This window comes from Lolium rigidum, chromosome 3, assembly GCF_022539505.1.
Source record: "Lolium rigidum isolate FL_2022 chromosome 3, APGP_CSIRO_Lrig_0.1, whole genome shotgun sequence".
Lineage (NCBI taxonomy): Eukaryota > Viridiplantae > Streptophyta > Magnoliopsida > Poales > Poaceae > Lolium > Lolium rigidum.
In genome coordinates this window covers 264,223,187-264,295,275 of record NC_061510.1, presented here as the reverse complement: position 1 = coordinate 264,295,275, position 72,089 = coordinate 264,223,187, and the positions used below count along the sequence as shown (strand labels likewise).

The 72,089-nt window shown below is 43.9% G+C and overlaps 4 protein-coding genes and 1 non-coding gene across 5 annotated transcripts; 1 reads left to right on the top strand and 4 right to left on the bottom strand.

Moving 5' to 3' along the window:
* The first annotated feature begins 47,221 nt into the window (after positions 1-47,221).
* On the top strand, positions 47,222-48,527 carry LOC124696476 (putative E3 ubiquitin-protein ligase SINA-like 6). Its single transcript, XM_047229204.1, has 2 exons — positions 47,222-47,371; positions 47,503-48,527. The coding sequence occupies exons 1-2, from the start codon at positions 47,222-47,224 to the stop codon at positions 48,367-48,369; spliced, it is 1,017 nt and encodes a 338-aa protein (XP_047085160.1). The 3' UTR covers positions 48,370-48,527.
* A 1,369-nt stretch (positions 48,528-49,896) lies between these two features.
* LOC124703394 (short-chain dehydrogenase TIC 32, chloroplastic-like) lies at positions 49,897-57,159 on the bottom strand. The gene is made up of 8 exons (XM_047235610.1): positions 56,914-57,159; positions 51,553-51,784; positions 51,370-51,449; positions 50,991-51,144; positions 50,826-50,904; positions 50,519-50,600; positions 50,363-50,418; positions 49,897-50,231 (listed from the first exon to the last, which is right to left on the bottom strand). The coding sequence occupies exons 1-8, from the start codon at positions 57,029-57,031 to the stop codon at positions 50,061-50,063; spliced, it is 972 nt and encodes a 323-aa protein (XP_047091566.1). The 5' UTR covers positions 57,032-57,159; the 3' UTR covers positions 49,897-50,060.
* On the bottom strand, positions 53,214-54,091 carry LOC124703395 (SKP1-like protein 1). The gene has a single exon (XM_047235611.1). The coding sequence runs from the start codon at positions 53,947-53,949 to the stop codon at positions 53,425-53,427; it is 525 nt and encodes a 174-aa protein (XP_047091567.1). The 5' UTR covers positions 53,950-54,091; the 3' UTR covers positions 53,214-53,424.
* A 1,117-nt stretch (positions 57,160-58,276) lies between the features above and the next one.
* Positions 58,277-58,349, bottom strand: TRNAR-UCU. The gene has a single exon. It is a non-coding gene; the product is annotated as a tRNA-Arg (tRNA).
* Positions 58,350-58,912: 563 nt separating this feature from the next.
* LOC124703393 (nifU-like protein 2, chloroplastic) lies at positions 58,913-61,596 on the bottom strand. Its single transcript, XM_047235608.1, has 4 exons — positions 61,481-61,596; positions 61,309-61,387; positions 60,274-60,584; positions 58,913-59,385 (listed from the first exon to the last, which is right to left on the bottom strand). Exons 1-4 carry the CDS (start codon positions 61,562-61,564, stop codon positions 59,194-59,196), a joined length of 666 nt encoding a protein of 221 aa, XP_047091564.1. The 5' UTR covers positions 61,565-61,596; the 3' UTR covers positions 58,913-59,193.
* Positions 61,597-72,089: the final 10,493 nt, after the last annotated feature.

The following is a 72,089-nucleotide window of genomic DNA, read 5'->3' as shown; positions in this document are numbered from 1 at the left end:
CCTTTACTTTGATTTATTGCTTTATGAGTTAACTCTTATGCAAGACTTATTGATGCTTGTCTTTAAGTGCTATTCATGAAAAGTCTTTGCTTTATGATTCACTTGTTTACTCATGTCATTACCATTGTTTTGATCGCTGCATTCATTACATATGTTTACAAATAGTATGATCAAGGTTATGATGGCATGTCACTTCAGAAATTATCTTTGTTATCGTTTTACCTGCTCGGGACGAGCGGAACTAAGCTTGGGGATGCTGATACGTCTCCGACGTATCGATAATTTCTTATGTTCCATGCCATATTATTGATGATACCTACATGTTTTATGCACACTTTATGTCATATTCGTGCATTTTCCGGAACTAACCTATTAACAAGATGCCGAAGTGCCGGTTGTTGTTTTCTCGCTGTTTTTGGTTTCAGAAATCCTAGTAACGAAATATTCTCGGAATCGGACGAAATCAACGCCCGGGTTCCTATTTTGCCCGGAAGCATCCGGAACACCCGAGAGCCGCCAGAGGGAAGCCCTGGGGGCCCCACACTACACCCTGGCGCGGCCAGAGGGGGGGCCGCGCCGCCCTATGGTGTGGTGGCCCCAGGCCCCCTCCGAGGCTGCCCTTCCGCCTATTTAAAGCCTCCGTCGCGAAAACCCTATTACGTTCGACGAAACCCACAGAAACCTTCCAGAGCCGCCGCCATCGTGAAGCCAAGATCTGGGGGACAGGAGTCTCTGTTCCGGCACGCCGCCGGAACGGGGAAGTGCCCCAGGAAGGCTTCTCCATCGACACCGCTGCCATCTCCACCGCCATCTTCATCACCGCTGCTTGCTCCCATGAGGAGGGAGTAGTTCTCCATCGAGGCTCGGGGCTGTACCGGTAGCTATGTGGTTAATCTCTCTCCTATGTGCTTCAATACAATAATCTCATGAGCTGCCTTACATGATTGAGATTCATATGATGATGCTTGTAATCTAGATGTCATTATGCTAGTCAAGTGGGTTTTACTTATGTGATCTCCGGAGACTCCTTGTCCCACGTGTGTAAAGGTGACGAGTGTGTGCACCGTGTGGGTCTCTTAGGCTATATTTCACAGAATACTTATTCACCGTTATGAATGGCGTAGTGAAGTGCTTATTTATATCTCTTTATGATTGCAATGTGTTTTGTATCACAATTTATCTATGTGCTACTCTAGTGATGTTATTAAAGTAGTTTATTCCTCCCGCACGGTGTAATGGTGACGGTGTGTGCATCCGTGTTAGTACTTGGCGTATGCTATGATTATGATCTCTTGTAGATTGTGAAGTTAACTATTTCTATGATAGTATTGATGTGATCTATTCCTCCTACATAGTGTGAAGGTGACGAGTAGTGCATGCTTGTGTTAGTACTTGGTTTAGTCGTGTTGATCTTTCATGCACTCTAAGGTTATTTAAATATGAACATTGAATTGTGGAGCTTGTTAACTCCGGCATTGAGGGTTCGTGTAATCCTACGCAATGTGTTCATCATCCAACAAGAGTGTAGAGTATGCATTTATCTATTCCGTTATGTGATCAAAGTTGAGAGTGTCCACTAGTGAAAGTCTAATCCCTAGGCCTTGTTCCTAAATATCGCTATCGCTGCTTGTTTACTTGTTTTATCTGCGTTACTACTGCTGCCATATTACCACCATCAACTACACGCCAGCAAGCTATTTTCACGGCGTCGTTACTACTTGCTCATATTCATTCATACCACCTGTATTTCACTATCTCTTCGCCGAACTAGTGCACCTATTAGGTGTGTTGGGGACACAAGAGACTTCTTGCTTTGTGGTTGCGGGGTTGCATGAGAGGGATATCTTTGACCTCTTCCTCCCCGAGTTCGATAAACCTTGGGTGATCCACTTAAGGGAAACTTGCTGCTGTTCTACAAACCTCTGCTCTTGGAGGCCCAACACTGTCTACAAGAATAGAAGCTCCCGTAGACATCAGCAGACTTTCACCAATGGACTAGTGGCACATCCGCTTATCCAATAATTTTGCAAAAAGAGCTGGCAACGGGGTTCCCAGCCCCAATTAATTAACTTTCATTAATAATTCTCTTCACATGTTTTGCCCCGATTCATCGGTAAGCAACTTAATTTTGCAAATAGACACTCCTCCATGGTATGTGAAATGTTGGAAGGCACCCGAGTATTCGGTTAGCCATGGATTGTGAAAGCAAAGGTTGGGAGGAGTGTCGTCCATAAATAAAACTAAAGTACATGTGTAAAAAAAGGAGAAGAGGGATGATCTACCTTGCTGGTAGAGATAACGTCCTTCATGGGAGCCGCTCTTTGAAAGTCTGTTTGACAAGGGGGTTAGAGTACCCACTACCATTCGTTGACAACAACAAACACCTCTCAAAACTTTACTTTTATGCTCTCTATATGATTTCAAAACTTGAAAAGCTCTAGCACATGATTTAATCCCCGTTTCCCTCTGCGAAGGGCCTATCTTTTACTTTTATGTTGAGTCCGTAAACCTATTTCCCTCTATCTCAAGCAAGCAATTGAGTTGTTGTGATCCAACCATTTATATTGTGATCTATTTAATCATGTCTTTTATTCTTCCTTGTTTAGTACAAATTTTATCTGAATGAATATGACTTTGAAGGTTATCTATGCTCGAAAAATAAGTACAATCTGTTAATTGTTCTTTGACCAAGAACGAAGTTTGCCATCACCAATTATGATTTCCTATGTCTCAAGTTGAGTTATATGAGGAAGTTGTTTACTAGAATGTCTTGTGTGAGTTAATAAATGTGATGCTTCTTGTCCGTATTTCATTTATCGACTCTTCACTCCATAAACATGTGGACTTGTTTACTGAGTTCAGTTTCGCTTGGGGACAAGCGAGGTCTAAGCTTGGGGGGAGTTGATACGTCCATTTTGCATCACTATTTTATATTATAATTTACTGTTATTCATTGATATATTTCATATTTAGAGATGATATTTATGTTATTTCACCTATTTTGCATGTTTCATGATTATTGGAGAATCACTCACCGGAGTCAGGATTCTGCTGGAAAAAGCACCGTCAGGATACAATATTTCTGAAGATCAACAATTGACGGAAAATATACCGAAGCTCCTATTTTTCCAAATGACGGAGCCAGCCAGAAGGGGAGGCCGAGGAGGGCCACCATGCCCCCCCATAGGCCGGCGCGGCCACCAGGCCTGGCGCGCCGCCATGTGGGGAGGGGGCCCACGACCCCCCTCGGCCATCTCCCTTTCACGTACTTCATCTCCAGAAAACCCTAAGGTGCGAAAAAACATCGAGGAGAGACACAGCCGCCTCTGCGGGGCGGAAAAACACCAGAGAGAAAAGAGCTCTCCGGCAGGCTGAAATCTGCCGGGGAAATTCCCTCCCGGAGGGGGAAATTGTCGCCATCGTCACCGTCATCGAGCTGGACTTCATTGGGATCATCATCATCATCATCTCCACCACCAACACCATCATCTCCACCGCTGCACCTCGTCTCCACTGTAACATCTAGGGTTGAAATTTTTGATTATTTCATAGGGGAAACTCTCCCGGTGTTGATTACTCCTTGTTATTGATGCTATAGAGTGAAACCATTGAACCAAGGTTTATGTTCAGATTGTTATTCATCATCATATCACCTCTGATCATGTTCCATATGATGTCTTGTGAGTAGTTCGTTTAGTTCTTGGGGACATGGGTGAAGTCTAAATGTTAGTAGTGAACTATGTTGAGTAATATTTAATGGTTTGATATTTAAGTTGTGGTGTTATTCTTCTAGTGGTGTCATGTGAACGTCGACTACATGATACTTCACCTTTATGGGCCTAGGGGAATGCATCTTGTATTCGTTTGCTAATTGTGGGGTTGCCGGAGTGACAACAACCTGAACCCCCGTTGGTATATCGATGCATGAGGGATAGCAGGATCTCAGAGTTTAAGGCTATGGTTAGATTTATCTTAATTACTTTCTTGTATTTGCGGATGCTTGCAAGGGGTTTAATCACAAGTATGTATTAGTCCTAGGAAGGGCGGTGCATTAGCATAGGTTCACCCACACAACACTTATCAAAACAATGAAGATTAATCAACTATATGAAGCGAAAGCACTAGACTAAATTCCCGTGTGTCCTCAAGAACGTTTGGTGATCATAAGTAAACAAACCGGCTTGTCCTTTGTGCTAAAAAGGATTGGGCCACTTGCTGCAATTATCATTCCCGCATTTTACTTACTTGTATTTTATTTATCTGCTATATCAAAACCCCCTAAAAACTTGTCTGTGAGCATTTACGGTGAATCCTTCATCGAAACCGCTTGTCAACACCTTCTGCTCCTCGTTGGGTTCGACACTCTTATTTATCGAAAGTGCTACGATACACCCCCTATACTTGTGGGTCATCAAGACTATTTTCTGGCGCCATTGCCGGGGAGTGAAGCGCTATTGGAATTCGTAAGGAAAACTTTTACTGTACGTGTTGTTTTTATTTATGCCTGCTGCTATAATTCATTATGGAGAGATCTTCTCTTGAATTCCTATTTGGAAAATCTACTACTACTGCAAAGGTAGTGGATGAGGCGCCGGGTGAGAAAGTGATTCCATATAAAATACCTATAAAAATTATTGAACGTGTTGTGGATAACCGCTATGAAGGGGATGGAACTATCCATCCTGGAGATCATTTACTGTTTTTACATGAATTATGCGGGTTATTCAAATGTGCAGGTATTTCTATGGATGAAGTTAGGAAGAAACTATTCTCTATGTCGTTGTCTGGTAAAGCAGCGTATTGGTATAAATTGCTGAAGAATGGGAATTCTCTTGATTGGAAGGATATTGTGCCTCTATTTTATTCTAAATTTTATCCTCCAAGAGAAATTCACAAAGACCGAAACCGCATATATAATTTCTGGCCTCATGATGGAGAGAGTATTGCCCAAGCATGGGGGAGGTTGAAGTCCTTAATGCTCAAATGCCCCATTCATGAGCTTCCTGGTAATATCATCATTGATAATTTCTATGCAAGACTTTCTTTTCAAGATAAAACCTTGCTGGATACTACTTGTTCTGGATCATTCACACGCAACAAAGAAGAGTTTAAATGGGACCTTCTTGATCGGATTCAGGAGAATACTGAAGGATGGGAGAACGACAAAGGTAGAGAGTCAGGTATAAATTATGATTATGAATGCATTGAAACTTTTATGGATACTCGATAAATTTCGTAATATGAGTGCTACTTATGGTCTTGACTCTCAAGTTGTTGCAAATTTTTATAAAGCTTTTGCCTCTCATTTTGAATTGCCTAGGAAGAATTTTGATAAGTATCATGAACCTTACAAAGATAAAACGGATTCACCTATAGGTAAATGTATTGAAGTTAAAAGCTGTTGATCACATTCTTCCCGAAGCTTATATTGAAAAAATTCCTTTTCCTGCTAAAATGAAGGAGTATTCTGTTATAACTAGTGTGGTTAACAAAAGTGCAAAGAAACCTATAGAACCTCGAGGAGCAAATAAATGTTGAACCTGTCTGTTGCAATAGTTAAAGACCTTGTGACTGAAAATGTAGAAGATGGTCACATCATTTTCACGTGAAGATGCTTCTAATATTGTTTCACATCCTAGTAAGTCTAGGAAAGCCAGTGTTCCTATGCTCTCTGTTAGAATTGGTGAACATTGTTATTATGGTTTATGCGATATTGGTGCAAGTACTAGTGCCATTCCTTATGAGCTTGATGTCTACGCACGCTTCTATTCCTGTAGACAGTGTTGGGTCTCCAAGAGCAGAGGTTTGTAGAACAACAGCAAGTTTCCCTTAAGTGAATCATCCAAGGTTTATCGAACTCAGGGAGGTAGAGGTCAGAGATATCCCTCTCAAGCAACCCTGCAATTAAGATACAAGAAGTCTCTTGTGTCCCCAACACACCTAATACACTTGTCAGATGTATAGGTGCACTAGTTCGGCGAAGAGATAGTGAAATAGAAGTAATATGGATGATTATAAGTAGTAATTGCAATCTGAAATAAAAATGGCAGCAAGCGAACATGTAGCAGAACATGATGGAAACGGTGTTTCAATGCTTAGAAACAAGGCCTAGGGATCATACTTTCACTAGTGGACACTCTCAACAATGATCACATAATAAATAAATAACTTCTCCTCACTTGTGCTACTCTCAAACACTCTCTTGTTGGATAACAAACACCATTCATTGTGTAGGGGTACAAGAGCACCCTCAAGCCGGAGTAAACAAGCTCCACAACGTTCGGAGTTCATATTAAAGTAACCTCTAGAGTGCATAATAGACCGTTGCAATTTAGACCGAGTACTAACATAGCATACACACTGTCACCAATAACTATGAAAGGGGGAATAGATCACATCAATACTATCATAGTAATAGTTAACTTCATAATCTACAAGAGATTACAATCATAACCTACGCCAAGTACTACATGATGCACACACTGTCAACTTTACATCATGGAGGAGGAATAGACTACTTTAATAACATCACTAGAGTAGCACATAGATTAATAGTGATACAAAGCTCATGATCACATAAAGATCACACCATGGGGGAGAGAGATGAACCACATAGCTACCGGTAGAGCCCTAGCCTCGGGGGAGAACTACTCCCTCCTCATCATGGGAGACAGCAATGGCGATGAAGATGGCGGTGGTGTTGATGGAGATGACTCCAGGGGCAATTCCCCGTCCCGGCGGCGTGCCGGAACAGAGACTTCTGTCCCCCGAAACGGAGTTTCGCGATGGCGGCGGCGCCCCTAGAGACTTTCTGGAATATGATGGATTGATGTAGGGTTTTCGCGTCGCGAGGAATATATAGGCGAAAGGGCGGTGCGAGGGGGTGCCTGGGGGGCCCACCCCATAGCTGGGCGCGCCCGCCATCTTGGCCGCGCCGCCAGGTGGTGTGGGTCCCCCTTGGCCCCTCTCCGTCTCTCCTTCGGTGTTCTGGGTCCATCTCGGTAAAATAGGAGGTTTGGCTTTTGTTTCGTCGAATTCCGAGAATATTGCCCGAACAGCTTTTCTGGAACCAAAAACAGCAGCAAACAGGAACTGGCACTTTGGCATCTTGTTAATAGGTTAGTCCCGGAAAATGCATAAAAACATTATAAAGTGTGAGCAAAACATGTGGGTATTGTCATAAAACTAGCATGGAACATCAGAAATTATAGATACGTTTGAGACGTATCAAGCATCCCCAAGCTTAGTTCCTACTCACCCTCGAGTAGGTAAACGATAACAAGGATAATTTCTGAAGTGACATGCTACCAACATAATCTTGATCAATACTATTGTAAAGCATATGAGATGAATGAAGTGATTCAAAGCAATGGTAAAGATAATGATTAAACAACTGAATCATATAGCAAAGACTTTTCAATAATAGTACTTTCAAGACAAGCATCAATAAGTCTTGCATAAGAGTTAACTCATAAAGCAATAGATTCTTAATAGAAGGTTTTGAAGCAACACAAAGGATGATTAAGTTTCAGCAATTGCTTTCAACTTGTAACATGTATATCTCATGGATAGTTGTCAACATAAAGCAATATAACAAGTGCAATAGGTAAACATGTAAGAATCAATGCACACAGTTGACATAAGTGTTTGCTTCTAAGATAGAAAGAAGTGGGTAAACTGACTCAACATAAAGTAAAAGAAAATCCCTTTGCAGAGGGAAGCAGGGATTACTCATGTGCTAGAGCTTTTTATTTTGAAAACATGGAAACAATTGTGTCAACGGTAGTAATAATTCATATGTGTTATGCATAAAACCTCCTATAAGTTGCAAGCCTCATGCATCGAATACCAATAGTGCCCGCACCTTGTCCTAATTAGCTCGGATTTCCATGGATTATCATTGCATTACATATGTTTCAACCAAGTGTCACAAAGGGGTACCTCTATGCCACCTGTACAAAGGTCCAAGGAGATAGATCGCATTTGATTTGTCAGTTTTGATAGATCTCAACTTGAGGACATCCATACCGGGACAACATAGAAAACAGATAATGAACTCCTCTTTTTAATGCTTAAGCATTCAACAAGAGATAATGTTCTCATAAGAGATTGAGATTAATGTCCAAGCTGAAACTTCCACCATGATACATGGCTTTGGTTGGCGGCCCAATGTTCTTCTCTAAAAATATGCATACTCAAACCATTTAATCATGATAAATCACCCTTACTTCAGACAAGACGAACATGCATAGCAACTCACATGATATTCAACAAAGGTGTAACAGTTGATGGCGTCCCCAGAAACACGGTTACCGCTCAACAAGCAACTTATAAGAAATAAGATACATAAGCGACATATTCAATACCACAATAGTTTTAAATCTATTTTCCCATGAGCTATGTATTGCAAAGACAAGGAATGAAATTTTAAAGGTAGCACGCAAGCAATTTACTTTGGAATGGCAGAGAAATACCACATATAGGTAGTTATGGTGGACACAAATGGCATGAGTTTTGGCTCAAGGTTTTTGGATGCACGAGAAGCATTTCCTCTCAGTACAAGGCTTTGGCTAGCAAGGTTGTTTGAAGCAAACACAAGTATGGACCGGTACAGCAAAACTTACATAAAAACATATTGCAAGCATTATAAGACTCTACACTGTCTCCTTGTTGCTCAAACACTTTTACCAGAAAATATCTAGACTGTAGAGAGATCAATCATGCAATCCAAATTTCAACAAGCTCTACAGTAGTTCTCCACTAATAGGTTTAAACTACATGATGCAAGAGCTTAAACATGATCTATGAGAGCTCAAAACAATTGCCAAGTATCAAATTATTCAAGACAATATACCATTTACCGCATGAAGCATTTTCTGTTTCCAACCAAATAGCAATCAACGAAGCGGTTTTCAACTCCGCCATGAACATGAATTAAGAACACAAGTGTTCATATGAAAAAGCGGAGCGTGTCTCTCTCCCAAAAAAACATGGTATGATGGTGCCCACTTTATTGAAAATAAAATACACAACAGAAAATAAAGACGCTCCAAGAATAACACATAGTATATGAAGCAATAAAAATATAGTGAACAGAAACAGGACCTGATATTTTTATTGATGAAGAAGGGGATGCCCAAGGCATCCCCAAGCTTTGACGCTTGTACTTCTTGAATATATCTTGGGGTGACATGGGCATCCCCAAGCTTATGCTTTTGTCCATTCTTCATCTCATCTCATCATTGTTCTTTCCTACACTTGAAAACTTCCTTCATACAAAACTCATCACAAATCTCATTAGCAGCGTTAGTGCAATGCTAATATTAATCAAATCTACAAAGTTCAGTATGACATATGAAAAGCATTTTAATAAGCATTAGCTACTGTAGCACAACTTCAATAAGGTTCTTTGATCAAGAGAACTCAAAAAGGTGGGCAAAAAGATGCAAATGCAAAACAGTCCATGAATCTGTCGAAACAGAACAGTTCGTAAAAATTGATTTTTGAAAAATAGTTACGCTGCGTAACTCGAAAAACTCTGAACTAATGAAAGTTAGATAAATACCTGGGGAAGATGCTCGTAAATTGGCAGCTCAAACTTACGTTCTGGTGATTTTTGACGATTTTTCTCGTGATGAACCAGAAACAGTAAACAAGATTGCAAATCTCCCAAATCTGGTGCTGGTCGAAAAGAAGAAAGAAGAGAACCTTGAAGCAAAAGCTCCAAAGGTGTGGCGCATGTGCATCGACTACACCAACCTAAACAAAGCTTGCCCAAAAGATCCTTTCCCCTTACCCCGGATCGATCAAGTGATTGATTCTACTGCTGGGTGTGAGTTGTTGTCTTTCCTGGATGCTTATTCCGGTTTCCACCAAATTCCCTTGAAAAAGGAAGATCAAATAAAAACTGCGTTCATTACCCCGCACGGGGCTTATTGCTATGTCACTATGCCTTTCGGTTTGCGCAACGCTGGTGCAACGTATCAGCGTTGTATGCAAAAGTGCTTGTTTAATCAAATCGGAAGAAATGTGCAAGTCTATGTGGACGATCTCGTGGTAAAAACTAAGGTAAAAGAAATCTTAATCGACGATCTCCAGCAAACATTTGATAACTTAAGAAGATTCCGGATGAAACTGAATTCGGCAAAATGCACCTTCGGTGTTCCCGCTGGCAAACTGCTTGGCTTTCTTGTATCAAGCCGGGGCATTGAGGTTAATCCGGTAAAAATCCGGGCAATCGAAAGAATGACTATACCGCGAGAACTTAAGGACGTGCAAAAGTTTACCGGAAGCTTGGCATCGCTAAGCCGGTTCATAAGCAGGTTGGGAGAAAAGGCTCTGCCACTCTATGCTCTGATGAAAAAATCCGATACGTTCGTCTGGACCCCTCAGGCAGACGCAGCGTTTAAAGAGCTGAAAACAATGCTAGCCACTGCACCAATATTGGCTTCATCTTTGGAAAGGGAACCCACTTTGTTGTACATAGCAGCAACCAACCGGGTTGTAAGTGTTGTAGTGGTAGTGGAAAGAGAAGAGGAAGGAAAAACCGTGCAGAGGCCGGTATACTACCTGAGCGAGGTGCTCTCCCTCTCAAAACAAAACTACCCGCATTTCCAGAAAGTGACTTATGGCGTGTTCATGGCCGCCACAAAGCTTAAGCATTACTTTGAGGAGCACCCCATGAAAGTGGTGAGTGAGGCACCCATTTCCGATATCATGTGCAACAAAGACGCCAGCGGTAGGATTGCAAAGTGGGCGATCCAGATATCACCATATGTACTGGCGTATGAAAGAAGAGATGCCATAAAATCGCAAGCCTTAGCTGATTTCCTGGTTGATTGGGCGGAAATGCAATACAAGCCGCCAGACCAAAAAATAGAATATTGGAAGATGCACTTTGACGGATCCAAACTCAAAGAGGGTCTAGGTGCCGGTGTGGTGCTTACCTCACCTAAAGGAGATCACCTCCGGTATGTTTTGCAAGTACATTTCAGGGCATCCAACAATGTCGCTGAATACGAGGCTTTGATTCATGGACTTAAGGTCGCAAAAGAAATTGGTGCACACCGGATCATTTGCTACGGAGAATCAGATCTTGTGGTGCAACAATGTTCCGGAGATTGGGATGCAAAAGATGCCAACATGGCTTCATACCGGTTTCACGTGCAAAAGATTGTCGGCTTCTTTGAAGGCTGTGAGTTTCACCATGTGCCACGAGCGGAAAATGAAGCCGCGGATGCTTTGTCCAAGCTAGGCTCATCTAGGCAGGAAATTCCTCCCGGAATAGCCTTGGCACACTTAAGAGTACCATCAATCAAACCAAGTCCAGAATCGGAGTCCATTTTTGTGCCGGAGTCACATGTTGTACCAATGGATATCGATGAAGGAAACTCGGGGACAGTTCCGGTAAACTCGGGGACTGCTGCGTCCATACCGGAGGAAACAATGCTGGTGGATAACATGGAGATAGACGTACCGGTGTTTCTGGTTCGAGAGACACCATCTTGGGTTAAACCTATTAAGGAATTCCTGATCAACGGCACCTTGCCAATTGACGAAAGTGAGTCCAGAAGGATCCAGAGAAGGTCCAAAGCATACACCATCATCAATGGCGAGGTGTACAAGAGAAGTGTTACCGGTGTCCTTCAAAGGTGTGTGGAACCGGAAGAAGGAAAAGAAATGCTGGCAGAAATTCATCAAGGGGAATGTGGGCACCACGCTTCGTCAAGGGCGCTGGTAGCAAAGGTATTCCGGCATGGATTCTACTGGCCCACTGCTTTGGAAAATGCTGAGGATTAGGTAAGAAAATGCAACGGGTGCAAGAGGTACGCCAAGCAAAATCATACCCCAGCATCCGGTTTAACAACCATACCGCTAACTTGGCCGTTTGCTGTTTGGTGCCTTGACATGGTTGGCCCATTCAAAACTGCAAGGAGCAGCATGACCCACATTCTAGTAATGGTGGATAAGTTCACTAAATGGCTCGAAGTGAAACCTATCGCAAAATGTGATGGGCATACGGCTGTGAAGTTCTTGAAAGATGTTATCTTGCGGTATGGCTACCCGCATAGCATTATCACTGACAATGGAACAAACTTTGCTCAAGGTGAGTTCAAAAGATTTTCTGAGGATAACAACATCCGATTGGATTTGTGCTCCGTAGCACACCCACAAGGAAATGTCCAGGTTGAAAGAACAAATGCCTTGGTACTTTCCGGTATCAAACCAAGACTCATCGAGGCGGTGGAAAAGTCACCGGGGTGTTGGCTCGATGAGCTACCATCAGTGTTGTGGAGCATAAGAACGACTCCAAACCGGTCTACCGGATATACTCCATTCTTCATGGTCTACGGAGCAGAAGCGGTCATACCAACCGACATTCTCCATGACTCACCAAGGGTGCAGCTCTATACCGAACAAGAGGTAAAAGAGGCCCGAGAAAACGATGTGGACTTGCTAGAAGAAGCAAGAGAATTGGCATTGGCAAGAACAGCCATTTACCAGCAAAACCTCAGACGCTATCATAGCCGGAAGGTTAACCCGAGGGTATTCCGGGAAGGAGATCTGGTGTTGCGCCTAGTGCAAAGCACTGAAGGCCGGCATAAGCTTTCACCCCCATGGGAGGGACCTTTCATTGTGAGAAAAGCTCTCCACAATGATGCCTATTACCTGATCGATGCACATGAATGGAAAGAAGGAAAGGCGGACAGATCCGGAGAGGAGACCAAGCGTCCGTGGAACATAGCTCTGTTGCGTCCTTTCTACTCATGAAGTTGTGGTGTAAGAAGTTCCTTTTTGTACCTTATTTGCTATGAATAAAAGATGTCGGAGCCTCGAATGAATCTCGGGGACTACCCCTCCTGAAATTGCATGCAATATGTTTATTTTTTCAGTTTACCGGTTGGATGTTGAACATTTTTTCTTTCTGGTTTAGTAACGTGCTAAACCTACCGGAGTCTTCGACTCTGCTGCTGTCCGCAACCCGGCTTCATGGCAAGCAAGATAAACCGGTAGGAATTAAGCACATGAACTACGAAAAGAGAGAGTGGGAACGAACAATCCGGAAAAATTTAACTAACCCCGGTTAAACCGGTTTTTTGTGAAAATTTCGAGTTATTTCTACGTTCAAGAAAGTGCTTGCTTGGCAAAAGAACTTTGTGCCTCATACGCCAAAACACCCAAAAGAGGTAGGCAGAGCCAAAGTAAAAGAGCCAAGTGTGCATCGGATTGGATGCGGAAACAATTCCGGAATCTTTGCAGTGCAAGATAAAAGAAAAACAATGAGCAAAATGCTAAAGTAATATGCAAACATAGCTTGATAACCTACCGGTAAAACATACCGGCATAAATTGTTGTAGCACAACCAACGGAAGAGCTAAGTTTTATATTACATCAAAGACCCCGGCATACCGGGGCAGAATTTAACAAACATTGTTTTCCCAAGCGACAGATACAACGAAGGTAGGATGAAAGCATTCAAGCAGCAGGAGCTTCAGGAGGAGCAGCACTGGCCTCTGGAGCTTCCGGAGGCGCATCACCAACTTCCGGGAGAGCATCGCCCTCTCCGGCATCCTCATCTTCCTCGTCATCTTCTTCTTCTTCGTCGCTAAGGTAGTCCTTGATGACGGGAGGAGGGGGGATGAAGGTGCGGACCGGGGCGTACTCTGCAATCCGGTAGGCACGATCCTTCCGCTTCGCGGTGAGGACCGGATCCTTGTCGGTGGGAGCATCTTCGCGCATGCCGTGGAGGGCATCCAAGTCCAAGTCCTCATACCAGGAGCAGGCGACGCGTAGTGCCGCATCCGCTCCGGCACGAGCTGCTGAGCACTGCCACTCGCGGATCCTCGGCCGGCACCTTTTAGTCGTTCGGAGGTGAGCGTCAGGCTAGCCGGCACCTCCTCCTCAGGCCATAGCACCTTGAAGAGCTAGATCGCCACGTCGGGCAGATCGGCGAGATTCCGGTCCACCGCGCGCATGTGCTGGACCCGCGCAGAAAGTGCGACCAGGTGGTCATAAGGATCCCAGGGCGCATTCGGGTTCTTGAACTCTTGCTGAACCCGGCGCTCCGACACCTTCTTCTGCGCGTGCAGCTGCGAGTCCGGGAAGAGCCCTGCAAGGCAAAGAAAAAAAGATAAGGACATGCTACCGGAAAATATAAGCTTATAAGCAAAGACCGGAAAAGAAAGAAGAAAAACTTACTGAGGGCGAGCGCGTCGGTTTGCATGACCAGTTGGTCATACTCCTTCTGCTCTGCCTCTAGGAGCGCGGCCCGATCCTCGGCCACTTTCCGTGCCTTGCCTCCCTCCTCTAGCTCTGCCCGCAGCACCACGGTGGAGTTGTTAGCATCCTCCAGGGCCTCGTTCAGCCTAGCCTCAGCTGCAGCTTTGGCAGCCTTCATATCCTTATCGTGCTGGAGCCCGAATTGGATGAGCTGCTCCTTCAGCCCCCTGGAAACGAGCTCCTGGGCATCCAGAGCCTCGCGATGCTCCCGGATAAGCTGCTCTTTTTCACCTAGAGTCCGGAAAGGAGATCTTAACAAAACTATAACTGGTAACATGCAGAGAAGCAAGTTAACCGGAAAAGAAAGAGTACCTTGGAGTGCAGCGAGCTGAGTCTTGAGGGCTTCGATGGAGGCTTCCGGGATAACTATTATGCAAAAAAATTATAAGTACTAGAAGAGAGAAGCTTCCGGTAAGAAGATGCCGGAGGCACGGAAGCTCACCTTGGCACTTGCTGTGCGCTTCAGAAAGATCCCGGTGCTCCCACAGAAGCTCCTCAAAGAGGTGCTTCCGGGCGTCCGCGGTGCTCTGTTCAAGTAAAAATGACTATAAGAAGAAGCCAGTTTCTTTATGTTCTTAACTAAGTTTCGTGCTAAGAGCTATGCTCTCAACACGAAACTCGGGGACTGGGAAGATATACATAATCCGAAAAGAATGAAACCGGCATGAGTTGAAAAATTGTAAAGAGCTTGGTATAACTTACCACCACGTTGTTGGTGGCATCGTGCCACGCATTGTCAAGCTCCTTGACCGCGCGCCGCAGCCGCATGAAGTGCTCCGCAGTGCACCGGGGGCCAGCGGGGTCTAGCGCCGGAAGCCGGTCTTTCCCCAGGCCGCGCGTAGCCGCGGACACATCCGCTCGATTCCACTTCTCAGCGTACTCGAGTAAGTGCCCCAGCTCGTTGCCTCCGCGCTTCAGCTCTGTGATCCGGCCCAGCTGACCGGAAGCCTTTTCTCCGGCCGCGACAGCGGCGGGGCCGGCGTGCAGCACCAAGGACTGCGGGCCGGGGGTTGAAGTGCCGGAAGCCGTGGCCTTCCCCTTAAAAGGTTCCGGCTTGAGGAGCTTGGTGGGTCCTTGGCTTGGCGACGGCGTTGGCGTGGCCCCGCTTAGCTCGACGGTAGGAGCTTCTGGCGGAGGCGCGGGCGAAGTCTTGGGCGGCGAACGGGCGTCAGGTGCGTCCTGGCCCGGGGTAGAGCTTGCTGGCGCAGAAGAGTCCGGCGCGGACTTGGCGGGAGAGGAATCCGCAGTCTTCTTCCTCTTTCTTTTCAGGACGGGAGGAACCTGAGGTTCCGCCCGCCCGGCAGCTTCAAAATCGGCGCCGATGTTGCTGGCGCCGGTGTCTTGTGTTTCTGGAGGGGAGACGTGGCCCTGCTCCGCGCGGTGATCTGGAGGTGTAGGGGCCGCGCGCCCCGCACTTGGAGTGCCTCCCAGAGGGGAGGCAGAAGGGTTGCTGGTACCAGATGGTACCGGGCTTGAGTGAGGAGGAGATGAGGTCCTTGCGTTTCCCTCAGAGCTCTCCGGCCTCGTGCCGCTGGCGCTCTTGGAGAGCTTGAGCGCAGGGCTGAACAAGAAAGAGAGAAAAGATCAGAAAGAGCAACCGGAAGGAAAAGTTTGTAAAACAAAGCAAACAGAGAAACAAAAACTTACCCGGAAGCGACCGGCATCTGCTTCCCTTTGTAGCGCCTCTTGCCTACTTCTTTCCCTCCAACGACTTCCGTCCGGGAGCGTTTGGCGGGAGGGGCCTGGCTTGAACCGGCATCTGGTGCCGGAGCCTTGTTCTTCTTGCCCTGGGAGGTGAGCTTCTCCAGGAACTCGCGGCCAACCTCGGCCTGCAGAGGAGCCGCATGCTCATGAACCTGTGGTTGGGTGCCAGCTGAGGGAGCATCTACAGAGGGGAAATAACAATAAAGCATGAGAGACCGGAAGAGAAAACTACCTCAAGGATAGTGACATCATCATTGGAACCGGGAGCTTCGGACGAGAAGTTACCGGGGCGCGAGGTGTGGGTGCGGCCCATCTTGAGGTCGATCCATTGAATATAAGGATCCGGGTCCACCGTGTCCAGAGGCCGCTTCCGGCAAGGGCCTCGCTGCTCCGCTGCGATGCGAGGGAAGCGCTCTTTGGCCTGAAAACGAATGGAAAGTCAGTTAGCCACAACGTAAAAGTTACCGGTACAACAACCCGGATTGCATAATCTCTTACTTCGTCAGTTGGAGGGTTGGTGGAGCTGAGAGGCAGGAAGCCCCACTCCCAGTCAATCGGCATGGCAGTTTGGCAGATCTGCCTAGCCTTGAGGACTATATCCTCCTTGCTTAGAGGGAGGCCGGTGATCTTGGTAGGATCGCCAGGGCCGTACATTTCGCTTATTTTATGAGCCCGGCGCTTGAGGGGAAGCACCCGGCGTGAGATGAAGGTGCGGATGATGTCGTCAGAGCAGATGTTTGTCTCTTTCATCAGCTTCTCCATGAAGCGTACAATCCGGTTCGTCTCAATATGAGTGGTCCCAGGATTGTAGCCCCAATTGGCTTTCGTGGGAACCGCCGGATTGAAAGCCGGCAGATTGATGAGATCTGGGGCGCCGGTGTTCTTCACATAGAAAAAGGTCCCTTGCCATAACCGGCATGACTCGAGACCGGAGAATTTAAAAAAGGGGCTCCCTTGGCGGGAGCCGATGATGCAAGACCCGCATTGAGCGGGGGGTTTGGGCTTAGGAATTTCCTTGCCCTGGACGGAATTGATCCGAAGAGAAAAGAAGCGAGCAAAAGTCTCGCGAGTGGGACGGAGGCCGATGTAGCCTTCCATGAAGGAAGCATAACAAGAAAGGTAAAAAACGGCATTGCCAGGAAGGTGGTGAGGCTGAAGTTGGTAAAAATCCAGAAACTAGCGAAAGAAATCAGAAGCAGGAAGGCCGAAGCCGCGCTCGAAGTGAGCAAGGAAGACGATGAACTCACCGGGTTCAAGTACCGGTTCGATCTCGTCGCGCGGAAGCCGGCAGGATACTCCTTCCGGTATCCTTCTAGACCGGTACAGCCAATCAATTTCGTGCTGCGTGACGTCTGAGCCTTTCCGGGCTCCGCGGGTGATACCGGATAGATCTACTCCGAAAGCTTGGCTAGAGCTGCTGGCCTCCTGACCTCTTCCGGTATCGGTTTCCATCCGGGCGAGTTCAGCGGAAAGTCCGTCGGAAGCTTCACTTTGGTGGCTACTGGAGGAGGATTCGGAAAGATGATCCTCGCTAGACATACGAATCTCAGAGACGCCGGATTCTACCCAAAAACTGATTTCCCAAGATCTACCCTTGCGCGAAGATCTACGAGTAAGAGAAAAAGCAAAAGAAAAGAAAGAGTAAATACTCTACCGGCCTAAGATCTGGAAGACGAGAAAGAGGAGGGCAAAGAAGCATTGAGGCTAACCTGAGGCGACGCGAAACGCTGAAGATGGTCGCCGGAGAAGCAGTAAACCTGCAGTCGCCGACGAGGTCCGGCGAAGAAGAAGAGAAGAAGTCGCCGGAGAACGTACGGTGCGGCGGCGGCAGACGTGCAGCGGTGAATCGCTGCGCGGCGAGGCTCGGAGAAGCTTGGCGGAGTCGGAGCGGAGGTTCACCGGGCGGCGGAGCTCTGGCGACGAACGGAGGCAGCGAGGGCGCAAGAGGGCTAAGAGCTCTGAGTGCGCGAGGAAGTTGCGAATGCGAAGAAAGGAGGAAGAAGGAACCGCACCCCCTTATAAAGGAAGAAGAGATAGTGGGCTGGCAACCGCTGGGCCGCGGCGAATCAGTTCGTGGGCCGCCACGTGGCGCGAGGATACACGCGCGGAAAATAACATGCCACAGGGAGGCCGCATGGATCCGGAACGGCCGCATGGATCCGGTGCGGCGCCATAAGTGCTGGCGCAGAAGCCGAAGGGAAGACCCCTGACACTGGCGCGTCAGATACAGTTCGCATGTCTTTGACAGGCACTGTACCCGAGAAATTCTCGACTTCACCGAGGAGGGATTTAATGTCAATGATACCGGAAGGGAAGATACCGGAAATACCTTGCAAAGAGAGAAAGATGTGAGTCCAGCAAAGATGTCGGGAGATCTAAACTGACCACTGGAAAAATTAAACCGGTACCTTAAGATATGGGAACCTGGCATAGTCCGTTGGATAAAATCCACCGAACTATACTAGCTTCGGGGACTAATGTTGGGGGGATGACCCCCGGTATGCCAAAGGCATGCCAAACCGGATGGTTTGAGCCATCAAGATACCGGTTTAATGTTTATGCCGGAGCGCGAAGTTAAGCGTTTGGCTAAGTAAAGCTATGCCGGTATCCCCAAGAGGGGTATACCGGAACCAGCTAAAGAAGACACCGGGCTACCGGTAAGATATGTACTGTAGCACGTCGGCAAGACTGGTCAAAGATTCTCTCCAGAGCTAGAGGACAAGGATGAGCTAAGCAAAGTAGCTTTAAACGAAGCCCTGACGCCAAAGAGGAAGGTGACGCCAAAAGCAACCGGGGGACGTCAGCCTCCCTGATTAAAGAAGACACCGGCGTCACCTATGATTAAAGTAACTTTGTAAAGTAGTTTGTCTGTTCAAAGATGCCATTAGGGTTTCCTAGGGTTTCTTCCCCTGTAAGCCACCCTCTCCCCTATATAAGGAGAGGGGGCACACCCATACGCGGGTACGTGCGATCTATGTGAGTCCTTGTATTCAGAAACCTGTAACCTGTTGAGATCAATGAAAAAAGAGATCTAGAGCAGAGTTCTTCCTTGTGTCTTTCTTCTTCTACCTCTGGCTTCGGCTAAGTTCTTGAGGAAAGCATCCGGAAGATCATCCAATCTAATCAAAAACCCTCCCCCGAATCCTCTAGCGCCCATTCGGCCCCAACTTAAGCCATCCTATGGCATCTGTTTGTTCACCACGACGACATGCGTACTGAGTTACGATGATTCAGGATTATCCCTGACGGATGTAATCAAATGTTGTGGCACAAGTGTGCAACCTCTGCAGAGTGTAAACCTATTCGAATAGCCGTGTCCACGGTTATGGACGGTTGGAAATGTCATACTGTTCCGTCATCAGAACTTTTCAAAAATGTTACATGTGACTGGTGACTTGGGATTTGTACTTGAAAGATGAATTTGACTTGAATCACAACAGAGATGTGGGAATGACACTAATGTTCCCACTTGAAGTTAAGTTAGGCAAATGAAGAGTTGTTGATTTCTAAATGCTTACGAAATAAAACTGGCTTTATGCAAATGAACCTAGAGCTTAGAATCCTCTTACTAAAATTGTTAGTACTTACACTAGTATTAGTTTGCGAGTACTTTAAAGTACTCACGGCTTCCCTGGCTATTCAAATGGCCAGACTATGAAGAGGAGCACCAGTACCGTGAAGATGGACAGCGGGACGTCTATGATAACTAGGACTACTCCTGACGTCAAGCGTTGCCTGTGGAACAGATGGACCACTACTACGTTTCTTCCGCTGTTGTTTTGTAATTGATTATTAGATCAACTCTTGTTGTATTAAGACTGGATCATGTGATCCTGTAATGTAAGACTATTATGGTTTGTAATGAATGATGTTCTGTGATATCAATCTATTATATCGCGCAAAAACAATATTCCTGGGATTGCGATGTATGGCATAATAGGCATCTGGACTTAAAAATTCGGGTGTTGACAAGTTGGTATCAGAGCCATTGTTTGACCTTAGGAGACCCTAGTTAGAATGGACGTCTGAAAAACTTAGTTTCAAAAAAAAGAAAGTGAATATTTATAAAAATTTATTCTCCCTCTTATCCTTGAAATCTTTTCAAAAAGATTATTTCTGAAAATTTATTCTTACCCTTATCCTTGAGATCCTTTTTAAAAGGGTATTTCTGAAAACTTATTCGCACTTTATCCTTGAGATCTTTTCAAAAAGACATGCTCTACTTTTCTTTGTACTGCTCCATAAAATTTTGCACACCTTGACTTCATACTGCACAAGACCCGCAAGGAATTGGACAGCATCCGTGCCTTATACCAACGACAAGCATCTCGCCTATCAAGACGAAGAAACCACCAGTCCAGATGAATAGTAGTGTCACTAGAGCACTTGCGTAAATTCGTAGCAAGAGAGCACTAAGTGTGAGTTTGGTATCCTGTCCCTTGTATCGTAGAACGAATGAATGGTTCTTAAAACCAACGGTGTGTTAGTTTTGTAATGTGTGATGGTTTGGTATGAATGAAAAAGTGTTGTTGGCTTTTACCCCCTCAACACTACTCAAGTTTTGAAACTTTTCAAATTTTATCTCAAACAAACCATAGAAATTCCCCTCTTATCTTATGATCTACCTCATTGTTCAGATGGCCCCTCCTACCCGCAACAACTCCCGTGCCCAGGCCAACCGGATGCACCTTGAGCACGCCAAGATGACTGACACCATCAACATCCTTGCAATGGAGCGCAAGGCACTTCGCCATCAGCACGCCAAGAAGGACTACGTCATTGCTCGCCTCCGCGTGAGGATAGCATCACTGGAGCAGCTCATCCCAATACCCCACCACGCCCCCAGAGGCAAGTCCACTGTGACTTGCTATGACTGTGGTGTTACTGGTCATTACTCTAATAAGTGCTCGATGAAAGCCGCCAACAATGCCCCAAGGACTGGAAGCAATGTTGTGCCCCTTACCTCAGGAGACAAGTCAACTGTGACCTGCTATGAATGTGGAACTGTGGGTCATTACTCCAATGAATGCCCCAAGAAGCTAGCCACGACAGCCCCCAATACTGCTGCACCTGCCCAGCAACAGCGCCGCTTCGCAGCTAGAAGGAACTAGAACAACCACAACGGCCGTCTCTACCACATGAGTGCCACAGAAGCTCAGGAAGCACCCAAGGCCGTGCAGAGTATGTTCTCCTGTTAATCCAATTGCCCAATCTCTCTTAGGAACCTAACTTTTCTTAAAATCTCGGGACGGGATTTGTTTAAGGGGTAAGGGTTTGTAACATCCCAAATTTTCAAACAAAGAAAAAAATGAATTTCTTTTTTTCAAAAATGAGAACCAACAAAAACTTTTATTAAATCAATGACTATGTATAGTGCTCATACTTAATCCTTGTGTTATTTCCATGATTATTGTTGATATGCTTATCCAATGTTCCAAAAACCCTAAACCTCACTTCTCTTTTTCACCATCCAATATTAAAACAAAGAAAAGAAATAAAAAGAAATAAAAAAAGGCGTATGTAAGCCTATGGCTATAATTGCAAATAATAAACTAGGCCATGTTCTATCTTGTTGGATGATTTGAAAAACATCAACAAACCCAAACTATCACTTACCAACTCAATCCAATGTGAAACAAAAAGAAATTAAAATTATACATAGAGGCATATGTGGCACATAGCCATAATGACAAATTTTGACCTATGCCCTCATACCTTACCCAAATGGTTTGAAACCTTTACCAAACTCAATATAACACTCAATAAACACTAAAACATGCCTTAGTGAAGCAAAGAAAAAGAAAATAAGAAAAATGCAATTCATCACATACATGTGCTTATGGCCATTTTGCAAAACATTGATCTAGACCAATTTGGATTAAACCATTGGTTGGAGAATGTTACTAAACACTTAAGAACACTTTTTGAATCAAAGAAACTCAAATCAAATCAAATTTGAAATCAATTTGAGCTCACATGAGATAATGGTCAAATCTGCCATTTATATCATCTTGCCTACTTTGAGCCTCTTTATTAAGAGATTTCCAAACTAAACCCTCTCAACTCTTTGCACCTCATCCAAGACCTCATCAAGATGAACAACTTTAGTGTTGACCACTTTGACCAGATCGTTGACCATTGCTCAAATTAGTCAAGCCAAAATGCCACTTTGAAACAAATTCTAGATTCCCACAAATTTTAGAATCTTCACAAATCAACCCCAAAATTCAAACCAATGCCATGAGTGGCTGCCCAATATCATTTAGAACCCATCTATGAAGAAACTTAGTAAAATTTACACACACATAAGATGTTTACAAGAGAATCAAATTGTTACATAGGGTACAACCACTATTCCACCAACTATATACTATCTCCCTTTTCTCTCTCTTGAGCTTAGCTATAGTACACTTGGTACCTCCAACCACTCTTTTTTGACATCATCAAGCATAGACATGACCACCATGACACAAGTACTTTCCATGTCCTTGCCTATGTCATCTAAATTGGACAAAACTATTTGTGCATACTCTCTCCTTCCCCAACCTTGCTCAACATGTCACCTACCCTGGACTCACCACCACTAAGCTTGCAGCACTCATAGACCAAGAAAATAATACACCAAGGACCAATGCCAAGCCATGCCATTGAAATGGACATCACATGCCAACCCATGTCACCCTACATCTTTTGTCCTTCTAACCTTGTCAAGTAGTCTCATCTCACTCTGAACACCACCCTACAAGAGTTGACCCGAAAACCCACTTGCACATCCAATGCCATCACCATGCCACTCACTTGGACACCACCATGCACCCACCTGCCTGGCCCTTTTCGCTCTCTCTCACCATGTCATTTACATTGGCATTGACCCTCTACACCTGCTGGTACCAGCCCTTGGTGGAGGAGAGCAAGATGTTGACCAAAACAACCCATGCCAACGTCACCCGCTCAACATCGTGGACACCACCCTCTCCCCACGTGCACACTGCAAACCAGCACGTCTCCCTGCGCCACCAGTACCTCCACACTCCCGCACACCTGCCAGACACGGCCATTGGCCTGCACGCGCGCCAGGACGGCGACACGACGCGACGCCCGCGAGGACCCCGACGTCGGCATTGCCCTCGTGTGCCCTGCACACGACGCCAGCGAATCCGCCACTATGCACACGTCCTCTACTACTCCTTACCTCACCCTCTGACGCCATAGCCCTGCCGGAGGCGACTGTGCACAACGCGCCCGGCGATGTCGCCCGCCATGCCGACCTGTCGCGCCCCTCCTCCCTGGAGCCTATATAAACCCCTCCCCTCGCCTTGGACAACACCACACCACCTAGCAGCCTCCCTCTCTCCCTCCTACAACCTCTCCTCCTCCCTCCTTGCCGCTCCACGGGGCCAGAAGCTCGCCGGCGTGCACCCGGCGGCATCACCAAACCTCGCCCTTTTTTCTCATCACCACAGCCACCAACCCATACACCACTTTGAAGCCCTTGAAAATCCCCGTCGAACGAGCCCAACCCCGCCGTGATCCGAGCTCCGAGGTGGGAGAAATAGCCCCCGCAAGCTCACGGTATCGCGAGGTAGACGACGTCACAGGTCCGTCGGATCTTGATCTGACGCTCTGTGCGCCCCGCACGTCGGCCACGTGCATGCGCCATGCACGCACTGCCCGGGCCGCAGCTGGGCCGGCCCAGCTAGATTCCCGCCTGCGTTTGAAATTCAAATGTGTATTTAATCTTTTCATTTATTTTACTTACCGATGCTTTGCTAGAAATTCAATATCTCCAAATCTACTCGACCAAATTTGACAAATTTTATATATTTGGAAAGCTTATGAAAAGCGCTATCCAACCACTCTTGATTCAAATCAATATCTGTTAAAGCATTTGTATAGTAAAAATAAAAAGTCAGAAGGTTTTCCAACTTCAAATAAATTTATAAAATCAACCCTATTGAATTTTAAGATGAATCCAATTGCTATAATTCAAATTTCAAGTACCCTAATTGTTTATGCAAAAATATGACATGGTTACTTCATAAGATCATGGGCTAGAATCAAAAATTGGCTGTGTAGTCAATACTAGCCCATTTAAATTATTTTCAAATTGAGGATATTAAATCTATGAGGTGTAGCACCTCATTTAAATCATCTTCACAAGTAGTATGAAGCAATGTGATGACCCTTGTTGCATGGTCTCATACTTGCTCACTTGAGGATCTTAAATCAAAGTAGTATTTAAATTACATGAGATGAGGAATCTCATTTAAATCATTTTTTCTCAAATGATAAATGTGAAGTATTGACCTTGGTCAACATGATCTCACCTTTATGAATTGAGGAGATTAAATCTTAAGAAGATTCAGTGAGAGGAAATTATTTCTACAAAGAACTAAATAGACACCCTAATCCCTATTTCATTAAGAAGAGTTGTTTTCTAAACACTAAAGAAGAAACCCTAGTCTAATGTTGAGTAATGTAGATGATGACGCTAGATCATCTTGAGTGAGCCATTAGGGCTAACTAGTCTACTTAAGTATTGTTTGGTGATTGTTATCTTCGTATCCGTTTATAGACGCTAGTACCGAAGGCTACGAAGGGGATAACGAGAACATCTACGGAGAAGAAGGAGGAACACTTTGATCAATACACCAACCAAGGCAAGCTAACACCAATGCAAGCTCTACTCTTGCAAGCTATACTCTTGTAAGCTACCCTAGTGCAAGGCTCTACAAGAGCAAGGCACCATTGCAATATTACTTTATGTTTAAGGATCCAATCCCAAGTTTTATTCTTACAAGCTTTTACTTTGATTATCCGAGCTTACTTTTATACTTAACTTTGGTCTAAGTATAGAGTACTACAAGAGTATCAAATTTAGTCTAGAGAGCTACAAGTTAGCTAGCACCCCTCATGAATAGTTGCTAGTGCTAAACTAAAATTGACTACTCTAAATGGGAACTTGTGAAGAAAATGACTTTGAAAACCTTGGAATGATGAGTCATTCTATTGAAAGATTTTGAAGGAGAATATGACTTAAATGACATGGTGAATTTGACAAAAACTGATGGTTGGGTTCGGATGCGATACCATTCCAATTTTAGAGTACCCCCACAATACCTGATTATGGGTAGGGCTTAACTGGAAGTTTATGTACTTTAGTATGGGTTCCCTCTAAACAAGCGTCATCGGGGTTATGCCGAAAGCTGCCTCCACAACAAAAGAAACGACGTTAAAGATGAGGTGAATGTCCGGCCCAAGCCCTGTGCAGTTCCCAGGCTGACGGTTTGTCTTCACTGGGAGGCCAAGCTCATGGGGAGAGGTACCTATACTAGTGTATGTAAGTGAAAGGTTATGGTTGATGATCCGCGTACTGAGTTACGATGATTCAGGGTTATCCCTGACGGATGTAATCAAATGTTGTGGCACAAGTGTGCAACCTCTGCAGATTGTAAACCTATTCGAATAGCCGTGTCCACGGTTATGGACGGTTGGAAATGCCATACTGTTCCGTCATCAGAACTTTTCAAAAATGTTACATGTGACTGGTGACTTGGGATTTGTACTTGAAAGATGAATTTGACTTGAATCACAACAGAGTTGTGGGAATGACACTAATGTTCCCACTTGAAGTTAAGTTAGGCAAATGAAGAGTTGTTGATTTCTAAATGCTTACGAAATAAAACTGGCTTTATGCAAATGAACCTAGAGCTTAGAATCCCCTTACTAAAATTGTTAGTACTTACACTAGTATTAGTTTGCGAGTACTTTAAAGTACTCATGGCTTTGTCCCTGGCTATTCAAATGGCCAGACTATGAAGAGGAGCACCAGTACCGTGAAGATGGACAGCGGGATGTCTATGATAACTAGGACTACTCCTGACGTCAAGTGTTGCCTGTGGAACAGATGGACCACTACTATGTTTCTTCCGCTGTTGTTTTGTAATTGATCATTAGATCAACTCTTGTTGTATTAAGACTGGATCATGTGATCCTGTAATGTAAGAATATTATGGTTTGTAATGAATGATGTTCTGTGATATCAATCTATTATGTCTCGTGATGGCGTGTATTTCACACGTTCGTTGGGCAACCCCAAGAGGAAGGTATGATGCGCACAGCAGCAAGTTTTCCCTCAGAAAGAAACCAAGGTTTATCGAACCAGGAGGAGCCAAGAAGCACGTTGAAGGTTGATGGCGGCGGGATGTAGTGCGGCGCAACACCAGAGATTCCGGCGCCAACGTGGAACCTGCACAACACAACCAAGCTACTTTGCCCCAACGAAACAGTGAGGTTGTCAATCTCACCGGCTTGCTGTAACAAAGGATTAACCGTATTGTGTGGAAGATGATTGTTTGCAACAGTAAAAACAAGTATTGCAGTAGATTGTATTTCAGTAAAGAGAATTGGACCGGGGTCCACAGTTCACTAGAGGTGTCTCTCCCATAAGACGAACGAGCATGTTGGGTGAACAAATTACGGTTGGGCAATTGACAAATAAAGAGAGCATGACAATGCACATACATATCATGATGAGTATAGTGAGATTTAATTGGGCATTACGACAAAGTACATAGACCGCCATCCAACCGCATCTATGCCTAAAAAGTCCACCTTCGAGGTTATCATCCGAACCCCTCCGGTATTAAGTTGCAAAGCAACGAGACAATTGCATTAAGTATGGTGCGTAATGTAATCAACAACTACATCCTTAGACATAGCATCAATGTTTTATCCCTAGTGGCAACAGCACAACACAACCTTAGAACTTTCGTCACTCGTCCCGGTGTCAATGCGAGGCATGAACCCACTATCGAGCATAAGTACTCCCTCTTGGAGCTAAAAGTAAAAACTTGGCCAGAGCCTCTACTAGAAACGGAGAGCATGCAAGATCATAAACAACACATAAGCATAACTTTGATAATCAACATAACAAGTATTCTCTATTCATCGGATCCCAACAAACGCAACATATAGAATTACGGATAGATGATCTTGATCATGATAGGCAGCTCACAAGATCCGACAATGATAGCACAATGGGGAGAAGACAACCATCTAGCTACTGCTATGGACCCATAGTCCAGGGGTAGACTACTCACTCATCACTCCGGAGGCGACCATGGCGGTGTAGAGTCCTCCGGGAGATGATTCCCCTCTCCGGCAGGGTGCCGGAGGCGATCCCCAGGATCCCCCGAGATGGGATCGGCGGCGACGGCGTCTCAGTAATGTTTTCCGTATCGTGGCTCTCGGTGCGGGGGTTTCGTCACGGAGGCTTTAAGTAGGCGGAAGGGCAAGTCGAGAGGCGGCACGGGGGCCCCACACCACAGGGCCACGCGGCCAAGGGGGGGCCGCGCCGCCCTAGGGTTTGGCTCCCCGTGGCCCCTCTTCGTCTCTCCTTCGGACTTCCGGAAGCTTCGTGAGAAAATAGGCCTCCGGGCTTTTATTTCGTCCAATTCCGAGAATATTTCTTTACTAGGATTTCTGAAACCAAAAACAGCAGAAAACAGACAAGCGGCACTTCGGCATCTTGTTAATAGGTTAGTTCCGGAAAATGCACGAATATGACATAAAGTGTGCATAAAACATGTAGATAACATCAATAATGTGGCATGGAACACAAGAAATTATCGATACGTTGGAGACGTATCAGCATCCCCAAGCTTAGTTACTGCTCGTCCCGAGCGGGTAAAACGATAACAAAGATTATTTACGGAGTGACATGCCATCATAAACTTGATCATACTATTTGTAAAGCATATGTAGTGAATGCAGCGATCAAAACAATGTGTATGACATGAGTAAACAAGTGTATCATAAAGCAAAGACTTTTCATGAATAGCACTTCAAGACAAGCATCAATAAGTCTTGCATAAGAGTTAACTCATAAAGCAATAATTCAAAGTAAAGGTATTGAAGCAACACAAAAGAAGATTAAGTTTCAGCGGTTGCTTTCAACTTGTAACATATATATCTCATGGATATTGTCAACATAGAGTAATATAATAAGTGCAATAAGCGAGTATGTAGGAATCAATGCACAGTTCACACAAGTGTTTGCTTCTTGAGGTGGAGAGAAATAGGTGAACTGACTCAACATTGAAAGTAAAAGAATGGTCCTCATAGAGGAAAAGCATCGATTGCTATATTTGTGCTAGAGCTTTTATTTTGAAAACATGAAACAATTTTGTCAACGGTAGTAATAAAGCATATGCATCATGTAAATTATATCTTATAAGTTGCAAGCCTCATGCATAGTGTACTAATAGTGCCCGCACCTTGTCCTAATTAGCTTGGACTACCTGGATTATCACCGCAATACATATGCTTTAACCAAGTTTCACAAAGGGGTACCTCTATGCCGCTCTGTACAAAGGTCTAAGGAGAAAGCTCGCATTTGGATTTCTCGCTTTTGATTATTCTCAACTTAGACATCCATACCGGGACAACATAGACAACAGATAATGGACTCCTCTTTTAATGCTTTAAGCATTTGACAACAATTAATTCTTTTCTCATTAGAGATTTGAGGATATTTGTCCAAAACTGAAACTTCCACCATGAATCATGGCTTTAGTTAGCGGCCCAATGTTCTTCTCTCACAATATGCATGCTCAAACCATTCAACTCAGTGTAGATCGCCCTTACTTCGGACAAGACGAACATGCATAGCAACTCACATGAAATTCAACAATGAGTTGATGGCGTTCCCCGATAAACATGGTTATCGCACAACAAGCAACTTAATAAGAGATAAAGTGCATAATTACATATTCAATACTACAATAGTTTTTAAGCTATTTGTCCCATGAGCTATATATTGCAAAGGTGAATGATGGAATTTTAAAGGTAGCACTCAAGCAATTTACTTTGGAATGGCGGGAAAATACCATGTAGTAGGTAGGTATGGTGGACACAAATGGCATAGTGGTTGGCTCAAGTATTTTGGATGCATGAGAAGTATTCCCTCTCGATACAAGGTTTAGGCTAGCAAGGCTTATTTGAAACAAACACAAGGATGAACGGTACAGCAAAACTCACATAAAAGACATATTGTAAACATTATAAGACTCTACACCGTCTTCCTTGTTGTTCAAACTCAAAACTAGAAATTATCTAGACCTTAGAGAAACCAAATATGCAAACCAAATTTTAGCATGCTCTATGTATTTCTTCATTAATGGGTGCAAAGCATATGATGCAAGAGCTTAAACATGAGCACAACAATTGCCAAGTATCACATTACCCAAGACATTTATAGCAATTACTGCATGTATCATTTTCCAATTCCAACCATATAACAATTTAACGAAGGAGAAACTTCGCCATGAATACTATGAGTAGAAACCAAGGACATATTTGTCCATATGCTACAGCGGAGCGTGTATCTCTCCCATAAAGTGAATGCTAGGATCCATTTTATTCAAACAAAACAAAAACAAAAACAAACCGACGCTCCAAGAAAAAGCACATAAGATGTGGCCGAATAAAAATATAGTTTCAGGGGAGGAACCTGATAATTTATCGATGAAGAAGGGGATGCCTTGGGCATCCCCAAACTTAGACGCTTGAGTCTTCTTGATATATGCAGGGGTGAACCACCGGGTGCATCCCCAAGCTTAGAGCTTTTACTCTTCTTGATCATGTTGCATCATACTCCTCTCTTGATCCTTGAAAACTTCCTCCACACCAAACTCGAAACAACTCATTAGAGGGTTAGTGCACAATATAAATTGACATATTCAGAGGTGACACAATCATTCTTAACACTTCTGGACATTGCATAATGCTACTGGACATTAGTGGATCAAAGAAATTCATCCAACATAGCGAAAGAGGCAATGCGAAATAAAAGGCAGAATCTGTCAAAACAGAACAGTTCGTATTGACGAATTTTAAAATGGCACCAGACTTGCTCAAATAAAAATGCTCAAATTGAATGAAAGTTGCGTAAATATCTGAGGATCATGCACGTAAATTGGCATAATTTTCTGAGCTTCCTGCAGGGCAGTGGGCTCAGATTCGTGACAGCAAAGAAATCTGGAACTGCGTAGTAATCCAAATCTAGTACTTACTTTTCTATCAACGGCTTAACTTGGCACAACAAAACTCAAAACTAAGATAAGGAGAGGTTGCTACAGTAGTAAACAACTTCCAAGACACAAAATAAAAACAAAGTACTGTAGGTAAAAACATGGGTTGTCTCCCATAAGCGCTTTTCTTTAACGCCTTTCGGCTAGGCGCGAAAGTGTGACTCAAGTGTTATCGAAGGGTGGTATTTCTACAGCGGGGTGTGGGCTCTTCTCAACCAGGCATATTATATTAGATACATAAGTTTTAGCATCTCCCTTTTCATTAGTCTTAGGCGTGCTACTCTCATCAAACAAATTTTCAGGAACAAGCCAAGCATAATTATTTTCTAGTGCATCATTCATAGCTAGGAGCTTGCATGGTATTGGTGCTTTGATCTCCCCACCATCATCAATATTATTAGTGTATCTTATTCTATCCATATCCATCTTTTCAAGGAGACTAGCAAAATTAATAGGAGAACCAAGCATATTAAATTTAGCAAAGACCTTTCTAGCTTCTCTTGCTAGACCACCAAATTCTCTAAGAAGGGTTTCTAAAACAAAATCTTTCTTTTCCCCCTCTTCCATATCACCAAGTGTGAAAAACATATGTTGGATTATAGGATTGAGATTAACAAATTTGGTTTCCAACAAGCGAACTAAATGCGCAGCAGCAATTTCATAAGTAGGCGCAAGGTCTACCAAGTGTCTATCTTCAAAATTTTCAATGGTACTAACATGATTGAAGAATTCTTCTATGTTATTTCTCCCAACTATAGACCCACGTCCTACCGGTATGTTCTTTGTGGTAAAATTAAAAGGAAACATGATGAAATAAGTAAAGTAAATGCTAGTAACTAATTTTTTTTGTGTTTTCAATATAGCAAACAAGATAGCAAATAAAGTAAAACTAGCAACTAATTTTTTTGTATTTTGATTTAGTGCAGCAAACAAAGTAGTAAATAAAATAAAGCAAGACAAAAACAAAGTAAAGAGATTGAGAAGTGGAGACTCCCCTTGCAGCGTGTCTTGATCTCCCCGGCAACGGCGCCGGAAAAAGAGCTTGATGGCGTGTATTTCACACGTTCGTTGGGCAACCCCAAGAGGAAGGTATGATGCGCACAGCAGCAAGTTTTCCCTCGAAAAGAAACCAAGGTTTATCGAACCGGGAGGAGCCAAGAAGCACGTTGAAGGTTGATGGCGGCGGGATGTAGTGCGGCGCAACACCGGAGATTCCGGCGCCAACGTGGAACCTGCACAACACAACCAAGCTACTTTGCCCCAACGAAACAGTGAGGTTGTCAATCTCACCGGCTTGCTGTAACAAAGGATTAACCGTATTGTGTGGAAGATGATTGTTTGCGAGAGAAAACAGTAAAAACAAGTATTGCAGTAGATTGTATTTCGAGTAAAGAGAATTGGACCGGGGTCCACGGTTCACTAGAGGTGTCTCTCCCATAAGACGAACAGCATGTTGGGTGAACAAATTACCAGTTGGGAAATTGACAAATAAAGAGAGCATGACAATGCACATACATATCATGATGAGTATAGTGAGATTTAATTGGGCATTACGACAAAGTACATAGACCGCCATCCAACTGCATCTATGCCTAAAAAGTCCACCTTCAGGGTTATCATCCGAACCCCCTCCGGTATTAAGTTGCAAAGCAACGGACAATTGCATTAAGTATGGTGCGTAATGTAATCAACAACTACATCCTTAGACATAGCATCAATGTTTTATCCCTAGTGGCAACGAGCACAACACAACCTTAGAACTTTCCGTCACTCGTCCCGGTGTCAATGCGGGCATGAACCCACTATCGAGCATAAGTACTCCCTCTTGGAGTTAAAAGTAAAAACTTGGCCGAGCCTCTACTAGAAACGGAGAGCATGCAAGATCATAAACAACACATAAGCATAACTTTGATAATCAACATAACAAGTATTCTCTATTCATCGGATCCCAACAAACGCAACATATAGAATTACGGATAGATGATCTTGATCATGATAGGCAGCTCACAAGATCCGACAATGATAGCACAATGGGGAGAAGACAACCATCTAGCTACTGCTATGGACCCATAGTCCAGGGGTAGACTACTCACTCATCACTCCGGAGGCGACCATGGCGGTGTAGAGTCCTCCGGGAGATGATTCCCCTCTCCGGCGAGGTGCCGGAGGCGATCTCCAGGATCCCCCGAGATGGGATCGGCGGCGACGGCGTCTCGGTAATGTTTTCCGTATCGTGGCTCTCGGTACGGGGGTTTCGTCACGGAGGCTTTAAGTAGGCGGAAGGGCAAGTCGAGAGGCGGCACGGGGGCCCCACACCACGGGGCCGCGCGGCCAAGGGGGGCCGCGCCGCCCTAGGGTTTGGCTCCCCGTGGCCCCTCTTCGTCTCTCCTTCGGACTTCCGGAAGCTTCGTGAGAAAATAGGCCTCCGGGCTTTTATTTCGTCCAATTCCGAGAATATTTCTTTACTAGGATTTCTGAAACCAAAAACAGCGAGAAAACAAGAATCGGCACTTCGGCATCTTGTTAATAGGTTAGTTCCAGAAAATGCACGAATATGACATAAAGTGTGCATAAAACATGTAGATAACATCAATAATGTGGCATGGAACACAAGAAATTATCGATACGTTGGAGACGTATCATCTCGCAAAAAGAATATTCCTGGGATTGCGATGTATGGCATAATAGGCATCTGGACTTAAAAATCCGGGTGTTGACAGTGGTCGTGGCTATCGTCAGCACTGATGTCACTCTAAAGGATAAATTTCGACTACGGTGTTACGAGGATTGGCGATAGAGAAGGAATAATGACGATTTTGAGAGCCTATGGTCAAATACAAGTATTTGTTCATATGCTCGGGGGCTACTCTTATCAGAAGTATTGTTTATACTTCTGATAAGAGGTAAACGCGGATGATAAAATATAGAGTTCTTCATCAGTAAAGCAAATTGAGCCTACAACCAAGTACAAGCACTTGGCTGTAGCCTCGGGGGCTACTCCCATCGGGAGCGCTGGTCGCGCACCCGATAAAGATGGAAGAACTCGAAAATATGATAATATAGCGACAAAAGATGTTAAAGTAGTGAGCCTACAACCAAGTACAAGCACTTGGATGTAGCCTCGGGGGCTACTCCCATCGGGAACGCTGTTCGTGTGCCCGATAAAATTATGAAAGGCATGGTGAGCATACTTCGAGTTATGCAAATAACTCTTCATATACTCCCATCGGGAGGACAAGATAAAAATATATAAGTAATCCGGTGACTCGAATAAATGTGCTATTACAGCAGCCGAAAAAAGTACTCGACAATATATTCTCAGAGCGCCTCAGTCGCGAACTAATCTCTGAATGCCGCAATACTTTGCGAAGGTAAGTCCCCGGATCCGTCCTGTGCGGCGTGGCACCGCATCTGACGGCGCTTTGCTACTTTTTCCGTATCAGCAGATACGAAGAAAAATTCTAACGGACGCGTTAGGTACCCGATAAAACATGACTGGAATTCGGCATCTGGTAAGACCTTAAGCGGCGCGTGTCGAATTACACTAGTATCCCGAGATCATGTCTAGGGACGTGATCTTGAAGTAGGTTTTGGTGGATTGCCACAAGAGCAGTTAACTGGTACCTGATCCGTCAGATGAACCAGCCCCAATTACCATTTTCCCTGTACAATATACGACTGTTTTATTAAAGTTATGTGTTGACTCGAAGAAGTTATATGGTAATTGTAGAGTTGGAGATTTTCCCTGATTCTTCGATTCAAGCAAAATCTCGGGGGCTACTGACATAGGCATCCCCAATGGGCCTGCCGAAGATGGTACCCGGGGTTTACTGAATGCCCACGACCCGAAGATTATGAAGCCCGGAAGCCCAGTCAGGAGATAGTTTGGAAAGATAGAGTTGTATTAGGAATATCAACTTGTAACTATTACGGGACGGACACAGATAGTCTCCCGGACTTTGTAACTTGTACATCACGAAACTCTCGGCTCCGCCTCCTATATAAGGGGGAGTCGAGGGACAAAGAAAGTATCAATTTCATTGTCAACACAATCCTAGTTTTCATAGTCGTCGAGTACTTTTCCGGCTGAACCTTCGAGATCTACTTGCCCTTTACTGCCTTGAAAACCCTAGTCTACAATCTGTAGGCATTGACAAGTCGATACCTTGTCACACATTGTCGCTCCACTCGCTGCCCACCTTGTCGAGCTCCTCCGGCAAGCGCCGCTAGACACACCCAACATCCCTACCACCCGAGTGATCGTCCCGTCTCCGTGATTAGGGAGGTTGTTGATACGTCTCCGACGTATCGATAATTCCTTATGTTCCATGCCACATTATTGATGATATCTACATGTTTTATACACATTATATGTCGTATTTATGCATTTTCCGGCACTAACCTATTAACGAGATGCCGAAGAGCCAGTTGTTGTTTTCTGCTGTTTTTGGTTTCAGAAATCCTAGTAAAGAAATATTCTCGGAATTGAACGAAATCAACGCCCAGGGTCCTATTTTTGCACGAAGCTTCCAGAAGTCCGAAGGAGAGACAAAGTGGGGCCACGAGGCGGCCACACACTAAGGCGGCGCGGCCTGGGCCTGGGCCGCGCCGGCCTGTTGTGTGGGGCCCTCGTGTGGCCCCCAGACCTGCCCTTCCGCCTACATATAGTCTTCGTCGCGAAACCCCCGCACCGAGAGCCACGATACGGAAAACCTTACCGAGACGCCGCCGCCGCCAATCCCATCTCGGGGGATTCCGGAGATCACCTCCGGCACCCTGCCGGAGAGGAGATTCATCTCCCGGAGGACTCTTCACCGCCATGGTCGCCTCCGGAGTGATGAGTGAGTAGTTCACCCCTGGACTATGGGTCCATAGCGGTAGCTAGATGGTTGTCTTCTCCTCATGTGCTTCATTGTCGGATCTTGTGAGCTGCCTAACATGATCAAGATCATCTATCCGTAATTCTATATGTTGTGTTTGTCGGGATCCGATGGATAGAGAATACTATGTTATGTTGATTATCAATCTATTACCTATGTGTTGTTTATGATCTTGCATGCTCTCCGTTATTAGTAGAGGCTCCGGCCAAGTTTTTGCTCTTAACTCCAAGAGGGAGTATTTATGCTCGATAGTGGGTTCATGCCTCCATTAAATCTGGGACGAGTGACGGAAAGTTCTAAGGTTGTGGATGTGCTGTTGCCACTAGGGATAAAACATTGATGCTATGTCCGAGGATGTAGTTATTGATTACATTACGCACCATACTTAATGCAATTGTCTCGTTGTTTTGCAACTTAATACTCGGAAGGGGTTCGGATGATAACCTCGAAGGTGGACTTTTTAGGCATAGATGCATGCTGGATAGCGGTCTATGTACTTTGTCGTAATGCCCAATTAAATCTCACAATACTCATCATGTCATGTATGTGCATTGTTATGCCCTCTCTCTTTGTCAATTGCCCGACCGTAATTTGTTCACCCAACATGCTATCTTATGGGAGAGACACCTCTAGTGAACTGCGGACCCCGGTCCATTCTTTTATACTCGAATACAATCTGCTGCAATACTTGTTTTACTCGTTCTCTGCAAACAATCATCATCCACACTATACATCTAATCCTTTGTTACAACAAGCCGGTGAGATTGACAACCTCACTGTTTCGTTGGGGCAAAGTACTTTGGTTGTGTTGTGCAGGTTCCACGTTGGCGCTGGAATCTCTGGTGTTGCGCCGCACTACATCCCGCCGCCATCAACCTTCAACGTGCTTCTTGGCTCCTCCTGGTTCGATAAACCTTGGTTTCTTTCTCGAGGGAAAACTTGCTGCTGTGCGCATCATACCTTCCTCTTGGGGTTCCCAACGAACGTGTGAGTTACACGCCATCAAGCTCTTTTTCTGGCGCCGTTGCCGGGGAGATCAAGACACGCTGCAAGGGGAGTCTCCACAATCCAATCTCTTTACTTTGTTTTTGTCTTGCTTTATTTTATTTACTACTTTGTTTGCTGCATTATATCAAAACACAAAAAAAAATTAGTTGCTAGCTTTACTTTATTTACTGTCTTGCACTCTATATCAAAAACACAAAAAAATTAGTTACTTGCATTTATTTTATCTAGTTTGCTTTATTTACTACTGCTAAAAATGGCCACTCCTGAAAATACTAAGTTGTGTGACTTCACAACCACAAATAATAATGATTTCTTATGCACACCTATTGCTCCACCTGCTACTACAGCAGAATTCTTTGAAATTAAACCTCGCTTTACTCGAATCTTGATATGCGAGAGCAATTTTCCGGTGTTAGTTCCGATGATGCTGCTGCCCATCTCAATAACTTTGTTGAATTATGTGAAATGCAAAAGTATAAAGATGTAGATGGTGACATTATAAAATTAAAATTGTTTCCTTTCTCATTAAGAGGAAGAGCTAAAGATTGGTTGCTATCTCTCGCCTAAGAATAGTATTGATTCATGGACTAAATGCAAGGATGCTTTTATTGGTAGATATTATCCCCCTGCTAAAATTATATCTTTGAGAAGTAGCATAATGAATTTTAAACAATTGGATAATGAACATGTTGCTCAAGCTTGGGAAAGAATGAAATCTTTGGTTAAAAATTGCCCAACCCATGGATCGACTACTTGGATGATCATCCAAACCTTTTATGCAGGACTCGAACTTTTCTTCGCGGAACCTATTGGATTCAGCTGCTGGAGGTACCTTTATATCCATCACTATTGGTGAAGCAACAAAGCTTCTTGATAATATGATGATTAATTACTCCGAATGGCACACGGAAAGAGCTCCACAAGGTAAGAAGGTAAATTCTGTCGAAGAATCCTCTTCCTTGAGTGATAAGATTGATGCTATTATGTCTATGCTTGTGAATGATAGGACTAATGTTGATCCTAATAATATTCCGTTAGCTTCATTGGTTGCTCAAAATTCTAGGCCATATCCTGCTAATGGTAACTCTTATGGTAGATATGTTTCACCTAATAAGGAAAAGATGTTAGAAATTGAAAGATCCACCAAGAGCTTTATGCAATCACAATATGAGCAAAATAAATTGTTTACTAAAACTATGAATGAACAATCTACCTTGTTGAAGAATATAGGAAATCAACTTGAAAATCTGAATATGGAGATTTACGGGTTGCAAACTAAACTTGCAAATGCTCGAAAACCGAATCTCATACATGTCTCGCGTCACAATCTTCTTTAATTAATAAAATGGCTGCTAAACCTGAGGATATTGAAAATAAAATTGTTACTACAGCAAATGCCATCCAAGTTAGAATTAATGAGAATATAAGATTAATGGCTGAATTGCATGCTAGGTGGGAAAGAGAAGAAAATGAAAAACTAGCTAAAGAGAACAATGTAGCTAAAGTTTGGACTATCACCACCACTAGCAATGCTAATGCTCCACATGTTGCTGCACCTCCTACTATTAATGGTAAAATAATTGGTGTTGGCAATGTTTCCACTCCTAGTGCAAAGCGCGCAAAATTACCTGAAACTGCTAAAACTGCTGAAATTGCCTGTGATAAAACTGCTGAATTTTTTTCCAACATTGGGGATGATGATCCCATTGCTTTAGATTGTAATGGTTTGGATTTTGATGATTGCCACATCTCTGAAGTTATAAAGTTCTTACAAAAACTTGCTAAGAGTCCTAATGCTAGTGCTATAAATTTAGCCTTTACAAAACATATTACAAATGCTCTCATAAAAGCTAGAGAAGAGAAACTAAAACTTGAAACTTCTATTCCTAGAAAGCTAGAGGATGGTTGGGAGCCCATCATTAAGATGAAGGTCAATAACTTTGATTGTAATGCTTTATGTGATCTTGGTGCAAGTATTTCCGTTATGCCTAAGAAAATCTATAATATGCTTGACTTGCCGCCATTGAAGAATTGTTATTTGGATGTTAATCTTGTTGATAATGCTATAAAGAAACCTTTGGGGAGAGTTGATAATGTTCGCATTACCGTTAACAATAACCTTGTCCCCGTTGATTTTGTTGTCTTGGATATTGAATGCAATGCATCTTGCCCCATTATATTGGGAAGACCTTTTCTTCGAACTGTTGGAGCTACCATTGATATGAAGGAAGGTAATATTAAATATCAATTTCCTCTCAAGAAAGGTATGGAACACTTCCCTAGAAAGATAATGAAGTTACCTTTTGATTCTATTATTAGAACAAGTAATGATATCGATGCTCTACCTTTTGATAATACTTGATATACACTTTCTGCGCCTAGCTGAAAGGCGTTAAAGAAAAGCGCTTATGAGAGACAACCCATGTTTTTACTACAGTATTTTGTTTTTATATTTGAGTCTTGGAAGTTGTTTACTACTGTAGCAACCTCTCCTTATCTTAGTTTTGTGCTTTGTTGTGCCAAGTAAAGTCTTTGATAGTAAGGTTCATACTAGATTTGGATTACTGCGCAGTTACAGATTTCTTTGCTGTCACGAATTTCGACCTGCCTCCCTGTAGGTAGCTCAGAAAAATATGCCAATTTACATGCATGATCCTCAGATATGTACGCAACTTTCATTCAATTTGGGCATTTTCATTTGAGCAAGTCTGGTGCCTCAATAAAATCCATCTTTACGGACTGTTCTGTTTTGACAGATTCTGCCTTTTATTTCGCATTGCCTCTTTTGCTATGTTGGATGAATTTCTTTGATCCATTAATGTCCAGTAGCTTTATGCAATGTCCAGAAGTGTTAAGAATGATTGTGTCACCTCTGAACATGTTAATTTTTATTGTACACTAACCCTCTAATGAGTTGTTTCGAGTTTGGTGTGGAGGAAGTTTTCAAGGATCAAGAGAGGAGAATGATGCAATATGATCAAGAAGAGTGAAAGCTCTAAGCTTGGGGATGCCCGGTGGTTCAACCCTGCATATTCTAAGAAGACTCAAGCGTCTAAGCTTGGGGATGCCCAAGGCATCCCCTTCTTCATCGACAACATTATCAGGTTCCTCCCCTGAAACTATATTTTTATTCCGTCACATCTTATGTACTTTGCTTGGATCGGTTTGTTTTTGTTTTTGTTTTTGTTTGAATAAAATGGATCCTAACATTCATTGTGTGGGAGAGAGACACGCTCCGCTGTTGCATATGGACAAGTATGTCCTTAGGCTTTACTCATAGTATTCATGGCGAAGGTTGAATCTTCTTCGTTAAATTGTTATATGGTTGGAATCGGGAAATGCTACATGTAGTAATTCTAAAATGTCTTGAATAATTTGATACTTGGAAATTGTTGTGCTCATGTTTAAGCTCTTGCATCATATACTTTGCACCCATTAATGAAGAAACACCTAGAGCTTGCTAATTTGGTTTGCATATTTGGTCTCTCTAAAGTCTAGATAATTTCTAGTATTGAGTTTTGAACAACAGGGAAGACGGTGTAGAGTATTATAATGTTTACAATATGTCCTTTATGTGAGTTTTGCTGCACCGGTTCATCCTTGTGTTTGTTTCAAATAACCTTGCTAGCCTAAACCTTGTATCGAGAGGGAATACTTCTCATGCATCCAAAATCCTTGAGCCAACCACTATGCGCCATTCCAAAGTAAATTGCTTGAGTGCTACTGATACGTCTCCGACGTATCGATAATTTCTTATGTTCCATGCCACATTATTGATGATATCTACATGTTTTATGCACACTTTATGTCATATTTGTGCATTTTCTGGAACTAACCTATTAACAAGATGCCGAAGAGCCGATTGTCTGTTTTCTCGCTGTTTTTGGTTTCAGAAATCCTAGTAAAGAAATATTCTCGGAATTGGACGAAATCAACGCCCGGGGTCCTATTTTGCCACGAAGCTTCCGGAAGACCGAGGGGAAAGAAGTGGGGCCACGAGGCGCCGCCACACTAGGGCGGCGCGGCCTAGGTCTTGGCCGCGCCGGCCGGCGTGTGGGGCCCTCGTGTGGCCCCCTCGCGTTGCCCTTCCGCCTACAAATAGCCTCCGTCGCGAAACCCCCGCATCCGAGAGCCACGATACGGAAAACCTTACCGAGACGCCGCCGCCGCCAATCATCTCGGGGATTCGGAGATCTCCTCCGGCACCCTGCCGGAGAGGGGATTCATCTCCCGGAGGACTCTTCACCGCCATGGTCGCCTCCGGAGTGATGAGTGAGTAGTTCACCCCTGGACTATGGGTCCATAGCAGTAGCTAGATGGTTGTCTTCTCCTCATTGTGCTTCATTGTCGGATCTTGTGAGCTGCCTAACATGATCAAGATCATCTATCCGTAATACTATATGTTGTGTTTGTCGGGATCCGATGGATAGAGAATACTATGTTATGTTAATTATCAAGTTATTACCTATGTGTTGTTTATGATCTTGCATGCTCTCCGTTATTAGTAGAGGCTCTGGCCAAGTTTTTGCTCTTAACTCCAAGAGGGAGTATTTATGCTCGATAGTGGGTTCATGCCTCCATTGAATCCGGGACGAGTGACGGAAAGTTCTAAGGTTTGTGGATGTGCTTGTTGCCACTAGGGATAAAACATTGATGCTATGTCTAAGAATGTAGTTATTGATTACATTACGCACCATACTTAATGCAATTGTCCGTTGTTTTGCAACTTAATACTGGAAGGGGTTCGGATGATAACCCGAAGGTGGACTTTTTAGGCATAGATGCATGTTGGATAGCGGTCTATGTACTTTGTCGTAATGCCCAATTAAATCTCACTATATTTATCATGACATGTATGTGCATTGTTATGCCCTCTCTATTTGTCAATTGCCCGACCGTAATTTGTTCACCCAACATGCTTTTATCTTATGGGAGAGACACCTCTAGTGAACCGTGGACCCCGGTCCTATTCTTTACATCGCATACAATCTATCGCAATACTTGTTTTATCGTTTTTCGCAAACAATCATCTTCCACACAATACGGTTAATCCTTTGTTACAGCAAGCCGGTGAGATTGACAACCTCACTCGTTTCGTTGGGGCAAAGTACTTTGGTTGTGTTGTGCAGGTTCCACGTTGGCGCCGGAATCTCCGGTGTTGCGCCGCACTACATCCCGCCGCCATCAACCTTCAACGTGCTTCTTGACTCCTACTGGTTCGATTAAACCTTGGTTTCTTACTGAGGGAAACTTGCCGCTGTGCGCATCACACCTTCCTCTTGGGGTTCCCAACGGACGTGTCAACTACACGCATCAGCTACCTTTAAAATTGCTATCCTTCACCTTTGCAATATATAGCTCATGGGACAAATAGCCTAAAAACTATTGTGGTATTGAATATGTACTTATGCACTTTATCTCTTATTAAGTTGCTTGTTGTGCGATAACCATGTTTCTGGGGACGCCATCAATTACTCTTTATTGAATATCAGTGAGTTGCTATGCATGTCCGTCTTGTCTGAAGTAAGGGAGATCTACCACTTTAATGGTTAGAGCATTCATATTGTTAGAGAAGAACATTGGGCCGCTAACTAAAGCCATGAATCATGGTGGAAGTTTCAGTTTTGGACATATATCCTCAATCTCATATGAGAACACTAATTGTTGCCACATGCTTATGCATTAAAGAGGAGTCCATTATATGTTGTCCATGTTGTCCCGGTATGGATGTCTAAGTTGAGAATAATCAAAAGCGAGAAATCCAAAATGCGAGCTTTCTCCTTAGACCTTTGTACAGAGCGGCATGGAGGTACCCCTTTGTGACACTTGGTTAAAACATGTGTATTGCGATGATCCGGTAGTCCAAGCTAATTAGGACAAGGTGCGGGCACTATTAGTATACTATGCATGAGGCTTGCAACTTGTAAGATATAATTTACATAATACATATGCTTTATTACTACCGTTGACAAAATTGTTTCTTGTTTTCAAAATAGAAGCTCTAACACAAATATAGCAATCGATGCTTTCCTCTTTGAAGGACCTTTCTTTTACTTCTATGTTGAGTCAGTTCACCTATTTCTCTCCACCTCAAGAAGCAAACACTTGTGTGAACTGTGCATTGATTCCTACATACTTGCATATTGCACTTGTTATATTACTCTATGTTGACAATTATCCATGAGATATACATGTTATAAGTTGAAAGCAACCGCTGAAACTTAATCTTCCTTTGTGTTGCTTCAATACCTTTACTTTGATTTATTGCTTTATGAGTTAACTCTTATGCAAGACTTATTGATGCTTGTCTTGAAGTGCTATTCATGAAAAGTCTTTGCTTTATGATTCATTTGTTTACTCATGTCATTTCCATTGTTTTGATTGCTGCATTCATTACATATGTTTACAATAGTATGATCAAGGTTATGATGGCATGTCACTCCAGAAATTATCTTTGTTATCGTTTACCTGCTCGGGACGAGCAGGAACTAAGCTTGGGGATGCTGATACGTCTCCGACGTATCGATAATTCCTTATGTTCCATGCCACATTATTGATGATATCTACATGTTTTATACACATTATATGTCGTATTTATGCATTTTCCGGCACTAACCTATTAACGAGATGCCGAAGAGATGCCGAAGAGCCAGTTGCTGTTTTCTGCTGTTTTTGGTTTCAGAAATCCTAGTAAAGAAATATTCTCGGAATTGGACGAAATCAACGCCCAGGGTCCTATTTTTGCACGAAGCTTCCAGAAGTTCGAAGGAGAGACAAAGTGGGGCCACGAGGCGGCCACACACTAAGGCGGCGCGGCCTGGGCCTGGGCCGCGCCGGCTCGTTGTGTGGGGCCCTCGTGTGGCCCCCGGACCTGCCCTTCCGCCTACATATAGTCTTCGTCGCGAAACCCCCGCACCGAGAGCCACGATACGGAAAACCTACCGAGACGCCGCCGCCGCCAATCCCATCTCGGGGGATTCGGAGATCACCTCCGGCACCCTGCCGGAGAGGGGATTCATCTCCCGGAGGACTCTTCACCGCCATGGTCGCCTCCCGGAGTGATGAGTGAGTAGTTCACCCCTGGACTATGGGTCCATAGCAGATAGCTAGATGGTTGTCTTCTCCTCATGTGCTTCATTGTCGGATCTTGTGAGCTGCCTAACATGATCAAGATCGTCTATCTGTAATTCTATATGTTGTGTTTGTCGGGATCCGATGGATAGAGAATACTATGTTTTGTTGATTATCAATCTATTACCTATGTGTTGTTTATGATCTTGCATGCTCTCCGTTATTAGTAGAGGCTCTGGCCAAGTTTTTGCTCTTAACTCCAAGAGGGAGTATTTATGCTCGATAGTGGGTTCATGCCTCCATTAAATCTGGGACAGGTGACGGAAAGTTCTAAGGTTGTGGATGTGTCTGTTGCCACTAGGGATAAAACATTGATGTTATGTCCGAGGATGTAGTTATTGATTACATTACGCACCATATTTAATGCAATTGTCTCGTTGTTTTGCAACTTAATACTGGAAGGGGTTCGGATGATAACTCGAAGGTGGACTTTTTAGGCATAGATGCATGCTCGGATAGCGGTCTATGTACTTTGTCGTAATGCCCAATTAAATCTCACAATACTCATCATGTCATGTATGTGCATTGTTATGCCCTCTCTATTTGTCAATTGCCCGACTGTAATTTGTTCACCCAACATGCTATCTTATGGGAGAGACACCTCTAGTGAACTGCGGACCCCGGTCCATTCTTTTATACTGAATACAATCTGCTGCAATACTTGTTTTACTGTTCTCTGCAAACAATCATCATCCACACTATACATCTAATCCTTTGTTACAGCAAGCCGGTGAGATTGACAACCTCACTGTTTCGTTGGGGCAAAGTACTTTGGTTGTGTTGTGCAGGTTCCACGTTGGCGCCGGAATCTCCGGTGTTGCGCCGCACTACATCCCGCCGCCATCAACCTTCAACGTGCTTCTTGGCTCCTCCTGGTTCGATAAACCTTGGTTTCTTTCTGAGGGAAAACTTGCTGCTGTGCGCATCATACCTTCCTCTTGGGGTTCCCAACGAACGTGTAAGTTACACGCCATCAGCCGTCAGGGCGCTGCCCTCGCCCACCGCCTTTGATGGCCGGGCCACCGCCGGCGGCCAAGGGAAGGGGATTTGGCTGCCTTTTCTGTCTAGGGTTTGGTCGCCCCACCCGCGCGAGGCGACCCGACGGGAAAGTGACAAGATGAAAAGATTCAACTGCCTCTATATAGTGTATACTCTTGTTTTTCATGTATTTCAGAAATCCTATGCTAGAATCATAAATACCTCTAAAATCTAGCGTCCACGTCCCCTCTTTTCTCTAAAACTAGATGATGCCCCGCGCGTTGCTGCGGAAATCTGTAGATTAAAATATTACAATAAAAATGTGCAGTTTTAATTATAAAATTGGTGAGCATACTGAGTATTAATACAATTACACTTCTTGCTTCATGGAAGTGATCTAGGATTACAATACTTCAGAAGCTCAAATATTGCGGTAAGACAAAAATAACAGGAAGGTGCTATGTCCATTATATGCTTAACATGTTTTCATAATTTTACATGAAAAGTGACTCCAGGAGGGACTATGTATCGCAGATACCATCCAGTAGTGCAAACTGCAGTACTTCGTCAGTTCCATACTTATGTCATTAGAAGAAGAAAACTTTAACATATATTGCACACCGAGAGATACACGGCGGAAAACTCTAACACGCAGGGAGATTCTTCATCTAGCATCTCTGTTGTATCACATGGGATAGTAGCAAACTATACACGGAGAAGGAAATAAAGAAGGCGTGTAGTCCAATAAAATAGGAAAGAGGAAATAATACAACAAAAATTGGGCTTCACATCTGGAGCTTCATGCCCAACTCGATAAAATATCTTACCGGAGAACTGCAAATCAGCAGATACATGTGTGACTTGTTTCTGCAAAATCAAAGAAAATGGAAAATAAAGGTGATGCTTTAGATGTAAATCACTACTAACCAAAATAATAAATTTAAATCACGGAATGCAAAGAGATCCAGAAAGAAATAAGTGAGGGAGGAGGGAAAGGAATCAGCATGCTGACCTTGCCGCTCCTTTCCAGGCTTCAACCTTGAAGCAAGAGGATCTTTGGGTGAGAAAATTGCATGTCCCTTTTCATTCAAAAAAGAAATGAGAAGAAGAAGCTTATGGGAATAGGAACTGTATTACCATGAAGAAGGGCAATGCTACACATACGGAATTTTTTTATGGAAAAATCATATGGACTCACAGAACACAAGCGGAAATCTAAGGTCAGCCCCGGATTTTCAGGAGGGGATCAAATTCTAACCAACCAATGCAACCCACGTTGGCCCGTAAGGTTTCCGTAACCCAGTTTGTCCGTAAGTCTGGGATTACCGGCAGAATAAATAGGTGGACTGCTCGCTCTTCTCCCTGGTGTGGATCTGTTTTCCCCTAGTGCTCTGGGGAGAGGAAGGGGTGAAGTTGTTGCTTCATGGAAGTGATCTAGGATTACAGTATTTCAGAAGCTCAAATATTACGGTAAGACAAAAAAACAGGAAGGTGCTATGTCCATTATATGCTTAACATGTTGTCATAATTTTACATGAAAAGTGACTCCAGGAGGGACTATGTATCGCAGATACCATCCAGTAGTGCAAACTGGAGTACTTCGTCAGTTCCATACTTATGTCATTAGAAGAAGAAAACTTTAAAATATATTGCACACCGAGAGATACACCGCGGAAAACACAAAACGAAGACAGCTAACACGCGGGGAGATTCTTCATCTTGCATCTCTGTTGTATCACATGGGAATTCTATGAAGCATCTAGCAAGAAAGTAGTATCAAACTCTACACGGAGAAGGAAATAAAGTAGGCGTGTAGTCCAACAAAATAGGAAAGAGGAAATAATACAACAAAAATTGGGCTTCACATCGGGAGCTTCATGCCCAACTCGATAAAATATCTTACCGGAGAACTGCAGATCAGCAGATACATGTGTGACTTGTTTCTGCAAAATCAAACAAAATGGAAAATAAAGGTGATGCTTTAGATGGAAATCACTAAACTAACAAAAATAATAAATTTAAATCACGGAATGCAAAGAGATCCAGAAAGAAATAAGGGAGGGAGCAGGGAAAAGAATCAGCATGCTGACCTTGCCGCTCCTTTCCAGGCTTCAACCCTGAAGCAAGAGGATCTTTGGGTGAGAAAATTGCATGTCACTTTTCATTCAACAAAGAAAATGAGAAGATGAAGCTTATGGGAATAGAAATTGTATTACCATGTAGAAGGGCAAGGCTCGCGCTTCATTGACACGGCAGAATAAATAGGTGGACTGCTCGCTCGTCTCCCTGGTGTGGATCCGTTTGCCCCTAGTGCTCTGAGGAGAGGAAGGGGTGAAGTTCCAGGCCAAAGGCCAAGTAACCGATGGGTCAGCAGAGTCCTGTAGTTAAGCACTCCCAATAAAGATTCAATATTTTGCCAATGGAGAAAGAAACAACGATGTGCCATGCTGCATGTGATAGAGAGTAGAATTAGTGGCTGAGGTGGCAACTTTGGTGAGGTAGATAGCTTGCATGTTGAGAGAAATACTTTTAGTGGGTTGCTCCTATTTAGATATTATAGATAACTGTATGAGAAAGCTGGTCGAGCGAGGGAGCGAGGGGCTGATCTGCGGCAATACCTATCGCATGCTGATGATAAACAAATCGTCGGACCGCTCCTGTGACATCCATTTTATTCTCATCCGACGACTGGGGTGAGAATAGAATGGACGGCATAGGAGCGGTCCGACGATTTCTTTGTCATCGGTCTGCGATAGGTAGTGTTTACCTTAGTTATTATTTCCTCAAAAAAAAAAGATGTCCATCACCAGCCCGAACGTAAAGTCGGTACCACTCACCTAAGTCGAGCCAGGCCCAAACTTTGGTCATTAATGGTGAGTTCATAATGTGCGACTTGGCATGGAGTACCTAGCGATCTTTTGTACTTTTTCCCTATCCTCCATGCAATGTGCACCGTGACATGCATGTAGTAGACCAACTTGTTGTACTCTCCATATCCTGAGTATAATGTGCAACCTGGCAAGGAGTATATGACGAGATGGCATTGCCATTGGCATGGTGTTGAGTGAAAGTCCAGTTGGGTGTTAGGCATTGCGCTGTACTGAACCTAGCTTGCGCCTTTACCATTTAGCAAGAGAAGGAGGAGAGATGAGCCAGGGTGGCGGCGGCAGTGGAGACGGAGCACTGGTGCCGGAGCCGCAGCCGCAGCAGGTGGTCCGCGCTAGGACGGTGCATATGGCGGCGGAGATGTTGGACTGCCATACTTGCCACCTTCCCCTCAAACCCCCCATCTTCAAGGTGAGATCAACCAACCAACGCCCCAATCTTTCTTTTCTTGCAGAATAGTCCTGTATAATTCCAAGTCTTGATCTTGCTTCGACATCTGCTTGGCTTGATCGATCCCTTTATCTTTGGGTCGCGTGCTGCAGTGTGACGCGAATCATCTGATGTGCTCGTTCTGCCGCGGCGCCCACGGCGAGTCCTGCGGCCGCACCGTCGCCCACTCCACGCTCGCCGACGACTTCGCCGCCGCCGTCTTCGTGCCGTGCGACTACGAGAAGCACGGCTGCAAGGTCGGCGGGGTCGTCTACCACGAGGCCGCCTACCACCGCCGCGCGTGCCAGCACGCGCCCTGCGGCTGCCCGGAGCGCTGCGGCTTCTCTGGCTCCCTGCAGAACCTCCTCAAGCACGTCTCCGAGCACTCCCGCGCCATCCTCGTCATCCGCTACGGCCAGCTCGAGGCCATCAGCCTGCCCCTTTCCCGGCGCTGGCAGGTCCTCGTTGGCGAGGATGACAACGACGCTGATCGGCGCCGGAGCGTGTTCCTGCTTTCCGCGAGCGAGCGCGGCGCGGAGGAGGTGGAGGTGTCGCTGGTTTGCATCCGGGCGGACGGCGGCGTGCCCCCACAGTTCTCATGCAAGATCGCCGTGGAGCACTCGGACGACGGCACGAGGCAGACCCTGGAGTCGCCGGTGATGAAGAGCAGCTCCCTGTCCAGCATTGCACCAGCGCCGGGGGAGATGAAGTGCTTGAGGGTGAAGAAAGATTACCTCACCGGCGACAGCGTCCCCGTCACCGTCTACATCGACAGGCTCGCACATCCTCCTCCTTTTAGTCCCAAGTCTCCAGCTTTTAGCCCCAAGCCTCCTCCATTTAGCCCTACACATCCATTTAGTCCTAAGTCGCCCCCTTTTAGTCCTACCAATCCATTTAGTCCTAAGCTGAGTCCTAAGCGTCCTTTTAGTCCGATGTCTCCTGCGGCTGAAGGAAAAGTGTACAAGAAAAGCAGAAAATGAACTAGCTAGTAAGCGAAGGAAAGCAGCTAAGTAATAGTAATACCTCCGATCCTTAGTTAAGCAAAGGTGTGTTTGTGTGTGTGTCCTCACCTTCACTGTGCTGCTCCATCTTCATTTAGTCTGAATTATGTCTTGTGTTCCATATCATGGATCTCTCAGATGTGTAAACCGTATGACAATTTCGGTGTTGTTCCATCTCCAGATGTGTGAGCTGACTTACATCTTGTTCTTTTTTTGTTGTTGTATATGTTGTGTGAGAGTACAACCTGAATTCAGTTTCAAAATAAAATAATTTGTAACATGACCCGGTTCGGCAGAAGGCTGTGGGTCGTTGGTTACTTTTTCTCCCGCAAAAAAAAAAAACACCTTATTCTCCCGCCTTGCATAGTTGATATATCACTTTGTTCCATAATATAAGCTGTTTTGGCAAACTATCGCTTCTGATGTTTGCTATTCAAATACCTGCAATGGCTTTAAGAATCATGGTTGGACCATACATATGCCCCGGAGTACTGACGTTTCCATGTTGTAAGGGAGTTCTTCCACCTACGATGCATACTGTCAATGCAATCAAGCATGCCTGGTAACCCTCTTGCCTTGTTCATAGCCATCAGCATTATAGTGTCGTCAACGGTAGGACAGGCTTGGAGGAGATTGTGCGCACACGGACAGGGATAAGAATGGTGTGGATGTAGAACGAGTCATGTGTGATGTCCGGAGAAGAAACAAGGAGGCGACTGATTAAGATGGACCATTGTTCATTAGCCATGAAGCGTGTGTTACTCAAGTAATAGTAACCACACTACCAAGGAACTGCCATCCAAGATTCTTTATCTGCCACTCGTTAGCATGTGCGGAGATTGGATTGACCGAATGGTAGTTATACATTCAGAAGAGAAAGAGTATCTTTTTTTTAGCTGAAAACAGTATCATATTCATGAAGAGGCATGATGATTTGACGAGCTGCTTCTTTTTATTGCTGGATATTTCTAAATAGATACCTCGCGGAGTTGAGCAAGAGAGACCATGTTATCATGTCGCTTGTACACACGTGTGTATGTCTTTTCAAGCCAATTAATTAAATGTAAAAAAATAAAAACTGAAGAGCACCTCAAGATAAGCTATATTTTTGTGTCAATGAAATACAAACATATAATTTGAAAAGCAGCTGAGGATGGGGAGAAGAGAACTTTTCAAAGATAATAATAATAATAATAACAATAACAATAACAATAACAATAATAATAATAATAATAATAATAATAATCTCTTATTCTGACCAAAATATAGTTTGGTAAATAAATTAGCTTACAACCTTGAATAATAGAAACGGTCTGTGAATATGGGATCTAACTACAAAATATGACATCTGCCGAAAACGTATGATACAACTCAACTTCCTGAATGCTAAAGAATAAAAGCTAGCCTACCAAGAGAAATAACTTGATAATAAGTCGGATGGAATTTCTTAATGTCTCACGTTTCAAAAAAAAATCGCTTGATATGAACAAATAGATGGGGAATGAATTCATAAGTTTCTAGGAAAAATATAACTAACAATTGCAATCTAATCATATTTTCCTTGAAAAGATAGTAGATACATGAAACTAAAGCATTTTACAATAAGGACACATACTCTGCTCAGTCGATATATATTCATGTACAGACCACTCACAGCACACAAGATCACATCATTTTGACCTATTTTCCACGAGTTCTTCACTGAACGCCCAGAGTTTCTTGGCCAGCTCTGCATCTCTCGCGACGGGCGTTGGTGTTGCCTCGTTGCAACCAGCGAAGTATTTGCCGGATACACCCTTGGCATCAGGATGCAATGCCAGATAAACAGTAGTCGCAGCTCCCTGCATATCAATATCTTCTTACCATTTCGTTTTCGTGATACAGATCCTCTTGTAACGGATTGAGTGATTGAAACAGATTCTAGTGTAATATCAAGAGCGATACAGTTGAACAGCGCAAGCGATTAGATTACCTGGGGCACGTCCTTCAGGAAAGTCTTGGCCAGAGAGAAAATCGAGGTCAGCACACCTGCAGAACATTCGGTTTAAGGTTTGGTGTTACTGCTTAACTGAGCAGTAAAGAACAGTTCTGTCCCAGAATCGATGCATTAAGTTCCTTGAAATATTACTATTTGTCACGATGTAGCGAGCGATGTTAGTTCCGATGACTCCAGGGTGCAGAGAATTTGCAGTCAGATCACATCCTTGTTCCTGGGTTTCCACCAAACTACCATTAGTCAATTAGACCTTTAGAGCCTAAAATGATGTGTTACCTTATTGTGCAATATCTATTTCATCAGGAAAAAACGTAAACAGCAGCATTTTGTTGCAGCATTGCTTAGACTACTTGAATGTATTGTGATGTTTCAGCTGACGTTTGCTCTAGGCTTAACTCATGATGAATACCAGGGACGTAACATTTAAGGGATTGCAGACCTGAAAACGCCTGGACAGCTCATTCGCATGGAGAATATTGGCTAATTTGGAGTGCGAGTATGCACTGAATGCATTATACCTGTAATTTTTTTGATAGTTAGAAGGAATTTCAGCTAGGTTTTATGCCGACTTCATGCAAACAAAATCAGTTAATACATTACTCACTTGGACTTGTCTTTCAGCTTGTTCAGATCAAAGCCTGAGCCATTGCTTCTTCTATGAGCTGTTGAAGATACGTTCACGATCCTGCCCTGTACACCGGTCTCCTTGGCAGTCGATTTCATCTTGTCAAGTAGAAGATTTGTCAGCAAGAAATGGCCTGCTCGTAAGGTGAAAATTAAACAGGTGTTTATATAAGCCTGAATTACTGAACATCTCATCTAAACTCAGCATCAGCAACAGCATATCCCACAATGTTTGCATGATTTAGGATATATGGGTAAGAGCACTTAAACAAAAGACATCAAACCACAAAGACCTTTGCATTAGTGAGTAGAAAAATGACAGTCTTGTTTATGCCATAAATGTAAAGACACATACGTACCAAGATGATTGGTGGCAAATTGCAGCTCAATCCCATCTTTGGATAGCTGGAAAGGGCAGGCCATTATACCTGCATTGTTTCTTCAGAAGACAAGCACAAACAACACTTCAGTCAGTGTGTTCACCACAACTTGTGCTTTTTTCGAGTATTTGCAGTGTGTCAGATGATGCCAGATTTACATACATGAGGACATTAAGATGCTTGTGAGATGAGTTGAAGGAGCGCGCGAAGCTACGAACGGAATCAAGGGAGCTCAGATCCATCTCCATGACGTGGAGCTTCGAGCTCGGGACCTCCTCAGCAAGGCTCTCTTTCACCTTCATTCCACTTTCCAGCGTCCTTGCTGGTATGATCACATTTGCTCCCCTCAATGCGAGAACTCTGGCAGTCTCCTTCCCTATGCCATTTGTTGCTCCTGCATGTCAACAAGTAAAATCAACTGTTATGCCTCCTAGGTTCTGAACAGATTATACTACAGGTTGGCTTGTGAACCATGATAGCTAAATTATTTTATTCAGGAAGCTCTGCTCCAAAATGGAACAATTATGAAAACAATACTGCTTTGCTCAGTTCATTGCATTAATAGAACCTGCTACTACATCCTCTTGGAAGATTGAACAATACAGTATGACATAGAAATATCTTATTGCAGTAATGGAACCTAGACTTGATACAGGTTTCCGGTAAAACAACAAAATAGTACTAATACTGCATCTTCTTAGAAGATTGAACAATAGTATTACGGTACATATTTCTTCTAATCTGCCAAAGTAAAACTTTATTTTAGCTAGCAAAAGATCCACTTGATTGGGTTCACAAGTATTACGGTACATAGACTTGATGCTTGTTTACGGTAAAACAACAAATAAATACTAGTACTATTACATCTTCTTAGAAGATTGAACAATAGTAGTATTACAGTACATGTTTCTTCGAATCTGTTAAATAAAAATTTATACTTACCAAGCAAAAGCTCCACTTGATTCAGTTCACAAGTTATGACCGCTGACTAATGATAGATAGTTTTCGTTCCAGACATAACCAACCACTAAAGTTAAATGTTCAGAAACCAGGGTTTGCGGTAAAACAACAAAATACTAGTACTATTACATCTTCTTACAGATTGAACAATAGTGTTGTTACAAGTTATGACCGCTGATCAATGATAGATAGTTTTCATTCCAGACATAACCAACCACTGAAGATAGATGTAAACAAACCAGACAAGAACAAAATACTACTACTACATCATCATTTAGAAGATTGAATAATAGTATTGCAGTACATATTTCTTCTAATCTGCCAAAGTTTTTAGCAAGCAAATAATCGATTTGATGATACCAATTAGGTTCACAAGTCATGACCGCTGACAAACGATACTCCCTCCTTCACAGTTTATTAGGCGCGCGTATACCCCTAGGTCATTAATTTAACCTATATATTTTAAATTATATAATGTAAAAATTATACTCCCTCCTTCACAGTTTATAAGGCACGCGCGTACCCCTAGGTCGCAAATTTAATCTATATAATTTAAATTATATAATACAAAAATTATATCATTAGAAAATAGAACATCTGAACTTTCTAATGATATAATTTTTATAACATATAACTAATGCTAACTTGATCAAATTTGCGACCTAGGAGTACGCGTGTGCCTTATAAACTGTGAGAGAGGGAGTATCATTAGAAAGTAGAACATCTAAACTTTCTAATGATATAATTTTTATAACATATAACTAATACTAACTTGATCAAATTTGCGACCTAGGGATACGCGCGTGCCTTATAAACTGTGAGAGAGGGAGTAGATAGTTTCAGTTCCAGACATAACCAACCACTGACGATAGATAGATGTTCATAGATAAAACCGACTGAACAACGATATATAGTTTTTGATCCAGACATAACCAACCACCGAAGATAGATAGATAGATGTTCATAAACCGGACCTCGACTCAAAGATAATTATTACATAAAAGGTAGTAGCAGCGTCGGAAATTGCGAGTTTTAGGATCAATCATCAACGCGGCGCTGCAGGGTAGTGTGGCTCTACTCGAAAGCCCACTGGTTCTCCCTGCGGATCTCCTCCTCCTCCTCGGCGGTGAAGTCGTTCTTGATGTTGAAGGTCTTGCGGATCTCCTCGGGGGTCTTGCCCTTGATCATGTCGGCGACGGTCTGGCAGGTGAGGTCGAGCAGGCCCTTGATGTTGAGGTAGTTGGCGGCGAGGATGAGGTCGAAGAGGGTGGCCTGGTCGACCTTGACGAACTCGGCGTCCCAGTTCTTGAGGTCCTCGGCGGGCGCGGGCGGGGCGGCGGAGGAGCTGTCGGCGGCGGCGGATGCGGAGTCGGCGGAGGCGGGCTTGGCGGCCTGGACGTGCTTGTTGCAGTACTCGATGACCTTGGAGAGGATCTTGGAGTTGACGTTGGGGAGCGGGATCCCGTTGTCGGCGCAGTCGTCCTCGATCATGTGGCGGATGGTCTGCGACTCCATCGCCACCGCCTCCTCCACCTCGAACACCTCGCCGTCGGACGACTTGAGGGTGATCATCTTCTTGGAGTCGTCGGCGGCCGCCATGGGGGTTGGAGATCGGGAAATCGGGGGGATTTGGGACGAGAGGAAACCCTAGCTGCTAAACGAGGGGAGGGGCGGCTGAAGAGGGAGAGATAGATTGGGCCTAGGTTCGGCACATAAATAAAGGGGAGCGCTGGCTTGGCGTACCCGGATCAAACCCTCCCATCCAGACTCCGTGTTCGTTTAGCCTTCATAATCCTGCTTTTGCTTTCCTTGCGTAAAAATAAAACATTTTGTTTATTTTTTACGATGTTTTAGATTTTTCTTAATTTAAATATATATATATATACACTAAATAATATTTACATACATCTAACTTTATAAAATTTTAAACACTTTTTAATGCACAAAGGTACTACCTCCGGTCCTAATATATTGATGCATCCACCTGCGTAAAGACATGATGAGCAAGCCTCCCTCCGCGTCAATTAAATCTAACCGGAGGAAGTACTATTATAGCAAAAGGTATGTCTAGGTCTTAGTCGACTAAGATTTAACTAAATCTCATTCAGGTGACATCACCTAGCTCAACCTAGTTGCAACTCATACAACGTAGCATGAATCTTGAGCCAAATTCAATGGTCTGGTTTTTTTTTCTCACTTACAATCGCCCCTAGTTGCCCTAGGTTAGCAACACCACCGCCCATTGTTGGTAGCATCGCCAGAAGTTGTCTTTAGCATCGTGGTCACCCCCTTGCAGCAACATCAACGTTGACTGATGGTAGCACTCGCGAGCTTCCTTTGTAGCTCAATGTAGCATCGGCGGTAGCCGCACACACAGTGGAGCCAGGACGCGGTGGGACATAGCGCGTGGCGGGCTTCTCGAGCGAGAAGGTACTCGGTGGCCTGTCAGCGACGAGCATGAAGTCTTGAGGGGGTATTTGGCGTCGAGCAAGAAGTTGGAAAGGCGTCCATGGAGCAGGAACATAGTGGGCAACGACCTGTATGTGGGAGAATGCGGCACGGTTACTGCGGCATAGCTCAGGAGGTGGTGAAGGGGTGGCGAAGGGGGTGGTGGTGAGCAGTAGGTAGGGATGACGTGGTGAGAACGAAGAAGAAAGCCGGGGAAGAGATAAGGAATAAGGTGTCGTCAGGTGGGGAGACGCCCGCATCCGCATGATGAAGGTCATCCGACGACGCCACACGCCAGGACGATGTGACATGCATTATCCCTATAGGCTGATATAAGGTATGAGGCATTTTGCAACCCGAACATACATCGTAAACCTCGCAACCCGTCCGTAAAGATTTTATGGGCCACATCAAATCGGACTCGTGGCCGGATAATCTACAGATCGGAGGTCGATTTGAGGGTCAGACCCATCGCATTTCCCCACCGCCTCCAATGGAATCCATCGTCGCCGACCAAATACGCCACCACAACCCCTAGATTTTGCGCCCCTGGTCGCCATGAGTCCCTGAACCCGCTCAATCGTGGCGGCTCCTGCGTCGACGCGCGGCTGTGGAACTCCAACAAGAAGCGTGCACAACTTGCCCGGTCGGAGAGCGCGTGGAAGCATGACGCCCTGCACTGGACCAACATGAGTCTAGAGTGGACATCGACCTTCTGCATCAGCGCCCACAACACGGAGGCAGCCACACAGGGAGCTCACACGTCGCCGCTCTCCGGGCTCCCTCTCCTTCATTAATTGTTGTCTTCCTCCACCAAGTCGGATATGGTCTGCATCGACTCGAACGCCCAGTCCGCAGACGAGGATTCTGGGAGCGACACGTTCCTGAGGACTTCATCGTCTGCTCATCAGATGAGGATAAGGTCATCGCGAGGCTCTCACAGAGGTCTCACCGCATAGATGCTACGGGGAAGAAGAGCACAACAAACTTCTCATCAAGAAGGGTCTTGCTGCGGAGAAGGAGTGCCTTGCTCGTCGAGTGCCTTCAGTGGAAGGCTCGGGTGAAGAACTTCGTCAACTTCGCCTCCGAAGACTAGTAAACTCACCGACGGTGTCACGGCCGCGTCGTAGGCTCTAGTGAGAATCTAGGAGCCGCATTACGGCAATTAGGGTTCACGCGGTGATGAATTAGGGTTCAATTTTGTGTCCTCTAGTTGCAAACATCCATGTATGCATGTCTAAAATTAGCAATGCATGAACTATGATCCTTGTGAATGTTCAGAATACTACCGCGAAGGACTTTTTTTTAATAAAAAAAAATACATGTTCTAGTTAGGTTTCTCTTCTAGCCGAGCTACTTTGAGACCAAACAATAATTTTTAGGAGGAAATTAAAATAAAACCCAAAATGTAATTTTGATCTTGGATGCATATGTTTCTGCCACCACCGGAAAAAATATTTTTTAAAAAAAAAATACAAACAAAAATTTCTCATGTATATGACGATATTCTATGTGCGTGTCAAGTTATGCCGAAGCCGATATTTTTTATCTCCTGTGTAAAATTGATAAAGAAAAAGTCATGTGGAGATCTTATTTTTAGCACCAAATTTTGTCTTTTTTACATATGACATAAAAGATATTGGTTTTTCCTGAAACCACTTTGCGGACACGTATAACATCAAGTTGTATGAGCAATATCTTTTATCGAACTTTTTAACATTTTATAATACATTTAAATTTCATTTCAAAACAGAAGCATATGCTCAGCTTGTGCGAAAACGCCCACACAAGGCTGATATTTTAAACTGCCTGCTAGAGATCCTGCTAGAGATGCTCCAAGCTTGTTCCAGCTTATTTTTAGTTCAGTTTATGAAAGCCGTGGGGCCAAATGCGTACAGATTCCCAATTGCAAATAACCTCACTAATCATGTTTTTCTTAATTACTTAAACAATCAGCACACTGACAATAGAAGCCAGACTCCGCATTCAGCAATGGCGCGAGGAGATGAGATGAGGATTGTTGCATAATTTCCTCGCTCTTTCTCGGCATCCATGGGATTCAGGTGTGACAGCAAGACACTACTAGCTCAGGCCACGGGGCAGACAGGTACGCACCTGTGACGATGGCCGTGAGATGGCTGGCGTCGACGTTGGCGGCGACGTCCTCGGCGGTGGATGCGGAGCCGAAGCCCGACAGCCCTCGCCGCCCCCAGGGCCAGCCCCAGATCCCCATCGCCGCCGCCGTCACCAGCTTCGTTTCGCTGGTTAGTCGGTCTGCCTAGCCTCTCCTCGATCCAGAGCAGATAGAAGGATAGAGAAGCCAGGTGTTTGAAAGGGAAAAGAAGTGGCCACTGGGGAAGGATCGTCGACCGTGGCACATCGACATTGGCTCGTCGAGCAGGTGTCCTGTTCCCATCAAAGAAATAGAAGGATGCCTCGGTTGTTGCGAAAAATATCTTTGGCTCCCGAGCTATTTCCCTCGTTTTCAAATATTCAAAAATCAATGATTTAAATTTTTCAAAGGTTCTGAAAACAAATCTGGACAAAGTCAATGATATAACCTACAAGAAAAAAAAATCGCAATGCAAAAGTCTTTGTAGTGGGTTACACAAAAATAACAATATCTGATAAATTTGGAGATTTTAAAATATACATACTCAGATCCATCTTTTGTTATATTTTGTGTAGCTAAAAATACTAATATTTTAAATCATTGCATACGTCCACATTTTACATATTTTTTGAAACTTGTATGTGTATTTTCCAGTTTGGTTAAAACAACATGATCATTGGTGCTCAGAAGCCAAAAATCTCCACTCTGGTTGTATATATATATATACTCCCTCCTCGAAATGTGCGGGGATGTTTTTCGGGTGTGTGTGTGGGTGGGTGCGGGGTGGGGGTCTGCTTTGTCTTACTTTCATCTATATACTTCCTACATTCTGAAATAAGTGATTCAACTTTTACGGAGGTATCTATACTAAAATGCATCTAGATATATCTGTATCAAGATAAAGTTGTGACATTTTTATCGTATAAGAGATAGTAAAAAAAGACATGAAACAAATTTCTTTTATTCACCTTTTCAGTCTATAATTTTGTGTTCCTTAATGTAATATAGGTGATTACGATTATAAAAACCTGCATAAAATCGAGAAAGACATGGCCACATATCAGAGCCTGCGTACACGTGTAGATATGTGTTGTATACAGACTCAAGCGTACTGCGTACATCCTGACAGCAAGCGCAAAATAAAACAGGAGAACTACGTACGTGATCTCGAAGATGTAAAATGTAGTGTGGTGAAAAACTAAGTAAAAGTATTGGATTTATATTCACAGATTCCTAATAAGAGCTCAAATGTAAATACTCCGTATAAAGGACTCATGAACAAATTGGTGCCATTTTCGCAAAAAGGAAAAAAGAGATTGGTGCCCTGAAAAAATCAAATAGAAAAACAGGCACCAAAAAGAGAAGCACGCCCGGTGGGACTCGAACCCACAATCGCTTGATTAGAAGTCAAACGCCTTATCCATTAGGCCACGGGCGCTTCTATGGTTACGTCTCCACTAGATATTATTTGTAGTCATTTCGCACTGCCTTCTGCACGTTGTATCTGGTCAATAGACCCTCGAGATGAAGAAAAGAAAGCGCCATGGACTGGTCACTGCCTCACTGGTGATCGACAGCGTGGCTTGTTCGCTTGGTAGTTATTTTTTTCATGTTTCCTTGCTGAGCAGCGGCAAAGAAATTGGAGTCGATCTGTCCCCCTCGTCTTCAGTATATGTTCTTCGCAGTTACACCCTCGGATTCTTTTTAATCAGCGCGTACAGAACAGAATTTTCAAGGGAGCTAGCTATTGCATCGCGTTGATTAAATCGGATCTGAGGGAGTACATATTTGATCGCTCATGTAGCGACATGATCTTGGATAGAGTACAACAGCCCAGCGCTGCTAATTTGAGTATTCACCAAGCTAAAATAAGTTGGAGATACTGTACCAAGCATGAGAAATCGCAACTGCAAAGCTAGATAGCAAATGATTTTGCAATATAAATTACTCTCCAAAATAACAGAAAACTTGCAAGGTATCGCATCAGTAGTATCTAGTCGATTTTGCAAAATATTGCTACAGGCTGAAGTTGTATTCACAGATTGTACAGGTACAGACCAAAACTTTTGTGAATCCAGCAAGTGAACATTCGAGCGTTCACCGCACAGAGGCGATCTCGAACCCTTTTGACATTCCATATTGGCCATCCATCACTATTTGGAACTTATATTCGCACAGCTCTTTGGGAGGCTACATATACAAATGTTATTACAACTTCCTGACAATTATTGTAGCAACACATTCTCATTGTAAAGTATTGGCTTCTAAATGTGCTTTAGGGATTATGACAACAGCTGGACAGCTGCGATTTTAGGGATCTTCTCGCGTAGCTTCTGAGTGAGGGCCACCCGAACAGTCATCACACCAGCAGCTGGGCCTGTGAGCCTGACCTTAACAATAGGTTCCTCGATTGAAACAAACTCGAGTTCACCACCACCTGTGCCTGAAAGGTACGGCCTGATCTCATCGAGCACCTGACATTCAGTAAAAAAAAAGAAACCAGTAGTTGGTCATTACAATACCTCAGCATATTATCCAAAACTAGTGAAAATACTCGAAGAATAATGTTATATGAGGGGAGCCTGGATACTGTTGATGACAGAAAGAAGGTGGTATCAGTTAGCATGTCACTACTTCACTCTACAAGGCACAACAACTATGGAATCAACAGAAGCTATTCGTACAAGGTAAAATAAATACGGACAGGAGGAACTTATCTATGCTATAGAGAGAAGTTTCACAACATGGCAAAACATTAACAAGCAAATTAGTGCACCATGAACGGATACACCATTGTGGACCTCAAATGTGAATACTCCCTCTTCGATAAATCATCTTAGAACATGTATAGTCAAATATTAATCCATCCGCTTAATAATATAAGACGTTCTAAAAAGCTAATTTAGAAATTGTACTAGTTTTGATGATCAATGAGTAAAAATTGTAATGACCACCCACAAGAATTTAATATTAGATTACAGTAGAAAATAGTGGAGTCGTTAATGTAGTTACTGTGGAGACCATGGCAAATTTCAAAAAGACCTACATTTATAAACTTGTAAGTCGCTAAGAACAGCTCATAATCAAAACACAGCCCCTTAAACAGCTCCATCAATTCAAGTTTCTAGCTTAAAATATAATTAACTAAAAATATCATCAATTTCTGAACTTAAGTTGCTAAAGCATATTTTTGCATGGTGCAAGGACACTTTTAGAAAAACTATACCTGAAATTGGGAAAAGTAGTATAACTCAACTCGACCTACAGCATAAACTTTTTCTCTTCCAAGTCTTCAAAATGTTATAGCCTATAGGTATCAACTACTCGCTAAAATTTTACTTGAATAACATAAAAACCATTACCTTTTCTATGTTCTCTTGATTCAACTCAAGACCAGTCTCCTCATCAGCGATGGGTTCAACTGCGACAATCTCTGGTATTTTCTCCATCAAACGCCGCTCAATACCCATCTTCATTGTTGTCACTGAGGATGGGCATGATCCACAAGCTCCTTGCAGCTTCAGCCTCACCACATTTCCATCAATTTCATGCAACACGACGTTGCCTCCATCAGCCATTAGGTAAGGACGCACTTCGTCCAACACCATCTCCACATTTTCAGCAGTCAATGGCAGCTCGACCGCTGGATCTGGGTTGGCAATAGCCTGCACCACTGCGAGAGAAGGATGCTCCATTTATGTCAACACTGGCACCATAGCTTCTTAAAGTTACAATAATACAAGCAAGTAAATACACTAGTATGCCCAATATCTGATCTAAAACAAAGATAGGATATGTTCCTGCTTGGTTCAAACTCAGGAATAGCTAACCGTGTTTTAAAAGAGTACAACATGCTTATAATTATAAGTTAGATCATCACATGCAGTACAAAGCTCCCACTATGGACTATCTCAAAAGAAGTACTCGCGATAAACCGGTATTTACATGGTCCCGGTTGTACAACATAAAAAAGGAACTATTCTGGATGAAGGGTCTAATGTGAAGTGCGCTTTCACTAATGTAACTACCATACACAGCACATAATATACCAAGGGTTTGCATCTCCAATTCATTGATCTATGACAGCATCTGAAGTCTGAACACCTTTTAGGATAAAAGGGTCGGAGAACGAGCTAGTCCTAGCTAGAGAAACATAAGCAAACAATCTAATTTGGAGGAACAACAGGCAGACTTGACAACGGAAAGATGGGGTTCACAGCAACACGATTTGGGGCGAAGAAATTGTGATTTGAGCCGATGTAATAGCCCGGATTTACAGCAACGAAATTCCATGGTACGTCTAAAAAGATTGTTCTGGTTTTATGCTCGAGACATCTACCAACCATTACCAAGCCGAAATGGTAAAGAAGGCAATAACCAAGGGGAAGGAGACCCACCTTGTCGCGGCCGCCGCCGGGGGCGAGCCAGTTTAGCAACCAGCCTCGGCGCGGAGGAGGTACGGAGACCCGTCCCCACCTGCGAACGAAACCAAGAAATCATCAGCTCGACGGAACCAACAAATCGCCTCCAGAGGGGAGGGGATGGGCAAAGAGAGGCGCAAACCCTAACCTTGAAGGGGGTCGCGGAGGAGGAGGTGGACGGGGATGCGGTCGGCGCCCACGGCGCCGCCGCCGCGGCCGTTGCCGTCTGCATCTCTACTCCTCGGGGAGCGAAGAAATTACGTGCGCGGGGGCGGGCCTTGGCTGGACTCTGGACGGGAGTTGGAATAGAGAAGCCAAAACTGTGTTTGTGGCTCGGCGAAGACCTGTGCTTGTGCTCTTTCCTTTTTCTTCCCTTTCCAAATTCTAAGGAGAGAAAATAAAAGGGCTGCTTCGAAGATTCGTTGCGCTGGTGCGCGCATTTCAAGTTTGCGTCATCGTTTACGTGTAAATTCCATCGTGTCATCGTGAGTTCTGAACCGTGTCTACAAGCCGTGCTTGGTTATTTGGGCTGAATTTTTACATCACTGACGCAGTAAAAATAAATCTTCATCTCGTTCCAGACGGTCACACTGCAGATTTGGGCTGTTATTTGGTGGCCTAAACCTAAGTTTTTGGCTCAGGAGAAAAACCGCTGTGTTTAGTTATGTATGAGCCTAGTTTTAGCCTCACCATTTATCCACATGCTGACCTTACACTGGTAGAAAAAGAGGCTTCCGTCCAGCCCCATTAGTCGCGAAAGTATAGGAACCGCGACTAATGGAGTCTTTAGTCGCGGTTCGCCTCCCGAGCCGCGACCAAAGGCCTGGGCCCAGGGCGCTCGGTGGCCAGCTGGTGCACGTGAGGCGTTTTAGTCGCGGTTGGCCAGGCCAACCGTCGCGGTTGGCCAGGCCAACCGCGACTAAAGCCCCACCCCTACATATACCGTTCAGCCCACAGCACTTAGCCATTTGGTGCCACTTCTCTTCACAAACTTCACAAGGGGGTGTAGGTTTGCTTTTGGCTCCTCTTATGCACACAAAGTGTTTGATGAAATGCTCCAAGAGCATGAAACAAACATGATATGAAGTGTCGGAGCCACACTTGAGCTTCCTCATTTATTTTTTCCTCCTCGATCGCGGTTAGGAACTTGAACCTTTCATATATATGTGTCATTGATAAAATATGCATGTGTGTAGTTCATTGTTTAATTTCTATTGTTTGTAGCTAGTTAGTTTAACAAATGCATGATGGTTAATTATATATTTTATATTATAATAATGCAGATGAATCGGCAATGGATGTACGGTAACCGACTCTCCAGCGAGTTCACTACGGGTTTGAAAGATTTCCTCGTAGTGGCTAATGCGAACAAGCAGAATGATTTTGTTATCTGTCCATGTGTTGACTGTAAGAATCAGAAGGGTTACTCTTCCTCAAGAGAAGTTCACATGCATCTGCTTCGGCACGGTTTCATGCCAAGCTATAATTGTTGGACCAAGCATTGAGAAAGAGGGGTTATAATGGAAGAAGATGAAGAAGGGGATGATTTCATCGATGAAAACTATCTTGATCATTTCGGTGATACTTTCATGGAAGATGCTGAAGGTGAAGGGGAAGGTGAAGGGGAAGGTGAAGAAGAGGCACGTGATGAGTCCGCTGATGATCTTGGTCGGACCATTGTTGATGCACGGAGAAGTTGCGAAACTGAAAAGGAGAGGGAGAATTTGGATCGCATGTTAGAGGATCACAAAAAGTCGCTGTACCCCGGATGCGATAATGGTCTGAAAAAGCTGGGCTGCACACTGGATTTGCTGAAATGGAAGGCACTGGCGGGTGTAGCTGACTCGGCATTTGAAAACTTGCTGAAAATATTGAAGAATATGTTTCCAAAGAATAACGAGTTGCCCGCCGATACGTACGAAGCAAAGAAGGTTGTCTGCCCTCTAGGTTTAGAGGTTCTGAAGATACATGCATGCATCAACGACTGCATCCTCTACCGCGGTGAATACGAGAATTTGAATGAATGTCCGGTATGCACTGCATTGCATTATAACATCAGAGGCGATAACCCTGGTGACGATGTTGAGGGCGAGAAAACCAGGAAGAGGGTTCCCGCCAAGGTGATGTGGTATGCTCCTATAATACCACGGTTGAAACGTCTGTTCAGGAACAAAGAGCATGTCAAGTTGTTGCGATGGCACAAAGAGGACCGTAAGTCGGACGGGGAGTTGAGACACCCCGCGGATGGAACGCAATGGAGAAAGATCGACAGAGAGTTCAAAGATTTTGCGGCTGACGCAAGGAACATAAGATTTGGTCTAAGTACGGATGGCATGAATCCTTTTGGCGAGCGAGCTCCAGCCATAGCACCTGGCCCGTGACTCTATGCATCTACAACCTTCCTCCTTGGTTGTGCATGAAGCGAAAGTTCATTATGATGCCAGTGCTCATCCAAGGTCCGAAGCAACCCGGCAACGACATCGATGTGTACCTGATATGTCTCCGACGTATCGATAATTTCTTATGTTCCATGCCACATTATTGATGATATCTACATGTTTTATGCATACTTTATGTCATATTTATGCATTTTCCAGCACTAACCTATTAACGAGATGCCGAAGAGCCGATTCGTTGTTTTCTGCTGTTTTTGGTTTCGTAAATCCTAGTAAGGAAATATTCTCGGAATTGGACGAAATCAACACCCAGGGGCCTATTTTGCCACGAAGCTTCCAGAAGACCGAAGAGGAGACGAAGTGGGGCCACGAGCTGGCGACACAATAGGGCGGCGCGGCCCAGCCCTTGGCCGCGCCGACCTAGTGTGTGGGGCCCTCGTGTGGCCCCCTGACTTGCCCTTCCGCCTACATATAGTCTTCGTCGCGAAACCCCCAGTACCGAGAGCCACGATACGGAAAACCTTCCAGAGACGCCGCCGCCGACAATCCCATCTCGGGGGATTCAGGAGATCGCCTCCGGCACCCTGCCGGAGAGGGGAATCATCTCCCGGAGGACTCTTCACCGCCATGGTCGCCTCCGGAGTGATGAGTGAGTAGTTCACCCTGGACTATGGGTCCATAGCAGTAGTTAGATGGTCGTCTTCTCCTTATGTGCTTCATTGTCGGATCTTGTGAGCTACCTAACATGATCAAGATCATCTATCTGTAATGCTATATGTTGTGTTTGTTGGGATCGGATGGATAGAGAATACTATGTTATGTTGATTATCAATCTATTACCTATGTGTTGTTTATGATCTTGCATGCTCTCCGTTATTAGTAGAGGCTCGGCCAAGTTTTTACTCTTAACTCCAAGAGGGAGTATTTATGCTCGATAGTGGGTTCATGCCTCCATTAAATCTGGGACGAGTGACGAGAAAGTTCTAAGGTTGTGGATGTGTTGTTGCCACTAGGGATAAAACATTGATGCTATGTCCGAGGATGTAGTTATTGATTACATTACGCACCATACTTAATGCAATTGTCCGTTGTTTGCAACTTAATACCGGAAGGGGTTCGGATGATAACTCTGAAGGTGGACTTTTTAGGCATAGATGCATGCTTGGATAGCGGTCTATGTACTTTGTCGTAATGCCCAATTAAATCTCACTATACTCATCATATCATGTATGTGCATGGTCATGCCCTCTCTATTTGTCAATTGCCCAACTGTAATTTGTTCACCCAACATGCTATTTATCTTATGGGAGAGACACCTCTAGTGAACTGTGGACCCCGGTCCTATTCTTTTACATCGAATACAATCTACTGCAATACTTGTTCTACTATTTTCTGCAAACAATCATCATCCACACTATACATCTAATCCTTTGTTACAGCAAGCTCGGTGAGATTGACAACCTCACTCGTTTCGTTGGGGCAAAGTACTTTGGTTGTGTTGTGCAGGTTCCACGTTAGCGCCGGAATCCCCGGTGTTGCGCCGCACTACATCCCGCCGCCATCAACCTTCAACGTGCTTCTTGGCTCCTCCTGGTTCGATAAACCTTGGTTTCTTTATGAGGGAAAACTTGCTACTGTACGCATCACACCTTCCTCTTGGGGTTCCCAACGGACGTGTCGACTGCACGCATCAAGCACTTTTTCTGGCGCCGTTGCCGGGGAGATCAAGACACGCTGCAAGGGGAGTCTCCACAATCCAATCTCTTTACTTTGTTTTTGTCTTCTTTATTTTATTTACTTTCTTGTTTGCTGCATTATATCAAAACACAAAAAATTAGTTGCTAGCTTTACTTTATTTACTGTCTTGCACTCTATATCAAAAACACAAAAAAATTAGTTACTTGCATTTATTTTATCTAGTTTGCTTTATTTACTACTGCTAAAATGGGTACTCCTGAAAATACTAAGTTGTGTGACTTCATGATACGTCTCCGACGTATCGATAATTTCTTATGTTCCATGCCATATTATTGATGATACCTACATGTTTTATGCACACTTTATGTCATATTCGTGCATTTTCTGGAACTAACCTATTAACAAGATGCCGAAGTGCCAGTTCCTGTTTTCTCGCTGTTTTTGGTTTCAGAAATCCTAGTAACGAAATATTCTCGAATCGGACGAAATCAAGACCCAGTGTTCCTATTTTCACCGGAAGCATCCAGAACACCCGGGAAGGACCGGAGGGGGGCACTCGGGCCCCCGGACCATAGGCCGGCGCGGCCCAGGCCCTGGCCGCGCCGCCATATGGTGTGGCCACCCCTTCGACCGTCCTGCGCCGCCTCTTCGCCTATATAAAGTCTCCGTCGAGAAAACCCTGAGGCGAAAAACCACGATACGGAAAACCTTCCAGAGCCGCCGCCATCGCGAAGCCAAGATCTGGGGGACAGGAGTCTCTGTTCCGGCACCCTGCCGGAGCGGGGAAGTGCCCCGGAAGGCTTCTCCATCGACACCGCTGCCATCTCCACCGCCATCTTCATCACCGCCGCTGCTCCCATGAGGAGGGAGTAGTTCTCCATCGAGGCTCGGGGCTGTACCGGTAGCTATGTGGTTCATCTCTCTCCTATGTGCTTCAATACAATAATCTCATGAGCTGCCTTACATGATTGAGATTCATATGATGATGGTTGTAATCTAGATGTCATTATGCTAGTCAAGTGAGTTTTACTTATGTGATCTCCGGAGACTCCTTGTCCCACGTGTGTAAAGGTGACAGTGTGTGCACCGTGTGGGTCTCTTAGGCTATATTTCACAGAATACTTATTCATTGTTGAATGGCATAGTGAGGTGCTTATTTATATCTCTTTATGATTGCAATGTGTTTGTATCACAATTTATCTATGTGCTACTCTAGCAATGTTATTAAAGTAGTTTTATTCCTCCCGCACGTGTGCAAAGGTGACAAGTGTGTGCACCGTGTTAGTACTTGGTTTATGCTATGATCATGATCTCTTGTAGATTGCGAAGTTAACTATTGCTATGATAATATTGATGTGATCTATTCCTCCTACATATGCATGAAGGTGACAAGTGTGCATGCTATGTTAGTACTTGGTTTAGTCTTTTGATCTATCTTACACTAAAGGTTACTAAAATATGAGCATTATTGTGGAACTTGTTAACTCCGGCATTGAGGGTTCGTGTAATCCTACGCAATGTGTTCATCATCCAACAAGAGTGTAGAGTATGCATTTATCTATTCTGTTATGTGATCAATGTTGAGAGTATCCACTAGTGAAAGTCTAATCCCTAGGCCTTGTTCCTAAATACTGCTATCGCTGCTTGTTTACTGTTTTACTGCGTTACTACTGTTGGTAGTAATATTAGTATGAACGCTTTGAACACCATTGTTGATAATGATATAGAAAGTTCTAAGCTTGGGGAAGCTGGTTTTCATGATATTTTTAGTCCCCCAAGCATTGAGGAGAAAATTTTCTTTGATGATACTTTGCCTCCTATTTATGATTATAATGATAGTGGTCTTTTGGTGCCACCTACTATGGAGAGTAAATTTTGTTGTGATTATACTATGCCTCCTACACTTGATGAGAATAATAATGATAGCTACTTTGTTGAATTTGCTCCCACTACAACTAATAAAATTGATTATGCTTATGTGGAGAGTAATAATTTTATGCATGAGACTCATGATAAGAATGCTTTATGTGATAGTTATATTGTTGAGTTTGCTCATGTTGCTACTGAAAGTTATTATGAGAGAGGAAAATATGGTTGTAGAAATTTTCATGTTACTAAAACACCTCTCTATGTGCTGAAATTTTTGAAGCTACACTTGTTTCATCTTCCTATGCTTGTTACTTTGCTCTTCATGAACTTGTTTATTTACAAGATTCCTATGCATAGGAAGCATGTTAGACTTAAATGTGTTTTGAATTTGCCTCTTGATGCTCTCTTTTGCTTCACATACTATCTCTTGCGAGTGCATCATTAAAACTGCTTGAGCCCATCTTAATGGCTATAAAGAAAAGAACTTCTTGGGAGATAACCCATGTGTTATTTTGCTACAGTACTTTGTTTTATATTTGTGTCTTGGAAGTTGTTTACTACTGTAGAAACCTCTCCTTATCTTAGTTTTGAGTTTTGTTGTGCCAAGTAAAGTCTTTGATAGTAAAGTAAGTACTAGATTTGGATTACTGCGCAGTTCCAGATTTCTTTGCTGTCACGAATCTGGGTCTACCTCCCTGTAGGTAGCTCAGAAAATTAAGCCAATTTACGTGCATGATCCTCAGATATGTACGCAACTTTCATTCAATATGAGCATTTTCATTTGAGCAAGTCTGGTGGCCTAATAAAATCCATCTTTACGGACTGTTCTGTTTTGACAGATTCTGCCTTTTATTTTGCATTGCCTCTTTTGCTATGTTGGATGAATTTCTTTGATCCATTAATGTCCAGTAGCTTTATGCAATGTCCAGAAGTGTAAAGAATGATTGTGTCACCTCTGAACATGTTAATTTTTATTGTCCACTAACCCTCTAATGAGTTGTTTCGAGTTTGGTGTGGAGGAAGTTTTCAAGGGTCAAGAGAGGAGGATGATATACTATGATCAAGGAGAGTGAAAGCTCTAAGCTTGGGGATGCCCCGGTGGTTCACCCCTGCATATTCTAAGAAGACTCAAGCGTCTAAGCTTGGGGATGCCCAAGGCATCCCCTTCTTCATCGACAACATTATCGGGTTCCTCCCTCGAAACTATATTTTTATTCCGTCACATCTTATGTACTTTACTTGGAGCGTCTCGTTTGTTTTTGTTTATGTTTGAATAAGTTCATCATGCTTGTGTGGGAGAGAGACGCGCTCCGCTGGTTCGTATGAACACATGTGTTCTTAGCTCATAGTATTCATGGCGAAGTTTCTTCTTCGTTAATTTGTTATATGGTTGGAATTGGAAAATGATACATGTAGTAAATTGCTATAATGTCTTGGATAATGTGATACTTGGCAATTGTTGTGCTCATGTTTAAGCTCTTGCATCATATACTTTGCACCCATTAATGAAAAAATACATAGAGCATGCTAAAATTTGGTTTGCATAATTGGTCTCTCTAAAGTCTAGATAATTTCTAGTATTGAGTTTGAACAACAAGGAAGACGGTGTAGAGTCTTATAATGTTTACAATATGTCTTTTATGTGAGTTTTGCTGCACCGGTTCATCCTTGTGTTTGTTTCAAATAACCTTGCTAGCCTAAACCTTGTATCGAGAGGGAATACTTCTCATGCATCAAAATCCTTGAGCCAATAACTATGCCATTTGTGTCCACCATACCTACCTACTACATGGTATTTATCCGCCATTCCAAAGTAAATTGCTTGAGTGCTACCTTTAAATAATTCAAAATTTATCACCTCTGATTTGTGTCAATGTTTTATAGCTCATGAGGAAGTATGTGGTGTTTTATCTTTCGATCTTGTCATTTACTTCTGACAGACTTTCACAATGGACTAGTGGCTTCATCCGCTTATCCAATAATTTTGCAAAAAGAGTCGGCAATGGGGTTCCCAGCTCCGGTTAATTAACTTGCATTAATAACTCTCTTCACATGTTTTGCTCGATTCATCGGTAAGCAACTTAATTTTGCAAATAGACACTCCTTCATGGTATGTGATTGTTGGAAGGCACCCGAGGATTCGAGTTAGGCATGGCTTGTGTAAGCAAAAGGTTGGGAGGAGTGTCATCCATAAATAAAGAAAAACTAAGCTAAAGTACATGTGTAAACAAAAGAGAAGAGGGATGATCTACCTTGCTGGTAGAGATAACGTCCTTCATGGGAGCCGCTCTTGAAAGTCTCGGTTGATGAGGTAGTTAGAGTGCCCACTACCATTCGTTGACAACAACAAACACCTCTCAAAACTTTACTTTTATGCTCTCTTTATGTTTTCAAAAACCAAAGCTCTAGCACAAATATAGCAATCGATGCTTTTCCTCTTTGAAGGACCTTTCTTTTACTTTTTATGTTGAGTCAGTTCACCTATCTCTCTCCACCTCAAGAAGCAAACACTTGTGTGAAGCTGTGCATTGATTCCTACATACTTGCATATTGCACTTGTTATATTACTCTATGTTGACAAACTATCATTGAGATATACATGTTACAAGTTGAAAGCAATTGCTGAAACTTTATCTTCCATTGTGTTGCTTCAATATCTTTACTTTAAATTATTGCTTTATGAGTTAACTCTTATGCAAGACTTATTGATGCTTGTCTTGAAAGTGCTATTCATGAAAAGTCATTGCTTTATGATTCAGTTGTTTACTCATGTCATTACCATTGTTTTGATCGCTGCATTCATTACGTATGTTTACAATATGATCAAGTTTATGATGGCATGTCACTTCAGAAATTATCTTTGTTATCGTTTTACCTGCTCGGGACGAGCAGAACTAAGCTTGGGGATGCTTGATACGTCTCCGACGTATCGATAATTTCTTATGTTCCATGCCATATTATTGATGATACCTACATGTTTTATGCACACTTTATGTCATATTCATGCATTTTCTGGAACTAACCTATTAACAAGATGCCGAAGTGCCAGTTCCTGTTTTTCGCTGTTTTTGGTTTCAGAAATCCTAGTAACGAAATATTCTCGGAATCGGACGAAATCAAGACCCGGGTTCCTATTTTCACCGGAAGCATCCGGAACACCCGGGAATGACCGAGAGGGGGCACTCGGGCCCCCGGACCATAGGCCGGCGCGGCCCAGGCCCTGGCCACGCCGCCATATGGTGTGGCCACCCCTTCGACCCTCCTGCGCCGCCTCTTCGCCTACTATAAAGCCTCCGTCGCGAAAACCACGATGCGAAAAACCACGATACGGAAAACCTTCCGAGACGCCGCCGCCATCGCGAAGCCAAGATACGGGGGACAGAGGTCTCCGTTCCGGCACCTGCTGCCGGAGCGGGGAAGTGTCCCCGGAAGGCTTACCTCCATCGACACCGTCGCCATCTTCACCAGCCATGCTTCATCACCTGTGGCATGCTCCCATAGAGGTAGCGAGTAGTTGCTCCATCTCCTCGATGTGCTCGTACATTGTCTAGGAGCTATTGATGGCGTGTAGTTCACACGTTCGTTGGGCAACCCCAAGAGGAAGGTGTGATGCGCACGGCGGCAAGTTTTCCCTCAGTAAGAAACCAAGGTTTAATCGAACCAGGAGGAGCCAAGAAGCACGTTGAAGGTTGATGGCGGCGGGATGTAGTGCGGCGCAACACCGGAGATTCCGAGCGCCAACGTGGAACCTGCACAACACAACCAAAGTACTTTGCCCCAACGAAACAGTGAGGTTGTCAATCTCACCGGCTTGCTGTAACAAAGGATTAACCGTATTGTGTGGAAGATGATTGTTTGCGGAGAAAACAGTAAAACAAGTATTGCGAGCAGATTTGTATTTCGAGTATTAAAAGAATGGACCGGGGTCCACAGTTCACTAGAGGTGTCTCTCCCATAAGATAAAAGCATGTTGGGTGAACAAATTACGGTCGGGCAATTGACAAATAGAGAGGGCATAACAATGCACATACATGACATGATAAGTATAGTGAGATTTAATTGGGCATTACGACAAAGTACATAGACCGCCATCCAAGCTGCATCTATGCCTAAAAAGTCCACCTTCGGGTTATCATCCGAACCCCTTCCGGTATTAAGTTGCAAAGCAACGAGACAATTGCATTAAGTATGGTGCGTAATGTAATCAACAACTACATCCTCGGACATAGCGCCAATGTTTTATCCCTAGTGGCAACAGCACAACACAACCTTAGAACTTTACGTCCTTGTCCCGAGTGTCAATGCGAGGCATGAACCCACTATCGAGCATAAATACTCCCTCTTGGAGTTAAAAGTAAAAACTTGGCCAGAGCCTCTACTAGAAACGGAGAGCATGCAAGATCATAAACAACACATATGTAATAACTTGATAATTAACATGACATGGTATTCTCTATCCATCGGATCCCAGACAAACACAACATATAGAATTACGGATAGATGATCTTGATCATGTTAGGCAGCTCACAAGATCCAACAATGAAGCACAATGAGGAGAAGACAACCATCTAGCTACTGCTATGGACCCATAGTCCAGGGGTGAACTACTCACTCATCACTCCGGAGGCGACCATGGCGGTGTAGAGTCCTCCGGGAGATGAATCCCCTCTCCGGCGAGGGTGCCGGAGGAGATCTCGAGAATCCCCGAGATGGGATCGGCGGCGGCGGCGTCTCGGTAGGGTTTTCCGTATCGTGGTTTTTCGCATCGGGGGTTTCGCGACGGAGGCTTTAAGT

Bases quoted from the DNA above. Each gene is read 5' to 3' on its own strand.
- LOC124696476 (XM_047229204.1), top strand. From the start codon at position 47,222: ATGAGCCAGGGTGGCGGCGGCAGTGGAGACGGAGCACTGGTGCCGGAG. The intron at 47,372-47,502 runs GTGAGATCAACC...CGCGTGCTGCAG, and splicing joins TCAAACCCCCCATCTTCAAG to TGTGACGCGAATCATCTGAT.
- LOC124703395 (XM_047235611.1), bottom strand. From the start codon at position 53,949: ATGGCGGCCGCCGACGACTCCAAGAAGATGATCACCCTCAAGTCGTCC.
- LOC124703394 (XM_047235610.1), bottom strand. From the start codon at position 57,031: ATGGGGATCTGGGGCTGGCCCTGGGGGCGGCGAGGGCTGTCGGGCTTC. The intron at 51,785-56,913 runs GTGCGTACCTGT...GTTGACATGCAG, and splicing joins TCTCACGGCCATCGTCACAG to GAGCAACAAATGGCATAGGG. The intron at 51,145-51,369 runs GTACGTATGTGT...CCTTACGAGCAG, and splicing joins ATTTGCCACCAATCATCTTG to GCCATTTCTTGCTGACAAAT.
- LOC124703393 (XM_047235608.1), bottom strand. From the start codon at position 61,564: ATGCAGACGGCAACGGCCGCGGCGGCGGCGCCGTGGGCGCCGACCGCA. The intron at 61,388-61,480 runs GTTAGGGTTTGC...TTTCGTTCGCAG, and splicing joins CCTCCGCGACCCCCTTCAAG to GTGGGGACGGGTCTCCGTAC. The intron at 60,585-61,308 runs GTGGGTCTCCTT...CTTCTCTCGCAG, and splicing joins CCGGCGGCGGCCGCGACAAG to TGGTGCAGGCTATTGCCAAC.